General features: G+C 41.7%; 1 protein-coding gene across 1 annotated transcript; it reads right to left on the bottom strand.

The window, feature by feature from the left end:
* Positions 1 to 284: 284 nt before the first annotated feature.
* akt1 (v-akt murine thymoma viral oncogene homolog 1) lies at positions 285 to 53,150 on the bottom strand. The gene is made up of 14 exons (XM_060880171.1): positions 52,966 to 53,150; positions 42,230 to 42,375; positions 21,345 to 21,473; positions 19,436 to 19,547; positions 18,851 to 18,977; positions 17,593 to 17,724; positions 15,587 to 15,652; positions 13,238 to 13,306; positions 13,015 to 13,140; positions 11,596 to 11,724; positions 5,316 to 5,530; positions 4,944 to 5,031; positions 4,447 to 4,549; positions 285 to 2,552 (listed from the first exon to the last, which is right to left on the bottom strand). Exons 2-14 carry the CDS (start codon positions 42,273 to 42,275, stop codon positions 2,473 to 2,475), a joined length of 1,422 nt encoding a protein of 473 aa, XP_060736154.1. The 5' UTR covers positions 42,276 to 42,375; positions 52,966 to 53,150; the 3' UTR covers positions 285 to 2,472.
* Positions 53,151 to 60,948: the final 7,798 nt, after the last annotated feature.

Below are 60,948 nucleotides of genomic sequence, written 5' to 3'. Positions count from 1 at the left end.
CAGCACCAGGATATAAAGAGTTTAAAGACCAGCTGTGGAGAACATTCAGGAGTGTAGACTGAGTGTAACTCCAACATGAGCTCAGTCACTGTCTCATTATTTTTGTGTACTCCTCCTGATGTGTCCTCTGTGCCCTGAAATTAGTGATAGTCAAGTGGTTAAGGTGTTGGTCTACCAATTGGAAGGTTGTGAGTTCAAATCCCAGGTCCACCAAGCTACCACTTTTGGGCCCCTGAGCTCTAGATAAGGGCATCTGCTAAATGCTGCAAATGATCAACCAACACTTTTAGCCAAACTTTTTTTTTTATTTGCTCAATTCCACAGAAAAAATTGAAGCCATATAAACAGATGTGCGTACAAAGTTTATATTATTCGTATACTAAAGTTTGTGTCTTAGAGAGTAGAGGAAAGGCAGCTGAAAAGCAAAATATCTCCCCATTTCAAATAAAAAAAAAAAAAGTATGAGAAAACATATGCATGTGTAACAATTGGGTCTTAAAGAAACAATATGAAGATTTATACGTAATACACAATGTGGAATGTTAGAAGGTTGAAATAAACAAACACGCTTCATTCTTTTCTTTTGTCTGGTCACCTGCTCAGTATTTGGCATGGAGACCAATTATATGCAACAAAGTTTACTTATCGCTTCTTCAAACAGAAAGACAGAGAGGGGAAAAAAAGCATTTACATTCATTTACCCATGTTGGAGTTTAGCCTGATGATTACTACATGAAATCTGAACACTGATCAGAGTAATGCACTTAAATAGAGTGACGATTCGAAAAGAAGTCACTTTCAAAAAAACATGTTCATGGACCTTAGCTTAACAGATTCTCTAACTGTACAAGTCTCATTTCAGTATCTGTACATGCACTGTACTGGATTGTATCTGAAAACAATTTCATGGTATTTACACCTTGCAATAGATTAATAGACAGATGTTTGTGTCACCTTCAAGCATAAAGGAGCTTCAGGTACAGTAAGGTTTTGTTTTTCTTTCATTGTTACAGACTTCATAAATCAAATTAAATTACACTCATATCCATGTATCACTGGAGCTTATTTCATTCTTTCTAAATCAGCATTTTAAGTGCCAAAGCTGGTAAAACCATAAACCATAAAATCGTGGGCGAGTGTGTTACTGGAAATGCCTCGAACTCATCGATCAAATAAACAAGCTCAAATTCTCTCCACGCCTTTAGTTTGTAAACACGGCCAACTTTGCATGTTTGGTTTTACATGTAGCTCCTCTATGATATGAGTAATGCCGAAATGTACAAACGTTACAACATCTGAAGCAGAGAAGAGTCTATCTGCTGGTTTTTAATATATAAATATCGAACACATCCAGGTGTAAAAAAAAAAAAAAAACAGTCCAAAAGGTCGCAAGCTGGTTCTGCCACTCGGGTCCCTTGGTTTCAAAGCCAAAGTTTGTAAGAAAGTCCTTAAAGTTGTTAGAGTAGTTCTACCTGTAGTACCTCACTGAGGCTGTGCAATGTGCACTGCAAAAATGCACTTAATACAGAAAACAACCAAAAACAGGAAGTAGGAAAAAGAAAGACAATGCAGAATGGAAGAAAAGTACCCAGACAAGATTATTGTAAAGCGCACGGCCTGTGGGATAACGTTCAATCCTGAATAGTTTGATGTATCGGTGCATTTTTTTTGTTAAAGTTATTAAAATGAGAACTCCTGACTGCTTTGAGGACTGAAAGAAAAAAAAAAGGAAATCAGTTCCTAAAGACTGAATTGGCTTCGATTCAAACTTGACCACTGTACTAGAATCAATCTATTATTATGCTACAGTATTGCACATTTAGTACAAATGATTATAAACGCAGGCTGGAATTGTAGCCTAAAGCCGGGGCTGCGGTGGGGGTGTTGGGGTGTGTGGTTAAGGGGTGGAAAGCAATTTCAGTCCATACATCTAGAAGTGAACTGATATTAATACAGGCTAGGCAAAGTTCTGCTTAATTGAAATGCTGCGTTACACTTTTTCCAAAACGTTTTCTTGAATTCAGTCTTTCAGTGTATAAAAACGTACAAACATTTCAGTTGGTCCGAACGATTGGTCGTCTTCTTCTTATTATTTTTTTAAATACAAGTAAAACAAGTATATTTGGCATTTCATCAAATCTTCTGTAAATATCTGACTGTTTATGAAGTGCTAGAAAACCTGTGAGCTGATGTATTAAAATAAAAATCTTCAGGTGGTAGAAGTTCATGACGGAAAATAATAATAGTTGGAAGGTTGATGTTTTATCGTTCACAATAATATGAAATGTAAAGCGATCCTAATCTGAAGCGGATATAATCCAGGAGAAGGCTTGCCTGTACACTTAGGCCAGGTTGTGAATATAGGGGGAAATGTGACGTTCATCAGTGGTGCAAAAGAGCATCAGCTACCCGAAGTACCCAGCAGAGGGTGCTGGACTCAGTGGCGTGGAGGCTGATATGGGAATGGGGTGTCTAACAGGTTCCACTGGCTGAGTAGGAGAACTTGGGAAAGTGGGGTCTCCTCTCGCTGTCGAACGGCTCCATGTTTTCATCTGCGTGAGAGAGAGAGAGAGAGAGAGAGAGAGAGAGAGAGAGAGAGAGAGAGAATGGCAGAATAATAATTCCTTTTAAAGTTTAATAAATAAATAAATAAAAATAATAAGAAAGCAGAGTAAGAAGGAAGACAAAACAGATGTGCTGTTAGATGACTTTTTTCCTACAACAGCATGTCCTGAGGTCCTTTATTTCTAATACACCACAGCAATTTCTCAACAATGATTTATTAACGAACATCGTGTTATGCTTTTTATCCATTTAAAGTTAGTTCACATTATTATTTATATTCCACTATAAACAATCCTTCCCAAACCAGCTCATTTACAGAAAGCTTCACTAGACTCTTCACTAGAGAGAGAGAGAGAGCAGAAAGAGAGAGGGGAGAGAGAGAGAGAGGGGGAGAGAGAGAGAGGGACAGAGAGAGGGACAGAGAGAGAGAGAGAGAGAGAGAGAGAGAGAGAGAGAGAGAGAGAGAGAGCAAAAAGAGAGAGGGGAGAGAGAGGGGGGAGCGAGGGACAGAGAGAGAGCAGAAAGAGAGAGAGCGCGAGAGAGAGAGAGGGGAGAGAGAGGGAGAGCGCAGAAAGAGAGAGCAGAAAGAGAGTTGGAGAGAGAGAGAGAGAGAGAGGGGGGGAGAGGGACAGAGAGAGCAGAAAGAGAGAGAGCGAGAGGGAGAGAGAGAGAGCAGAAAGAGAGAGAGAGAGAGAGAGAGAGAGAGAGAGAGAGAGAGAGAGAGAGAGAGAGAGAGAGTTTTTCTCACATGTAGTCAAAACAAGTCATGGAGAATCCCCTTGTCCTGTACGTTTGAATGTTAGGTAGCTGCTTCTGAGCTGTAGTAGGAGTGTTAATGCAGGAACAAGACAGGAAAGTTAAGGGCTACGCCAGGACAAGGCTTGGAGACGGTGCCTTAACATGCTGTGGGCTGGTAAACCAGATGTACTTCTAATTTTCCAGCAGGGGTGAAGCTCACTCCGTGAAATCTCTGCTATCCTTCTGAACAGCTATATGCAGCTATATATAAAAAGGGGAAGTTTTGTACTTGCTCAAAAGTACAACTGAATGAGAAGAAATTCACTTCAGCTAACAGTTTGTTTAAGGAATCTTCAACAATCAAAGTTCTGGCTCCAAAATCTTCAAGACGGTGAAATCTCTGAGATGTGAAAGGGCCATCAGTGTCCCAGTGTACAACCATTCATTCATCTTCATTAATAGTTTTATTCTGGTCAGGGTCACAGTAGGTCTGAAGCCTTAAGGCAGGACTATACAAACTATTCCACCTACTGAGATGTGGAAGGAACCTAGAGGACCTGCAGGAAACCCATGCAGACACGGGGAAATACCAGAAACTCCACACAGACAGTACAAAACAGCTGAAGACCTTCAGTTTCCAGTTAGAGCTGACAACGTCTGGAAGCATGAGTGACAGCGACCACTGGCGACTAGATTTGTGTCCAGCGATGCAACAAATTTGAGAACAAGTTTAAACTTATGCAAATATGGAGCGACTTCCTGCAGCAGCTACTAATGGGAATGAACACAGGAGAGTGCACACTGCTTCTCCTTCATCTTGTATATAACATGATGCATATACACTGATATGTATACGCTGCTGAATTTTGTATACAAGTGCCAGATCTTCCTCCAGTTTGTCATTCTTTTAGCGGCAAAATACGGATTTGGAACGCTTGCCGTGCCACCCACTGATAAATGTTAATACTACAGCAACCAGTGGTAGGAACTCCTACTGGTGACTTCATACAGCAGTAATAAAATCTGTTTGTGAACGTAGCATCATCCAAACCTGGAGCTGTGAGGTGGCTACGTTATCCGTTGCCCCACCACTGTGCTGCCTCCCCTAGTGTACCCTGCAGCTTCACATATTAAGATAAATACCTTCTCCCGGTGGTGTGATAGTGATGGTCTGTGCAGTGAATTCCTCATCAAAATATCTCGTATCTGTTTCTGAGGTAACCTGGGGCTTGAACGGAGGTATCAGCTGAGAGGACAGACAGGGAGAGAGAGAATAAATAAGTTAGACCAGTTCTAGTGTTTTTTGTGTCTACTGTTACTACTGTACTAATCAGAAATGAGGCTTTTGTGTTGCACTGAACAAATGGCCTTGATAAAACACTCAGCGGCTTTCATCTGCACTGTGAAAAACACAGGGCTGGGTGTAGCTTTAAGCAAGGGATGAGGATAAGCCTAACCCTTATTTACAGTGCGAGTTGCAGCTGAGGGTGTGATCACAACGAATCCATATCTCAAGGTGTTGTGTTTCACTTTAACACTAACACTCAATGATGAAAGAAATGATCTAGTCTTATCAGATCTAGTGGTAGTCGTACCACAATAAATAAACACAGACAAGACAAAAACAGTCATCATTTTACCTTTTTCTCATAAACATCTTGCCACACGATTCCAGCGAAAAACTTGTGCCGCATGATTTCTTTTGCGTCGTCAGGCCCACCTCCTAACCTAAAGAACAAGCATTAAAGGAATAGTTTATCGATGTGTGAAATGTTGCCAGTACTTTTTCCACTCACTAACTACTTGAATTACTATTGAATTTCTTCAGCTATAAAACTACACAGCTAACTGCTTAACATCTGACTGGCATCATCTTCACATAACATACTTAGTCTTCTACACGGAATAACATTATGCATTGCAAACACAATTAAGTCATAATTACATACGATAAATGCATCAATGGTTTTCTGACATTTAGATTAATGTGCGAGACTGAAGCTCCTGCTTACCGCTGTTTGGGATCTTTCTTGAGAAGGCCCGAGAGCAGCGATTTAGCCTCAGGGGCGAGTGTACGGGGAAAGCGGATGTCCTCCATTAGGATGAGCTCAAACAGGCGCTCGTGGTCCTGGTTATAGAAGGGCAGGCGGCCACACATCATCTCGTACATAACCACGCCCAGGCCCCACCAGTCTACAGCACGGCCATAATCGTTATCCTCCAGTACCTGCAACACATCCAATATCACACAATACTGAATAGCGCGCTAATAGACTCATCCTAAATTATTAGCAAGTGTCCAGTTTTATATGTAGCACTACAAAGACAGAGCCAAAGTCTACACGGTGCTAATTCCCATTACATCTGATCATACAGTTAATTGAAAAACCTGCAATTAAATCCTGTGTGATACACTGTCTGTTCCACTTGGTGGCGCTGTAATACATTACTATACTGCTCACTCCAAATCCTCCTCCAGCAGTAACACACATTTCAGCCTCCTAGTCTCTACAATCTCCACCACAATCCTTTAAACCATTCACACATCCAGTGGTCAACAGCCTAATAGTAAATAGTGTACTTTACTGTAGTTATTATATTATGAGGATCAAGGACAGACATTTAAGATATTGCCTCTTACTGGAAAAAGTCTAAACTAACAGCAGAACACCACTAAACATTGCCCTCGTTAGCATGAACACGCTCTCCAAAAAGAGATAAACAGACATGAATGAAACAATACTTCATCAGGATGCCTCCTCGTTACAAAAGACTCTCGTATGTTAAGATAAGAGGATATATTCTCGTCATACTCAATGAATTGATTTAATATGGACGGCCCCTTTCCAGGACTTGGGGTGCTTGTGGTCAGGCATCAGCTACCAGCTGGCATCAGGGGCTAGAGATAGCATTTCTCTCGGGAGCCGGGAACATTGTGTCGGCACACTCTCTGCCTGCAGCTACCAAACTACCAGAGATGGAGCTTAACTTGGGCAGGAACCGGTAACACTGAAGAGTTAAACTGTGTCGCTTAGTCTCAGGAAAGCTAGTCATCTTATGCTGGATTCTTCAGCTGATCGTGTATCTGAGAATATTCAGCCGCGTGTACAAAATGCGAGACTCGCCACAGAGAAGTGCTTATATTACACTTTGCTCATGCTTATAGTTGCTTTTCTACGTTTCAAGTAAAGTGCAAAAATGCCAAGTCCATTTCTTGTGTTACTCATTACAAACAGGTATAAAACCAAACAGAACTGATAGAAGTGAAATGGAATCAGGGAACCGAAACAAAACTCAGAAGCAAACACTTATTTTGCATGGTGCAAAAGCCGCAAACAGGAAGCCTCAAATCTGGAACAGAAACGTTAATGTGAAATCTGAGTTAATGGCTAATAAAATGGTTTCTTTCCTATTCCATATATAGTCCACTAGCTTAGTACTTACATCCTACTTTCAGAGTGCTAAATGTTTCTGCATCAGCATCATATTTCTAAGATTTGCGGGGTAGATGTGGCATCCACAGGGGTAGATGTGGCATATCACATGTTCAGTAAATGTTACTCTTCATGAAGAACTTATTCATAATTCCATATAGTATACATATTGTTAAAATACTAATTATATTTTTCTCATCTTTCTAGATTTGAGAAGCAGCAAATTCATCGAGTTAAGCTACAAGCGCAAACAGGGGTCCGTTGGAGCATAAATTGTAGCTGTCCCCTGTTTACTCTTATTAACATTTTCAGCAGAGGAAGAGCAGCCCACAGGACAGGGTGACCAGGTTCACAATTATATGCAAACTTGTTCTAGTTTAAAAATATCCTGTTTTACACCAAATACACCATTGTTTTATAGCGAATAATCAAATCCAATTAGAACAAAGTACAAATGCAGGCAGTGGGTCTATGGTGTACTGAATGATCTTTGCAACCAAACTCAAGTTCTGACAATTTATTTTTCTGACAATTTTTTTTAAAATGGAATTTAAAATGTAGTTTTACACTAAAGGTAGAGCTAAAATTGCTCAAAACAAGCCAATAGACTGTATAGTGGATCATTGGATGCTGTAGACTCTCATCTATCTATTACAGGTTTAAAAAAAAAAAAATCACTCGATAGCCGTTTAGAGCATGAGTCAAGTGTGATGGCCTCTCAGTGCAATTGTGTTTGAGCCGATTTATTAATGTCATCCTGCCACACTTAAACCCATGGTCAAGAGCTGTGACTGATATAATGCCATATGGCTTCAATGAAACTTTCTGTGAATGTTTTTTCAGCATAAAACTTTACTATGTTTGTAGCTTACCCAGACTAGGGACAGCATGTAGCCAGATATCATGTCTACTGACAAGGTATTAACACTGTATATTGGATTTATTAACAACCTGTGGTAAATTTTTATGGGCTACAAGCAGGAGCAAAAAAATTGTAAAAGCCCATAGTGCGTGTGTGTGTGTGTGTGTGTGTGTGTGTGTGTGTGTGTGTGTGAGAGAGAGAGACTGTGTACACGTCCTTATCAATACAAACACAGCTGCTAAGTCCAATAGCTTTCGAAATCTACCATTTTATTATACTAAGCCTACCTACATCTTACCTAAAAGGTTTTTCATTTTGTTCATTCTGCTTTAGGAATGCTACGAGTTGGAATGCGAGACGAGACACATTATAAAATATTAAAAAAACTCCTGGTTAGAAAACAAAGAGAACACTGAGTTAGTATGAGCTAAATATACATGATAAATTATGAAATGAGCTAAGTATTATGTATTACTATGTGTATTATGTATTACTTTTAGTCTCAGACATGTACATAAAGATTAAAAACTGTGCTCAGAAGTAAGTACACTAGTGTGCAAGTTGTTCTTTAATGTATACGGACACACTGCAGTTCATGGAGCTAAGATGGGGATCTTGATCACTGAGGGCTTGTGATCTTTAGGGTTCTGACTGAGTGTGAACTACATATCAGCAGTAAATACTGCAATTCTAATAAATTCTTTAGTGAGAAAAAGAAAAAGAGGGGGGAAAAAACACAAGGCACACTTCCTCTCATTGTAATTGTTAGCCTAAAGATTCAGGTAGAGGGATAATGTAGAGGTTTGAAGGTTCAACTGGTTTTTGCCCAGCATGTTAGTTTACGACAAAACACGCAGGAAGCATTACAAGTACTCAGTAACCAGTTTGGTTTTGGAAATTTAGTGAAAGTCTTACATTAAAACTATGGTTGTTATTATTATTAAGTTTTCCATTTAATTAGCCTTTAACAATGCAGTTAATCCAAACCTCATCAGAAGGTTGATAAAAACAGACAATGTGTTATATCTGTGAAAAGGTCATGAATAGAAAGATCTAGAGTTCCAATAAACTACTAAAATATTATTGCTGTCCACATTTAAATAATATTCATGAAACAAATGTAATCTGTACTGAGTGAGTTTGTGAAATTTATTTTACTCTCGAGTCCCTGGCTGAAGCTGCATCCCGGTTTGAGACCCGCTGCATTAAAGATGCAGTTAGTCATTTTTACAACCCTCTGCTGTATGCTTGTCATATTTCAATGACACTAGCAACCACATACTCCTTGTGTATTGCACAATAAAACGGAAAGAAAGAGCTTTACTCACGATCCGTTTAAAAATATTCAGACCGCACCTTAATAGATAACTGTTTGGAATGATTACAAAGACAACTTTCTAATTCAGAGAATAATTCCCGTGTTGTACCACAACTCCCTGTACGAAGCTTGTGAAGGGTCTGGGATGGTGTATACGTTTCTGCTACCTTACTGTATACTAATTTCCAAGGCAGTCTGTTGGGTCATGTGCCCATATTAAAGATTTTTGCCCTAGTGTTTGTATATCACAGCAGTGTGTGGAGTCCTCATTCTAGTGAGCAGGTCAGGGTGAACGCTGTGCCCTCAGAGGGGGAGACTAAGCCCATGGTGGTAAGGTGAAGCCAGCGTGCTGCTTGGATTACTAATTGCTCTCTATTTCCAGCGCCTCTGTCGTGTGACTCACAGAGAAGCAGAGACAGACAGCTGGGCTTGCAGCTGCCCCTTATATGTAGAAAAGCAGCACAGCTGTGGAGCTGCCAGGAGTCCAGGAGCCAAAGCCTATCCCTCATACATACATACACACACACACACACACACACACACACACAAGCACAGACTGCACCAAGTTTACACAGTTACACGATCACCCCCAAGGAAGCTTGAAGGCTTCCTCAGAAGCACTGTGTACACATATACACACCAGGGGGACACCTATTTTCATCCACCTGTCATCTTGTACAAAGGAGGACACACACATACACAGGCAGATTCTATCAAAACAAAATGAAATTAAATCAAACAAAATAACCAAACAAACCAAAAACATTTCTAATTAAACGTCTAATTAGAGTGACTAACAAAAACGGATTTATTTATATGATTTATTAAGGTCGCCTCCTCTTCTCCACTTTCGCCGCTCAGTTCCTAAACATATCTCCAAACCTAAAACTTACTATACAAACGATACACTTAGAAGTGTCAATCAGCAATGTTTTTGCAGGGCCACAAACACCCTATAGCTACTATGTGGATTAGGGCTGCATCACTGTTAAATGATTAATTTTTTTGTTTTCGTATCAGTGTGTGGTTGACTATCATTGCGTGCTCATGTCTCTTGTCAAGCAGGTTCTTGATTCTGATTCTCTCTAAGCAAACATCCAGTGAAAGAATGTCTGAGTGTATCCTGAGTGACCATTTCTCTCTGTCTCTCTCTGGCCTGGTGGAATATTCCCAGACGGAAAGGCATTCCATAGCCCTGTGCCCAAACAACAAGCTCATTGTTTATGGCAGAACAACCTGTAACACAGCCCACCGGAGAGGTCGCACAGTTTCCACAGCGACCTCCTCCTCCTCCTCCTCCTCCTCCTTACCAATAGAACGAAAAAAAAAAAAGAAAAAAAAACTTAGGCTGTGCTGTCAAGTCAACATGAGGAGAAAGAGGTGAGAGGGCATATAGGCAGGGAAATATTGGCAGCTCTATTTAGGTAAGGATTCTCAGGAGAGCTTCTAGATGTTTCAAAAGATTTAATGGGTAAACAGAGTGTGAGATAGATCGTGAAGAGGTCCTAGTTAACTAGAGGAGCTTAAATATCGAGTACCTAGTCAATCTGTGAGAACGACATTGACGTCCAGCTCCTGGCCAAAAATGACAAACATTTTGCTCAGTTGATCCTTCTATATGATTCATTACATCCAGTTTAGGTATATGAAAGATTTATCAGACGTTACAACTATGGCCGTCATGTCTAACTACGTCAGCACGTGGGTATGCGTCAGCTGAGGCGCGAGGGGGCTTTTGGTAACAGTGAGTCCGTTCGACTGGCATCAAAGCTCACATGCCACGCTGATCTCCCAGTAAATACCAAACTGAGGCAACAGTGTCGATACAGGCACCCTTCACCCGGAAAACATTCTTCGTACACACACACACACACACACACACACACACAGACACAGACAGACACACACACACACACACACAGACAGACAGACAGACAGACACACACACAGACAGACAGACACACACACAGACAGACAGACACACACACACAGACAGACAGACAGACACACACACACACACACACACAGACACACACACAGACACACACACAGACACACACACAGACACACACACAGACACACAGCCACGCTGATCTCCCAGTAAATAACAAACTGAGGCAACAGTGTCGATACAGGCACCCTTCACCCGGAAAACATTCTTCGTACACACAGACACACACACAGACAGACACACACACAGACAGACACACACACAGACAGACACACACACAGACAGACACACACACAGACAGACACACACACAGACAGACACACACACAGACAGACACACACACAGACAGACACACACACAGACAGACACACACACAGACAGACACACACACACAGACAGACACACACACCTATCATGTTACTGTTTAAGTGCCATATGTCATACCTGCACACAACAGTGAGAGCCACACCCCAACACTATCACAATGTGTGTATCTACACAGCTGCTCCTCACCTCAACTTTCCTGAGGTGGAGTAAATCATTCACTCTTAAAGGGACAAGAACGCAGACACACAGAACTGCTATCCTTACACGCAACACACACTGGACTAGTGATTTGGCGATGAAATCAATTATTATTTATTTATTATTCAAAATGCTTGAAAGGACCTGATGGTCACTAGTCTAGTTTCTGTGAACCGTGCATTTGTGTGTGGTGTGTGTTTACCTCAGGAGCCAGATACTCTGGTGTGCCGCAGAAGGTCTTCATAGTGGCTCCGTCCGTTATGCCCTCTTTACAAAGCCCAAAGTCGGTGATCTTTATGTGGCCATCTTTGTCCAGCATCAGATTTTCCAGCTAAAGGACCAGAACAAGAAAGAAGCAAGAGGTTTATGAGCAAAAGCCAGATTCAGTTTTCCAGTTCCATGTTCATTGCATTCAGGTGGGTATATGTCTAAACCATAAAGACATCATTCATGAAGCTTTATAGGCCACTGTCTGGGTGATGTCACAGAAATTTATTTCAAATAAATGCAATAAATATTTCCAGCACAGCACCAAAAAGTGCTCCATTGTGCTTTTCTGTGATGCAAAAAAATTCAAACATCCATTCATTCAATATCATATTTAACAGAATTAAACTCAACACAACTTGATTCAAACCAATAGCTGTACAGAAAGGAGCAGTGAGCACCACTGACCACAGTGGGTGTGTGTGTAAGCACTCTGTGTGTGCACGAGTGTGTGTGTGCGCTGCAGAGGTTTAATATCAGCATGTCCTCTCTCTGTCTCTTGGGCTACTTAAAGTCACCTGGCAGCTGTAGCTCACACGTGGCCAGAGGCCCAGGCACACCAGTCAGCACAAACTGCCCCATCCTGCTACTCTGGCAATTTCAGAGGAACCATAGCACATCCCCAGCATAGCGAGTGGGAACAGGACAGAGTGAGAGAAAACGGCAAAATACAGGTTAAGTGAGTGAGCAAGCAAGAGCGAGAGCCAGAGAGAGAGAGAGAGAGAACACAAGGTGTGAAGAACAGAGATGGCTCAGTGCTCTGTTGGTCTATCTAGTGTCATTAGTTCATGGAAATCACTTCTTGTGAACTCCACCAGTTTCTTCTAGTAGAGCTGATATCTGAGGTGGGGAAATGTTATTTTAGTGCTCTGCTACGGTGCAAATGGATGAAGCACATGAAGGATGACATAACCGTTCTATTGCTATTTAAGGAAATATGATTCAAGATAGTTTATGGGAGGTTGATATCTGTATATGTGTGTGTTTCTATTTTAGTGGGGAAATATTTGACAGTTCTAACCTTGTTCGGACATCTCACAGGACCCAAAGCGCAAAATGCTCTTTTCCAAAAACTGCTGGTTTTTAAAATAAAAAAATAATTAAAAAACACCAAAATGTTTCCTTTTGGCTAGTTTGGTTAAGGTTCAGGTTAAATTTACCTACAGGTGCACCATTAATCACCTGCAGTAATATTTATGTCTGTGAATCTTTAGCAAAAGAATGTGTGTGTGTGTGTGTGTGTGTGTGTGTGTCCACCAATAGATGAACTCTGTTCAACTAATCAAATTAAGCTTTCGTCTTGCATCATATTCCATCACTAATTAAACCATTCGCACTCTGAAAATCTGTTCACCTTCAGGTCGCGGTAAACAACGTTCCTCTCCAAGTGCAGATAGTCCAGTGCAGAGACGATTTCTGCTCCATAGAAGCGTGCCCGGTCTTCAGAGAATACCCGGTCCCGTGACAAGTGGAAGAAAAGCTATTGGAAAGAAAAGGGTTGAATATTTATTGCCTTCAGCCACAAAGACCGCTTCAGCTAACTAAGTGAATTAGTTCAAGCGCCATTCCACTCTCACCTCTCCTCCGTTTGCGTACTCCATGACGAAGCACAAGCGATCGTGTGTTTGGAACGAGTATTTCAGCCCCTTCAAAGTGAATCAGTTCAACACAAACACTTGGATTAAAAACAACAACAACAACAACAAGCTTGCAGAGACCCAGTTCAAACATTCTAACCAGCTTGACTCTTAAAGTTCAACACAAATGTCTAACAAATTTCAGGAGATCTACAGTAGCAACAGTTTTAAATGCAAAATAATAAAAACAAGTAAATACCTTTGCATTGTAAACAGCATGTAAAGCAGCTCAGCTTGTAAAGCAGAACAAACACTTCCTCCTTTTGTATGGTGTTATTTTTGCTTGTAATACTAACCGAATGCCTGCTGTTACTGACCTTATTTTCTGGCCTTGTTCTGGCTCGCTTTCACAAAATGTACAGTAACTTCATGTGTGCAATTAAATAAAAAGTATTTGATGAAAACTTTAAACAAATTAGTGTTTGTTTTTTATTTTTAACCAATTGCCTTCATCCAAACACCAAATACATCAGCAACTGAATTTAACAATGAATGTAAACATTTTTTCCTTCTTTTCAGTGAATTGTTTTTACTGGTTCATTTCCCTCCCAGCTCTAAAACATACAGTACAAATAAACACAATGTAAAGACTTCACAAAACAACTAAACTTCTATGTTGACTGACTATATAATTATATAGAACTCAATAAAATAAACACTTTAGTTTGTAGATTGTTGATTATTTATGTGAACTGATTTGCAAATAATGGGTTATTTCGTTTAAACATGGCTTGAAACAAAACTTGGAATAAATATCATTTTTTTATATTAATTATAATGAAAACCAAAACTGTAAGGAGTGTGTATTATATTCACCCAGTAGAGGAGTGTGTATTATATTCACCAGGTAGAGAAGTGTGTATTATATTCACCAGGTAGAGAAGTGTGTATTATATTCACCCGGTAGAGGAGTGTGTATTATATTCACCAGGTAGAGAAGTGTGTATTATATTCACCAGGTAGAGAAGTGTGTATTATATTCACCCGGTAGAGGAGTGTGTATTATATTCACCAGGTAGAGAAGTGTGTATTATATTCACCCGGTAGAGGAGTGTGTATTATATTCACCCGGTAGAGGAGTGTGTATTATATTCACCCGGTAGAGGAGTGTGTATTATATTCACCCGGTAGAGGAGTGTGTATTATATTCACCCGGTAGAGGAGTGTGTATTATATTCACCAGGTAGAGAAGTGTGTATTATATTCACCCGGTAGAGGAGTGTGTATTATATTCACCCGGTAGAGGAGTGTGTATTATATTCACCAGGTAGAGAAGTGTGTATTATATTCACCCGGTAGAGGAGTGTGTATTATATTCACCCGGTAGAGGAGTGTGTATTATATTCACCCGGTAGAGGAGTGTGTATTATATTCACCAGGTAGAGGAGTGTGTATTATATTCACCCGGTAGAGGAGTGTGTATTATATTCACCCGGTAGAGGAGTGTGTATTATATTCACCAGGTAGAGGAGTGTGTATTATATTCACCAGGTAGAGAAGTGTGTATTATATTCACCCGGTAGAGGAGTGTGTATTATATTCACCCGGTAGAGGAGTGTGTATTATATTCACCCGGTAGAGGAGTGTGTATTATATTCCTCAGCTAGAGGAGTGTGTATTATATTCACCCGGTAGAGGAGTGTGTATTATATTCACCAGGTAGAGGAGTGTGTATTATATTCACCAGGTAGAGGAGTGTGTATTATATTCACCAGGTAGAGGAGTGTGTATTATATTCACCAGGTAGGAGTGTGTATTATATTCACCAGGTAGAGGAGTGTGTATTATATTCACCAGGTAGGGCAGTGTGTTTAGTGGCAGACTGCTGTCTCGGCCATGTTCCACTACAAGAACATGTAACTGCTTTAGTGGTGCAGCGGCTCGCCCTTGTGTTTTCTATCACCTTTAAGTTCACCACCTTCACTAAATGAACTTATTTAGTGCTTTAAATGAATAAGTTAAGCACTCGTCAGCATTTAAATCTAAAATTTCTCTATGTCCATAAACAGCGAAACAAACAGCAACATTAAGTGTTGCTCATCTATGTAAGGCTAAACACATCCTGTACATGATCTGCTTCTAAAATCCCTGTAGTGATTACAGCCCCAAGCAGTTTCTCTTCACTGTCAATGGACTGAAATCCCAGACAAAAACGTGTCCTAAAATAGCTAGTGCTGAGTTTTATAGCAACGTTAAACTGTAAGGAGGGAACCAATGGAAATCTACAGAGTGGGGAGAAATGCAAGAGAAGTGTGTGTGTGTGTTCTGTGCTTGCACAGTTTCTCTCACCGTCAAGAAAGGGTGCTTAGAATTCTGGAGGACGCGGTTTTCAGTAAGTGTGTGAGCCACTTCATCCTAAGAGACACATCACAAAGAGCTGTAGTGTACTTGAATTATGTGGACTTTCTCTATCACACACAAACACATCTGTAACAAAGTACACTGACAAACTCTCATCGACTTAAAAACTCACTCGCACTCTCACTCGCAGTCTCAGTCACTCGCAGTCTCAGTCACTCGCAGTCTCAGTCACTCGCAGTCTCAGTCACTCGCAGTCTCAGTCACTCGCAGTCTCAGTCACTCGCAGTCTCAGTCACTCGCAGTCTCAGTCACTCGCAGTCTCAGTCACTCGCAGTCTCAGTCACTCGCAGTCTCAGTCACTCGCAGTCTCAGTCTCAGCCACTCGCAGTCTCAGTCTCAGCCACTCGCAGTCTCAGTCTCAGCCACTCGCAGTCTCAGTCTCAGCCACTCGCAGTCTCAGTCACTCGCAGTCTCAGCCACTCGCAGTCTCAGTCTCAGCCACTCGCAGTCTCAGTCACAGCCACTCGCAGTCTCAGTCACAGCCACTCGCAGTCTCAGTCACAGCCACTCGCAGTCTCAGTCTCAGCCACTCGCAGTCTCAGTCTCAGCCACTCGCAGTCTCAGTCACTCGCAGTCTCAGTCTCAGCCACTCGCAGTCTCAGTCTCAGCCACTCGCAGTCTCAGTCTCAGCCACTCGCAGTCTCAGTCACTCGCAGTCTCAGTCTCAGCCACTCGCAGTCTCAGTCACAGCCACTCGCAGTCTCAGTCACAGCCACTCGCAGTCTCAGTCACAGCCACTCGCAGTCTCAGTCTCAGCCACTCGCAGTCTCAGTCTCAGCCACTCGCAGTCTCAGTCACTCGCAGTCTCAGTCTCAGCCACTCGCAGTCTCAGTCACAGCCACTCGCAGTCTCAGTCACAGCCACTCGCAGTCTCAGTCACAGCCACTCGCAGTCTCAGTCACAGCCACTCGCAGTCTCAGTCACAGCCACTCGCAGTCTCAGTCACAGCCACTCGCAGTCTCAGTCACAGCCACTCGCAGTCTCAGTCACAGCCACTCGCAGTCTCAGTCACAGCCACTCGCAGTCTCAGTCACAGCCACTCGCAGTCTCAGTCACAGCCACTCGCAGTCTCACTCGGCGTCTCACTCGGCGTCTCACTCGCGCAGTCTCACTCGGCGTCTCACTCGCGCAGTCTCACTCGGCGTCTCACTCGCGCAGTCACTCGGCGTCTCACTCGCGCAGTCTCACTCGCGCAGTCACTCGGCGTCTCACTCGCGCAGTCTCACTCGGCGTCTCACTCGCGCAGTCTCACTCGGCGTCTCACTCGCGCAGTCTCACTCGGCGTCTCACTCGCGCAGTCTCACTCGGCGTCTCACTCGCGCAGTCTCACTCGGCGGCTCACTCGCGCAGTCTCACTCGGCGGCTCACTCGCGCAGGCTCACTCGCGCAGGCTCACTCGCGCAGGCTCACTCGCGCAGGCTCACTCGCGCAGGCTCACTCGCGCAGTCTCACTCGCACTCGCAGTCAGTCGCGCGCGCTCGCAGTCAGTCGCGCGCGCTCGCAGTCAGTCGCGCGCGCTCGCAGTCAGTCGCGCTCGCTCGCAGTCACGCACGCTCGTTCGCAGTCACGCACGCTCGTTCGCAGTCACGCACGCACGTTCGCAGTCACGCACGCACGTTCGCAGTCACGCACGCACGTTCGCAGTCACGCACGCACGTTCGCAGTCACGCACGCACGTTCGCAGTCACGCACGCACGTTCGCAGTCACGCACGCACGTTCGCAGTCACGCACGCACGCAGTCACGCACGCTCGCAGTCACGCACGTTCGCAGTCACGCACGTTCGCAGTCACGCACGTTCGCAGTCACGCACGTTCGCAGTCACGCACGTTCGCAGTCACGCACGTTCGCAGTCACGCACGTTCGCAGTCACGCACTCTCAAATCTTGCAGCTGAGCTCAGTTCCTTCCTGTCACATCCCTTCCTCTTACTTACCTTTGCTACTATTACTTCCTTCTTAAGGATTTTCATGGCATAATATTTTCCTGTGGCCTTCTCCTTCACCAGGATGACTTTGCCAAAAGTGCCTTTCCCAAGGAGTTTGAGGTATTCAAAGTCATGCATAGTCTGAAACAGCACACAAGCAGAAGCATATCAACAGACCGTTGGAACAACAACCTAGGAGTGAGAGTTTATATACAAAAATGAAGCAGCCCTATTTACAGCACTGTGTTTATTTACACAACAAAACATTTACAAAACATGCACATGTTGGTGGATCTACTGCTGTGTGTATGAATGGGTGTGTGTGTGTGAGAGAGAGAGAGACAGAGGAGAGAGAGAGAGCAAGTGTCAGAAAGAGCAAGACAGAGAGAGAGACAGCGTGAGAGAGAGACATCGTGAGAGAGAGACAGCGTGAGAGAGAGACAGCGTGAGAGAGAGACAGCGTGAGAGAGACAGACAGAGAAAGAGACAGTGAGAGAGTGAGCGAGAGAGAGAGAGAGCGCGACAGAAAGAGAGAGCGAGAGAGACAGAGAGAGATAGAGAGAGCAGGACAGAGTGAGAGAGAGCGAGAGAGAGAGAGGGAGGGTGCGTGAGAGACAAAGAGAGAGAGCAAGGAAGAAAGAGAGAGAGGGAGAGAGAGAGAGAGCAAGCGAGAGAGACAGTGAGAAAGTGAGCGAGCGAGAGAGCTTTGTTTTGTTTTAAACCCGTTTCATTTAACTAACCACTTCTAGCAGATGATCCCTTACCTATAGGACCCCAATAAGAGGAATTCACTGTAACATTTAAAGACAGCACTGACCCACTGTCTGTTCCTCATGTCTTTGAGAACCTCTGGGTTAGCAGCAGGCGCTAAAGGGAAAACCCTCACTACTTCAACCTCCCCTAAATATTGTTCTACATATAGCAACAAACATTCAGCAACAAACCCAGTTTTCTTCAACCTTTCCTCATGTGAGCTATATTTAGCAACGGCGCTTCTGAAATCTACCCACGATGCAATCTGAGTCTTTATTGTGGAGTCTGTAGAGGAACAGAAGCTGCAAGTAAGTTGCCAAGAAGAAAGTGAGCGACTTTACTGCTAGGCTGATTACAATTCCCATTAAACACTGAATTAATAGTTACTACGGCGTCTCGCTACAGCTGCTAGTGTGTTCGGACAACACGGCTCGAAGGTGAAACAGGGGTAAGAGAGAAAATCCTTAGCCGTGCTGGAAAGACCAGGGTTAATCCGTACGGAAGCGGGACGTACCACTTTGTGCCGAGGTTTGGTTAGATACATCTCCATGTCCATGGGCTCAGGAGAAGAGTCCATCATCTCCTCTTCCTGTTTCTGCAGACTGTCAGCCACAGCCTGGATAGCTTTAGTCCATTCCTCCCTGCAGAAAAGAGCACAATTTTAGCATCAACAAGTCAAAGCAAACATTGAGTGGATAAGTTAATGAAATTACTCAAAAATAAATAAATAAAATAAAAAATAATAAAAATATAATAAAGGGAAAAGGAGAAGGAAAAAAAAGCACAATACTGAAAGTCACAGACTCTGAATTGAATATTATTTCAAACATCTGACACGGAGACAAACATCTAATCTTCTCTTTCTGATTTTAAGAACTAATATTAGTATATTAGCAGAGAATAAAAATATTGTGTGATAAATAGCAATTCCTCAGATGTCATCAGTCATCAGTTCCTCAGATGTTCAGAGTATTTTCTCATCATACAAAATCATCAACATCTATGTTGACAATCTAAAAAAAAAAAAAAACTAAATAAAAAGATACCGATACTTAGCAAGATACAACTAGCTGAGCAAGTGTGTGTCGGGATATCTGACCGTTCCTCTGGGGTCTCCACGTGGAACGTGCGCTCAATAACAGTGGTCCACTGGAGGCAGCGGATGATGAATGTGTTGGGCTTCGGCCTCTCCGTCTTCATCAGCTGACATTCTGGACGTGGCCAAGGAGACGTGCGCCAGAGAGCGAGAGAGACAGAGAGAGAGAGAGAGAGAGAGAGAGAGAGACAGAGAGAGAGAGAGACAGAGAGAGAGAGAGAGAGCGCCAGAGAGAGAGAGAGAGAGACAGAGATAGAGACAGAGAGAGAGAGAGAGAGAGAAAGAGAGAGAGAAAGGCATGGTGACGATCATTTATCTTTATCTCCATTCATCCCCAGCACTGCATTATACACTCATGCTGAGGAACCTCCGCAGTTGCGCTGCAGCAGAACAGGTGCATCATGGGACTGCAGCGGTGTTCAGGTCCTGCTGTTCTCTTTCGTATTAAAACAGTAATGTAGTTTTGTCACACTGAGAATGCTGTGGTAAGTCATCATGACCATGGTTTCTATGGACTCTTTGAGTCATTATACAGTACAAAAACCCTCTTAGTATAAAATGCTATTCATCATTCCAGGAATTTTGGAAGATTTCTCAGTTTTAACACTGGACGAGTTTAGCAGCTGTTTTTGAGGGTTTGGGGTTTTTTTTTCCAGCATGCAATCATTCCTCTCAGCCAGTCTTGCTTTCAGCTTATAACAACAATGTGATGAATACAGGCAGTGTAGGAAGTTTAAAGTTTAAAGACAAATATCAAAAAGAAATAAACAAAAACAAGGGGAATTTCATCTTCCTATTTTTCTGGAGACTTTTGCAACCACTTCATCGTAAACTTTCCCTTTAATTTTCTCCATCGCTTTTCGGTTTTTAAAAAGGTCAATTAATACACAGAAAGAGTGGTATTTTTTAGGTTATAGACTATTTAGACTATTGTATTTAAAAATCAAAACAACAACAAAAAAAGCGAAATAAATTCAAAACCCCACTATCAGAGAGGATCCTCTCTCCGTGCACGTTACTCTGGGTTTCATGGAGATGCCCAGAAATCGACACCTTTTTGTTCTCTGTGCTTACACACTGAAGAGTCCAGCAGAGTCAGAAAACTTCATCAGCAGTTAAATAACTAACGCTCGTGTCTTTTTTAGCAGTGAAACAAAAATGAGCCCTGGCAACTAAACCAAAAAATCACGACTTGTGCTTTTTGAAGTAACAAAGCACAATGGCGGTGAAACACAGTCGCATCAGGAGGAGCCATATGTGGGAGAGGAAGCTGTAGCACTGAGCCATTTGTGGCAGGAGAGGAAGGAGCGGATGGGGTGGGGGGAAGCGACATAAGAGGCCTGTCGAGGAGATGGAGGACTTGAGTGGAGGCCACCACTGCGCTCCAGCAGGGCTCATCAACAGCCCAGAATGCTTTGCACCGTGTCATCGGTGTACACCAACATCATCGCTGTTAAACGACTGACTGCATCTGACGCTAGGGCCGACTGCTGCTGATGCTGCTGCTGCTTTAGAGCAGAGCCGAGATAAATAATGAGAATAAGGCACTTAATAACCGTTATAACTCACGAGTGTCAGAAGGGAAGCATTTCCTTTAACAAACAATATGGCTGTCTAATTAGCCTGTTCAATCATTCAAGCGGCTTTTGGCAGCGATGGAGGGCTGATGCTCGGCTGAGTTCAGAAGGGGAAAGTGAGACGGAGAAAGAAGTGCTGGAAATGTTCGAATTCACTCAAGTCCTGCAGCTCTTGGGCTCGGGCGGATTTGAGCGTTTATCTGCTCTATTTACTGCTCTCGTACAAATAAAAGGAACGTGAAAGACTCTTGATCCTGAGACTTTCAAAAGTTTAAAACTTATCCTACAAAAAAAACAAAAAAAAAAAAAAACGAAAGTCAGCGTGAGATACTTACGTGCCACAGAGAAGTTATTGAGCGGTGTCTCTAGCTGGTCCACGTCCTGAGGCCGCTCTTTATAACCAATAAACGTACCGTCCTTCTTCAGCAAGAAATACCGCGGCCTCCACGTCTTTATGTACTCTCCTGTGGAACGGTGAGGAAAACACAAATAAAGCCTTTTGGTTATATTTCTGTGAGATACTCTGTAAATTCCTCTTTAGGATAATCTAATATACTACTGCAAGCCGTTATTGGTGTCATGGTGAGTCACTGTGGACGATCACACAGTTACCTCACTAATAACTTTTTTACTGTGCATACTGCATTGATTTGTTTTAAGCTCATTGTGTTTCTTGCACAAGGGGATTTCATTCCTTTTGATTTCCGGCTGTGACTGGGCAGAAGTTTGCAACCCCTTAGCTTTGATGCAAATCCTACAGAGTGAAATTTTCTTAGATGATGGCTAAGGACAGAACAGCATTGCATTGCTGACCACACTACTACACTAGAGGAACTCTTCCTCTCCCTCCCTCTCTCTCTCTCACACACACACAGGGTTGTAGTTGCAGGTTGTGCTGCTATGTAGTATACGCGTATGCTTAGTGAGTCAGTCTCCCGAGTGGCCTCACGCCTTGTGGATGTGTGCAGTATATCCACAGTAATTGTGTCATGCAGGCGAATTTGGCAATTTTTGTTCTTCAATCCCCGTGCCAGATGTTTTTTTTCCCTTGATAAAACTGATGCCAAAGTAGTGACTATGCTAGAGCAAGCTTTTAAAGACCACTATGTGCGTCCTGGTGCTTCTCCAAGACCCCAAGAAAACATGTCAGGTCACGATGATCACATTGTTTTGTCATATAAAGACTTTGCGTATTTAGACCTTCTGTCTTTGTGAAGCTCGTCCATGGAAATGATTATTCATGCAGCTAATACAGCTACTTAAACCTGGTCCTAAATCTTATGCTAACTCCAACCTCACTTATCAAATGCAACATTCTGCCTCTTAATGTTTTCAAAAATCAGTGTTTTTTGTGAAAATGTTTTCAGCACTAAATAAACATTGCAACAAGGTCAAGAAAGTCAGATATTCCAAACTTTTGAGAAGACGTTTGTTCCTGATGTCTATATCCAACATCCCCATACACACACCTGCCTGTGCTGTTAGCATGAACACACCTCACTTTCACATTTCACAACTAACACCCCTCTACCCTTTACCCATAAACCTTTATTTCTGCTCAAAACCAGAAGGAGACAGTGTGCCAGATGTTGCACAATTTATTATAAAAAAAAAAAAAAAAAAAAAAAAGCTTATGCATTAGGGAAGGGGAAAAAAAAAGCCCAACTGAAGCATCTGCAATGTCTCGGTGAGAAACTGAGAGTGAACAAAAAGTTGGAATGGAATAGTTTTCCAGGATAGAGAGTCTGAATTCATTTTTAATTACGGCAGAGTGGTATTAACCCCATGCAGAGGCTGAGCAAGCTGTCCTTAATTGGCCCATTTACTCCTGGCGCTTCAGTTCTGAGCCATGCAGAATCAGTCAGAGCTGCCAGAGCAAACTGCTGCCTCTCTGCCATCCACTGAGCTCTGATATGTTCCCACTGTGACGGACCAGTCAGAAAACTGAACGCACACCCGAGCCCAGAACTGAGGTGCCGCCACATTCATCAAAGGTGGCTGTCGATAGAACTATCGGTTGCGATCGGAATTACGCTGTTTGCCACAGATGACACGGGCCAAAAAGCAGAGCCCAAGTCTTTTATTTGATCATACAACTTCCTGCTAAACAATTCGCCTTACACACAACTGGGAGTGTACTGGTGCACGTGAGAAAACATCCGCCTCCCAGATCCGTGCACTTAACAAATCTCGATTCTGCAGCAGATGTCCAATATGTTATTGCGGCTGTTGTCATTTTTCATCAGCCGTCGAGAGGAGGAGGACTCCCGCTTAGCCGCCCGTTTTGCAAAGTAAGGAGGTTTCGGCAATCAAAAGACACTTTGTTATCGGAGCGCTGAGGCTGTCACAACTCACAACACTTAAAGCTACAGTCGAGGGCCTGAAAAGAGCAGCCTGCCTCTGAATTCTCTTGTGGTACTGAAACCGACTGACTGTAAGAGGTGCTGTGAGTTTTCCCTTTACCATAGACACAACTCATACTCGGGTCGGCACTTGTTCAGGAACTTCAGTAACCTGCGAAATAACAGAACCAAAATAATAAAAAACAAGAGTAATGGTGAGTTCTCCATGCACATTTGCAGGACCTTTTGCGAGAGACAGAAATTTTGTTTGCTTTAGAGTTTGGAGTGTGGCTATGGGGATTAAATGTTCATTCAGCTAGAAGATCATTAGTGAATTCAGGCATTGATGTTGTATAAGGAGGTCTGGTGTTCAATCGGTGTTCCAGTTCATCCCGAAGGTGTTTTTCACTCATCGAAGGCCACTCGAGATCTTCCACTCCAACCTTCATGGAGCTGACTGTGTGCACTGAGGCACGGTCATGCAGGGAAACAGTTTTAAACAGCTGTGTGCTTCCAGCTTTGTGGCAAGAAGCTGCATTTGGGTGTGATGGTCAGGTGTAAACAAATCTCTCTCAAACTATATCCCTTCCTTCCTCTCTCCTCTCTACTGTCTTTCCCAAAACTGTTTAGCTGTTAAGTCAACCCAGGAACAGCATGTCAACAATGCAGACACAACACGGCCACGGTGCTGGTGACAAAGTGGACCTGGGAGAGATACACACAGGGGGAGAGAAATAGGATCCATGGGGCTGCTTAGAGAAAGCCACATGCTCTCACCTTTCCTGAGCGTGTAAGTCAAATCTCAAAGACGACAACAGCCACAATCTTCCGTTCGTTGGACAAGTGTTTAAAGACATGGAACTGTGTGCACATAAGAACTCTGGGGCTGTAACTGTGTGTGTGTGTGTGTGTGTGTGTGTGTGTAAGAAATAGCTACTGACTATATTATGACTGCCTCAGTGGGTGGCTTTGCTCGTCATCACAGGCGATGAACACGCTGTGCAGCCAACACATGCCGGCCGGGGCGGGTACCGTGCGTCAGTCCGGCTGGCACCCAACACATACGCACTCTGAGGTCCTCAGGAGAGGTCACACTTTCAGCTCTTGTATAGAAACTTGGAGAGGTCAGGCTGTTAGTCTCAGATAATTTGGAGTTAAAAAAATAATAATAAAAACTCTAGCGACCGTTAACAAAACATTTGGTATGGTTTAAGTCCTCAGTGGTGTAACTGCTTACATACACACACACACACACACGCACACTCTAACATTAGTAAGTTAGTGTGAACTGGAGAATAAGAGGGCTCTTCTATGAAAGCCTGGTAATTTGGTAATTTGAGAAAAAAACTCATTTCCATCCACTTTAGTTCCAGGAAGGAAGTTTAGAGTCACTTTTCAGAGAAAACTCTTCTTCCACTCAGGTTTGCTCTGTCGTTTGACTGGACGCCAAAAGCATTTGTTCGAAGTCTGTTGTTTTTATTCCCCTATCTCTCTTGCTATTGCATTTGCTCAAAGCAACAGGGATAAACATTAGTTTGTTGATCAGCTGTGTTGTTGGTATGCTGATGCTTCCTTTGAACTAATAAATCTCCATTGTGGATATGTGGGATGTGGATAACTTAGTGGATATGTTGGTATCCCAAGTCCACCAAGCTGCCACTGCTGGGCCCCTGAGACAGGCCCTTAACCCTCAATTGCTCAGTTGTATAAAATGAGATAAAATGTAAGTCTCTCTGGATAAGAGCTGGACATGTAAATGTAAATGGGTACCAGTTGCATCACCCCTTGGACATGAATAAGAGGCGTAAAAGCTTCTAGAAATCAAATCCTCCAAAACGTAGGCAATGTTTTTTAACAACATCTAACATTTCCATGGTTAAATATTGGTTGTAAAAACAGAGGTGTACAGTGATCAGATTTACTATATGACCAATCAGATCATTCGTTCTACTTTTTGTAGAAAAGCCAGTGCATGAGGGATGTGTGGAGGATTTAAATGTGTTCAGACCACCAGCTCCCACATCGTTCTGTGATAGAAAGATTCTCGAGGTGATCTCCAGAGGTAACTGTGACTCGTTCCGAATAACCCAGAAACCTAAAAACACTGATGATAAACCTGCTGCATTCCCTGTGCTGCTCTGCACGTCCTCATCGGTGGCTCAGCTGTAGGATTGATGATGCAGTAAGGTAATGTACGACATAAAAAGTAGGAATTCCTTCTGGAAGCTTGCTTTGCACTTAGGCGTGTCCTTTTATACCGTCCGCAGATTCGTATTTACAATTACTGTACGTTACAACCGTTAAACCCTTCGTGTTGCTGTAATAATTGATAGAAGCTTGTTAAATAATGCCTTCCTGAATTATGCGTCGATTTACGAATCGTACTGCAGTCTTGATGCACTTGAAGCATCAGCACATACAGGGGAAAAAAGGCTTTATTAAAACTAATAGGGTTAATTATATCTTCTAGAGTTAATTCTAGAGAATTCTTTTTTTGGTCTTTAACGGTCAAGGCTGCTTAAAAAGCATGCATACACTTGAGCCTCGATTACTACACATTTATTTAAATTAGAAGGAACACGATGCTAATAATAATAATAAATAATAATAATTAATAATAAATTAATAATAACAATAATAATAACAACAATAATAATAACAACAATAATAATAATAATAATAATAATAATAATAATAATAATAATACTAATAATAATTCCAGTCTCTAGCTTGTCACACTTGAAATAGTTGCCCCTGGATCACTATAAACTCCCAGTACAGTACAGTACCGAGTCCTGTGTTATCGTATTACTCTACTCATACTAAACCCGGAGTGAACAATGAATCCTGGTCCACACTGTACTTTCCGATTTGTTTCTGATTCGTCTTGTACTCTTTGTACGAGTGTAAAAACCATCACTACGTAAATACAGGCAAAAAAAAAAGGACAAAAGTAGTAATCTGAAGATCTTTATGGACAGATAGACTTGTTTACTACTTGGTCCTCATGTTTAGGTCACATTACCAAAGTCGACAATAATCCTCTGAGCTGCTACTGATGCGGAACAGAGGGTGAAGTATGATTCGAACCCCGTCGTTTCACCAAGCGGCGCTAAGTGTTTCATAACCCCGGGGTTAAAAGAGCACTTTTCACAGTGCTATAAATCATTCCCTACATAATGGATCCTGTATTAAAGAGATTTCTAGCACAGTTATAACCTGTTGAACAGTTACATGGCCTGTATCGTAATTCGTAATAAGGGAAATAAATAAATAATAAAAAAAAAACTTGACAAAATATAAAGCCGCCACGATCACGTAGGCTGATTTATGACTGAATTTAGTGCCACTAAAGAAAGAGCAACACCTCCGGCAGTTTATGTGAACTGCTCCGCTCAGTTCCGTTGCTGTTTTTCTGCCCACCACATCCGCCTGACCGTCTGCTGGTCTCTCTCACCTTCCCTTTCACAAGAAGCTTCTAATAAAATCACTTCTGTGAATTCTCCCCCTGTCTCTCTCTCTCTTACACACACACAGCCACCACATCCACCCACATTTCCTTTTTTTGACATCTCTTCCTCTTTTTCACCCACACTGCTTCCACTTTTGTCACGGTGGCCTCCTGTTTCTCGTACAGGACGCGGTAAACAAGGAACGAAGTGTATCGATTGTGAGGGTGTTTTTTTTTTCCACCTTTGTGTCTCAGGATGAGGTCACAACAACAACAAAAACAACAACAACAACAACAACAAGCACAATGAAGTGGTACTGAGCATGTGGACATAAAGCTACAAATCAGGAAACGCAGGGATTTATTTTTTAGTATCCAAGCGTTAAATTAAACTCTGATATGAGGAATTGTTAACAACGTACCGTATGTTACATCTACAGAGAAGGATGTATCCTACATGGAAATTTAAAGGAGCAATAGGTGATACAGGTTATCATGTTCAAGTGTGTGTGTGTGTGTGTGTGTGTGTGAGAGACCTCAGCACAAGTGTGCTAAGTGGCTAAAAACAGACCCCACCCACTTGGCTAGTGAAGGTTTCAAAGAGACGCCCAGGCTCAGCTAAAAAGCCCCAACTCCGCTGATTTGACTGGACGTGGCGTTAATTACGTAACATGCCTGCACCGTTCTACACCGTTTTTTCTAATATAAATAGTACGTGTCGTGTGTTCACGCTGAAAATTCCAACACACCGGATGACGCACTTGTTCTCGGGTTGCATTTAAACATGTTATCGGTCTTTGTTTTTGTTTAAATGTGAGGTAACTGTGTGCGGCGCTAGAAATGACACTGCTAGTGTCTGTGCTTCGCTGGACTGTATTTTGTATTCAGTTCTGTGTCCACATCCTGATTCTGCAAAGATGCTCTAGTAGCTGGTAAAAATAGTTCACACCACGTTGTCTATTCTTCTGTGCAGTGCAGCAGGTGGTGACGGGAAAAAAAAAAAAAGTATGTCACAGCATCAAGGTGCTTAACTCCACTGAGGAACCTCTCGAGCGACTGCAGTGCGTCAATGATAAAATAAACATGTTGTAAACATGTCGGTAGGAAGTAGTCTTTCTCTTGATGTTCTCTTGAGTGTGGTGTTGAAACTAAACAGACAAGCAAATTCTGTGCAGAAAGAAACGCTTAACGAAAAAAAACACAAACTGATGAGTGACAGGGAAGGAACGATCTCACACACACACACACACACACACACACACACTCACTCACACACAAGAAAGAAAAGTTTGAAAGAAAAGAAAAGAAAGAACAGACTGAAAGAAATAAAAAATAGACAGAACAAAAGAAAAAGAATAGCTTTCAGAAATATCCATTTTAATAACAATTTTTATCAACTAAAGATAATTGAAAAATAAACAGATATTTACAAAACTTCTAAAGAGCTACTCTAAAGAAAAAGACAAAAGACCTGCAACGCTTTCTCAGCACACACACACACACACACACACACACACATACAGCATGTGTTGATCTGCAGACACACAGAACACTTCACCCTCCTGACCTCAGCTCAGTGGCTTCTGTCATTTTAACCAGGTCTGTTTTCAAACTAAACCAACACAACACATTGTGGCATCTGCCGAGTGGCGCTTCACACAAACAGGAAGTGAAGTGAGAGCGCTGTGTGTGGGTACCGTGAGCATGGGAACATGCTGTGTTTGTGACGGAGCCCAAATATCGCTCCCTAAAGATCCACGCACAGAGACACGTGAAACACTGGGGCGGGTGTGTGTGTGTGTGTGTGTGTGTGTGTGTGTGTGTGTGTAAAGAGATAGATCTGCTGATTTTACAGATGTTGTCAGATAGAGATAAATTGGAGATAAATGACCGTGTGTGTATATGTGCATGTGTGTGTGCCCGCATATGTGCATAAGTGTGCGTATGTGTGTGTGAGAGAAAGAGAATATATGAGAGTGCATGTGTCTGAGAGTGTGTACGTGTGTGTGGACCTGTCAGGCCCTGATAGAGTGCTTATACATGCAGAACAGCTGCAGAGCTCAGGGATGCTAAAGTGAAATATAATGAAGAGCAAGATTCGAGCACTCAAAAGAGAATTCATCTCTATCCGACAACTTACTTCTGACACACACACCAACAATTCATCTCTATCTGACAACTGCTGCACTGCCTAAGCAGCACTAAAACAGTGTCTGTGGCATCGTAAAGCTCGCACACACACCTCTCTCTCTCTCTCGAACACAAAACATCACCTATCATATAAAAAAGCATCATGCATCAGCCCCCCTCCACCCCCCACCTACCCTTCCCCGTTTGACAAGACAACACTCTCAGCAGCACGCAGGATCCGCATTTCGTGCAGACCTAGCTTGAACGGCCAAGTGTGACACTACAGCGCCGAAGCCACATGAGCTGAGTCAGCGAGATATTAAAACTTCTTTTGGACAGAAACGCTTATACAGCACTCGAAAACCTCTCCTTTCAAACCAGACTGATGGACTGGACAGAACTCGGAGGTGTTCGACCATCAGGTGGAGGAATTTGCTGAGTGCAGATGTGTCGCTTCATAGATACAACACACGGCCCGGTTGTGCAGCAGGGTGGGTTCACGTGGAGGCGTGCCGGGGTTTCAGCAATACGGACGTTTCTCCATCATTCCTAGAACGTCCCAAACGTGGGCTGAGAAAAAAAAACAACTCTCTGAAAATCCCTTGCGTCATTTCATTTAACTGTTTTTCTCCATAACACCGGGAACATAAAAAGACGAGTTTTGTGTGCTAATAATCTAAAAGGAAATTGGAGCCACATTCGGACGAGCCACATTTAAATGAATCGATTCTTTTATTACAGGAAGAATTAAAAGAATTTTAAAACCTTCTCGCACGACCTTCAAAACTTGAATTTTCCAAATTAGTAAACGCTTTAGAAGGTCAGAGCTTTGGGTTTGATGAAGCCATGATGACGATCATGACGACAGACACACTTTGTGTTAAACACTGCTGTACATAAAATAGGCAACTTTTTTACTGACATGGCTCGAGAAAACTGGGCTATTAAATATGTGGAGCGTCATACTGTATGCGCAGGCAAAACCGTGCATCAAGTATAAAGCAGGCTGCAGCACACTGAGCCGTATCACACCACCACAGCCTGGACTTTCCTACACCACCACATAAGCTCCTTTAAAGGTCACCTCTGATACGCAGAGAGAAAAGCTCCTGTGGCTGTTCTTTCTGCTTAAGACCGGGGTCCAGGGTGGATGAGGATGGGCGTGGCCTTTACAGGAGAAGGTCAGAACAATAGCCGAATCATGAACGGCGTTTTACGTGAAGACACGAAGCAGTGAAAGTAAATGGAGAGGAAATAAAAAGGTAAAGAGAAGGTGAGAGGTAACGGGGCCATAAGAAACAGTAAGAGACATGTGAAACTGAAAGTGTGGCTAAGTCAAACTAGTGCAGAATGAGAGAGAGCGAGAGACAGAGCGAGAGTCTAAGAGCATCTTAAGTGAAGGCCAGACTGCAGTATGTGTCAGAATGTGACAGCCTGAGGAACAGTGAGAGTCTCACACACACACACACACACAGTTATACATTGCTATAAAAGCACATGTGTATATTACTGTGATTTTACATTCATGCCGATAAAGAACTGAACTGAGAGAGAGAGAGAGAGAAAGAGAGAGAGAGAGAGAGAGAGAGAGCTTTAGTGTACTACTCATGGTTAAATGGGAGAACTTCCTGAGAGAGCGGCCACTGCATTCTGTCCTCCTCCATTCATCTCCCAGGATAAGGAAACAGCACAGGAGGTGATGGTGATTCTGTGTGTGTGTGTGTGTGTGTGTGTGTGTGTGTGTGTGTGTGTGTGTGTTCAGGCGGAGGGAGGGACATAAAAAAATAAATAAAAAAGAGAGTGAGAGTGTGATGAGGGAAGGGGAAAGAGGCAGACAGGCAGGCAGTAAGGTGGAGGATTAAGGGAATTAAACTCTTTAAAAGTGGGAATGGGGTGCTTTTGTTGTCTTTTTCCTGGGTCACCCCCTCCCTCTCGTCCTCCCTCTCATCCTCCTCTTTCTCGCTCTCTGTGCTGGCATCCTGCAGCTGTGCCAGCCACCACTGCGCCCAGCATCTCAATGAGTCTCTCATCGGCGAAACCCCTTCCACGCCGCCCCCCATCGCGTCTACGGTCTGCATGACCCACACACGCATGCCACGCTCAGCCTCCGCCTCTCTCTCTTGCTCTCTCTCCCTGTCCCTCGCTCTGTCCCTCCTTTCTTCCTCTCTTTTGTTGGCCTCCTTTTTCTTTCTCCCCTGCAGCTGGATGGGACAGAGCTTTTGGCAGTCACCCCTTTTTTCCCCCTCTCTCTGTCTCTCCCTCTCTCTCTCTTTTTCTGCCACTGCCACTGGGGTGGGCGCTGCCACCGCTACAGGAAAGGGAAAAAAAATGGGGGGAAGGAGGATGAAGAGAGGACTCAGCCCCTGTTTCTCACGCTCGTAAGAAAGCCCTCGCTTCTTCTCGTCAGCCAGAGGCACCTGCTGATTACCATAGAGACGCTGTGTGAAGGCCCGGCCCTCCTCCATCATCTCCCCCTCCGGTTTTAATTCTGTTTCAGATCCCCCCTCTTTTTCCGTTCGGTAAACAAGCACTCGGTGGATTAGTTAAATGGGCTGCTGCACAGGAAACAAATAAACAAACAGGGGAGAGAAAGCGGAATTCCGCCGTCTTAAAGCCCTTCAGTATGAATCTGTGGGACGCCACCAGAGGACGGAGCACCTCGTTTTAAACTCCAATTTGTTTTAAATAATTAATTGTAATTAATTCTGGGGATTTAACTTCTATACTCCAGGGTATTTTTACACGTACTGTATATTTTATACGTTTTATATTTTCCATACAAGCTTTTGTTTATAATGACATCTCGTATCATATGATGCAGAATTTTATACATAAACATCAAAACTCTCGCTAGAAGGTTTTATTTTAGTAGCAAGATAACCTGGAACGTTGGCTGCACCACACAGTGATAAATGTTATTACTACGGCAACTAATAGCAAGAACAGCTACTGGAGACAAAAGACAGAGACAAAATCACAGTGTGAATATAGCATAAAACTCCTGAATTGCAGTAATCTGTGAGGCCACAGCAATGCTGAAGGATAAAAAAAAAAAAAAGAAAATGGTGTAATTTAGCACTTTTACAAATTCTAATCAGGACATTATGCGGACTTTGCTTTTGCCTTTGAGCGCGCAACCTTCGATACAGACGTCACAATGACTAATCAGTGGGAATCTCTTAAATGACTTGAACTATAAACCGCTAACAAGACTTTAAATACTATGCTTGTTTTTCAAATGCTAAAAAACAATCTTCTGCTTCTCCAAAACACCAAGCACAAGGATTGTAGAAAAACTCCAAGCAGTCAGCTTGCACTAATGCAGCATTGGGAACTGCAGGAGCTGATCTCCAACATGGCTGAGACACCTGACTCCATATTCGCTGCTAATAGCAGAGAACCTAAGATACGCAGAAGAAAGCTGCAGAGCTCTGGCCAGCTGTGGAAGAATGCAGAGCTGATGATGGATGTGTGGGATGGATGAGTGCAACGCCAATCGTTAGCAGCCTACGCAAAACACTCTGGGAAGACAGCAGGGACTCTGGACTGGCAGAGGGAGGACAGAGAGAATGCAGAAAGGAGAGAGAGAGAGAGCGAGCGAGAGAGAGCGAGAGAGAGAGCCAGAGAGAGAGAGAGCGAGAGAGAGAGCGAGAGCGAGCTAGAGAGCAAGCTAGAGAGAGAGAGCCAGAGAGAGCCAGAGAGAGAGCGAGCGAGAGAGAGCGAGAGAGAGAGCGAGCTAGAGAGCGAGAGAGAGAGAGAGAGCGAGAGAGAGCGAGAGAGCGAGAGAGAGCGAGAGAGAGCGAGAGAGAGAGAGCGAGCGAATAAGGCAGAACGAATGTTTATATGAAGTATGGGACAGCAGAGACTTCAAACTGGCACACAGCTTAGGGGGAAGAGGAAGAAAGGTTTCTAGTGCTATTCCACTAAACTGCACTGAGCGGCACAGAAATTCAAACCCATGATTATCCACATTCTGGTCGAGCACATTTGTATTTTCCCCATGAAAGTAGGAGGACGTGGAGGTTATCGCTGCAGACATCATTACTCTGAAAGAGAAACAATTCAAACCAATCGGGAATGTTCCTGGAAATACAGCGAGTGCACATGAACTACAGCCTCAAATGTGGTCACTACGCATTGAAGTGCACTAGCTAGGGCACATAGCGCCATTATGTTACACTGTATGTAAGAAGCAAACAAAGTGGAAGCCAGGAAGTTTGACATGAAGTTAGGAAGTGATGACAGGACCTAGAGTAAATAAATGAAAGAAAAAAAAAGTTAATAAGGACAATTCCCTAATCACGACCGGCCGATCAAGAGTGTGCAGTCTTTTTTTTTTTAAAGCTCTATCCATATGTTCAGCTCAGCAGAAATGGTGGACAAAAAAGTAGGATGGTGACGGATTTGACGAGCCATATCACGTCGTCCAAGAGTAAGCAGAACGATAATACTGAAGAGAGAAGAAAGGCTAGAACGTGAAAGACAGAGAAAGTGTGCAGAAAGCACAGGGACTCAGAGCTTTAAGAGAGAAAGCTACGGGAAAGCTCGCCTATATAAAAAGCAGAAGTCAGTTTATTAGTACAATAATAAAAAGAAATAAATAAAAGCTGGTGAAAGTGGAGTAAGAGTGGAGAGGATGAGTAATAGGGGCTGGTACAGGCGCAGAACAGAAGTATGAGGAATCAAAAGAGAACAGAAATCTTGTCGGGGGCAAAATAATGAAGGGGGAACATTAGCGACGAAAAGGAAACACTGAGAAAAATGACTTATCCTTGCAGCGCAGTTGCAGAGCAGGAGGCTTTGGCACAGAAAAGTAAGCACACAGCAGGCTGACTGTGACAGAGGTGGGCCTTGCTGGTGCACACACACACGCGCACACACACACACACACACACACACACACACACACTCTCCCCCCCAACAACTACACCCTGGCAATTTACGTCTCTCCAGCACATTTAGCAAGCGCCCGTCTGCTCTCACTCAAGGCCCTGCTGGCCTCCAGACAGCAGACAGAGTGCTCACATCACAGGGAGTCTGACACCATCCTCAGAGGAAATGTTCCCATTTTTGCTCCATTCGCCAGAGAGGAAGAAAAAGAAAATAAATAAATAAATAAATAAATAAATTAAAATCCTGGGCACTGGGTAGAAAAACACAGTCAGCACTTTTTGACTGTGGCTGCTACTTTCCTCTGATCACACACGACCACGCTCGCGTAAGGTGCGCCATCGTCACCACCACTAAAGACAAAGACATTAGAGACAGGACAGAACGTGCAATTCCAGAAAGCATCCTTTAATAGACAGGATGTGGGCGTGCTGATGAATGGGCAGAGAGGAAGAACCAGAGAGAGAGAGAGAGAGAGAGAGAGAGAGAGAGAGAGAGAGAGAGAGAGAGAGAGAGAGAGAGAGAGAGAGAGAGAGAGAGAGAGAGAGAGAGAGAGAGAGAGAGAGAGAGAGAGAGAGAGAGAGAGAGAGAGAGAGAGAGAGAGAGAGAGAGAGAGAGAGAGAGAGAGAGAGAGAGAGAGAGAGAGAGAGAGAGAAGCAGGGCTTGGCCTTGAGAACATGAATGAAGGAGAGAAAAAGAAAGTAACAGAGAGAATGGAGGAAGGAAACAGAATAGAGGAGAAATTAATAAAAAAAAAAAAAAAAAAAAAAAATAAAAAAAAAAAAAAAAGAAATCAGAAACAAGGAATAGAGAAAGAAAAAAAAAAAAAAAAAAACAATTGCGATACCGCTGAGGCTTCCACAGTATGACGCACAGGTGTGCTGTAATCATATGACCACCATGGAGCTAGTAAGCCCATGTGCACAAGTCTGGACTTGCATCTGACCAACATAATATACATCAAACAAAACTAGAAGCTTTTACAAAGACTGCCACCTTCCTCTCGTGTTTTTTTTTTTTTTTGCCAGCTAGTTTCTCCGCTGATGCCGTTTCATAAGAAACTCCACATTAATCATGAACCTGAAGAAGAGAGACAGGGGGACGTTTCTGGTTACAGTGGCAGGTTTTTCTCTAGCACAAACAATCTACTACAGGCCCCTTGGCCTAGATTATTGGAACTTTCACAAAAAAGGTCAAAAAAAAAATAAGTGAACACACTTCACACCACACCGCTGCTTGTGGAATGTGGCCTTGTTGACATGTGGTGTTGTGTGTTTAGTGATGTAAAAAATAAAAAATAAAAAAAATTCCCCCTCCACTCGTTATCTCCTGGCACCGCTCAGACGTGCGAGTGACGTCAATGATCCACCAAAACAGAGGAGCTGGGAGAACTTCTGTTCTCACTGAAAACAATAAGGAGGACTGAAGTCCGTGCTGCCAGCTCCAAGCAAGAACTTCCAGAAACTTTCCCAGGCTGAAGTGCCGTCATTCATCACCTGGCGAATGAATACAGTAAATGTCAGCGTTGGCCTCGGCGTTCAAGGAGAGCTTGAAAGTAGCACGACATGGAACTAAATGGCTCTTAGTTTAAGAGCTTCCTCTGGGACTTGGTACAATTTCCTCCAGGCGCACGGCCTTGTTATTCATTAAGTTTATTTTAACCACGGCTTGGCCACTAATCACGAGCAGGTCTTCTCTTCAACATGTAAGCGCTGCTAATTCTTTTGGTTTCGGCATGCTACTTAAAATGGTACATTTATATTTATTTATGTGGAACACGTTTTAATCCCAAGCAACTCAGAGGTGAAGCAAAAAAGCACAAGCATGTAATAAAGCATGTGAGGGTTAAAGGGGCTCGTCAGGAATGCAGTGGTGGCTCTTTGGTTGTCCTGGGATTTGCACCTTGTGGGAATAAGCAGTGGCTAAAACACCTGCTAATACTAGTACTGGTAAAGTGGAGAGAGTCTGCAAGATGTCCAGGATGAGAAACACAGCATTAAAAGAGAATTCAAGCAGAATGTTGACTGCTGGTTTGGGTTTGATGTACAAATGACAGAGGCACAGAATGAACGGTTGTTTTCTCACAGATCCTGGGCCATGAATTCAGTAGCTCGACTTACTGTCTGTGTGGAATTTCACGTGTTCTTCCCATGTCTCCTCTGGGTTCTCAAAAACGTGCCAATAGGTGAACTGGACGTGATTTAAACGATATGTTGAGTGAGAGTGTGTGTGTGGTACCCTGCGTTAAACTAGTGTCCCATCCAGGGTGTATTCCCATCTCATGCCTTGTGTTTTTGGCAAAAAATCTGATCCGTACAACCTTGCAATGATATATATACATGTTACTGAAGAACGAATGAACAAACTCATGGCGTTTGAGGCCACGGACTGTGGAACGATCTCCAGTTGCGTCCAGTCCACATCACACGGCAATCCACCTACTACAAAGCAGGAATGGTCTTTATGACACACACATTCTTCACTCCATGTTAAGACAGTTGTTCTCTTTCTTTTACGCACAGCTGCCTCGAGGTTATGCCACATGGAAGGTCACAAGTTAAAGACAGATACCACTGACCTTTCTGCAGCGCATTCCTAACATGGTTTTCAAGTTTCCAAAAGAACTGAAAAGCAGATTTTGACGATGACTTTGTCGAGGCCACAAACACAAGACCGCTCCATTCCTTCCATGCAGTTAAACTAGTTAACTTGCCCAACCTACATTGCGGTGATCAAGGGCATGTATGCGAGATGAAGCAAAGTGACTGAAATTATCGAGATGTTTATTATTATGTTCATAAACAGGTCAATGAAATTCTGGAAATAAAGAGCTGCAAGTGTTTTACTGTTTACGAGTAGGGACCAAAGTGACCATGGAGAAACAATGTCATGCTGAAATGGCCTCCTGCACAGTGGGAGGTTGAAGCAAAGAGGACTTGACAGTGATGTGACAAAAAGTCAGACTTGCTGCAAGGCCTTTTGCTCTGGCTGATAGAAACGTTTGCCCTCCGATCAAATCACAGAGACGCTCGGTGTCATCTCGCTGTGCACAGCTGCTGGCTTCATGAAAGTACAAAGCTCAGTAAGGACTGGATGGAAAGGGAGGAGCAGAGAGAGAGAGAAAGAGAGAGAGAAGTGAGCTGAGAGTTCTGACAGCATCAGTGTAGCATCTGTGGACATTTCAAAAACTGTTGATTTATGAAGACTAGAATTTTTTTTTTCTAATCTGCAAGCTTCAAATTCCAGGTCTTGGCTGACAGAAGTGCAACCATATAGTCTTCTAATGTTTTCTTTTGTCTGTCATCTGACTCACGGTTTAAGGCGTTGTGCATAATGTACCAAGATGCTCTTCTGCTCAAACTCACAACCTTCTGATCAGTAGTCCAACTCCTTCACCTCAACCACAACCTTCCAATCAGCTCAGAGATCATCAGATCTTTCTTCAGCATGCTCGTTCATTAAAGCTGCTCCACTCACAGAAGTGCTGCTTACTAGGAGTGTGTCTCAGTGTCAGACACTGGTGAGGATAGAGTCACACACATCAGGCCACTGTTGTCTCTTTAGATTCAAACAAACTGTATAATGCTAAGGAAAAAAATCGTTTGAGAGCTACAACAACAGTAAGATATTAGAGCTGAAACGACGCGTTAGCTTAATCGACATAATCGGCGATTTTTACGCAATGATGTTTTCAGCTGTGTTTTACACAATGATGATCTCATAACCCCTTTTATAGTGACGTGTGGTGAAGTGGAGTGTTGTTTGGTGTCGGTGCTTGGGAGTAGCACTGATTCATAACTTATACTACAAGTCTTCCTAGAGCCTGTGCTAACGGCTAGTCTGGCAACACTGGTTTTAGAGCATTTACAAGACATAAATCAGTTGGTTTATGTGCGTATAGCCTTATAAACCCGAAACGACGTAGGTTTCATTACCATAGCAGGGTTTCCCGCAGCACTTTGCAGTTCGGGCGGGCCGCCTAAGCTGGGAAACCCTACCGCCTTAACGAGGTCGTCCAAAAAAAAAATTCCGCTGCACAAAAGGCCGTCAAGTGCATCTCAGAGAATAGCGCGGACGCACTTCACACCGCAACGTGGTCCATCACTGTCGTCACTGAGGATAACTAGCCAGTTGATAAAAGGCGTGTCCGTGAGAACTGTAAGTGGACTTATGTTTTGGGTTTATTTAAGCCTGTTATTGTATTAGTCTATAGTTCTTGCAAATTTAAAGTAAGTTAGCTGGTGATTTTGTTGTTTGAGTTCTTCACCTGCTAGCTAGGTTGCACGTGCCTGTTTTTAATAATTGTTAAACGAAGTACAGAGTCTGTGGTCTCTCTCACAAAGAAGCCCCGCCCCCGGAACTTCTTGTTATGCAAAAGAATGTTTGAAATGGTCCCTTCATTAACATATTTCATGGTAAAACAAGTATTATTAATCTATAATTAATCTATATAAATCATAGATTTCCTGATAAAATACTATCACTGACTGCATGAGCATGTAGACATGTTCAACCTTTTAGTGCTGACAAAAGTTTGATTACGATTTATTTTTATTTTAATTATGACTTAATTTGATCAAAGGTTTGTACTATTATTACTATTACTATTATTTTGGGCAAAATTTATGGTGGACTCGATACAAATGGATATTGTGGATTTTAATTTTTTTTTTTTTTTTTTACGCTGGAACATTTTTATTTGTAAAGTAAAGAAGTAAATAAATATCTGATTAAAAAGTACACTGAAATAAAAGGTTAAAACCTTTATGGTGTAAGTGATGGTTATTCTTTATTGGAAGGATTCTGCGCTTTAGAGAAAAAGCTCTTAAAATGTCCGACTCCCTGATCAGCGCCCTGACTAGAGATATGTGTGAAAAACCTCAGGATATCAGCACATTTTTTCACTACTGAAGGAAATATGAGCCAAAAAACTCCAGTGTTATATGAAAATCATTTGAGTTAATATTAATACTGGACTAGAATAGTATAGAAGTATACGGTTTGAGACACAACATTGTGTTCTTTGGTTACAGATGCATTAAGAAAAAATAACCAAGCGAGGCAAAGATAACAGCAAGTCTAAATGAGCTTCCATAAGCTCTTGGGTTGAATCTTGGGTTGACCAGGATTTTGTGTTGCGTTGCTAAGACACGATAAAAAAGGCTGACTGGATAACTGTATGAATGAGCATGTGTACATGTACAGGTCCTAATCAAGTGTACAGTCGAGGATTGTATATAAAACTTAATTGTGGTTTCCCTCGATGCTCGCACATCTGCCCCGAGTGGCTGCCAAGTGTTCCGTCAATAAACTAAACAAATGTACAAGCTTGCATCCTGTAAGCAATCCAGAGTAAGAGTGCGAACAGCTTCACTGTCTAGCGGCAAGTCGACAGCCGTTTTCTCTCTAATGACTTTCTACTTCCTGCTCTGCTTAATCTGAGGTCAGCCCAGATCGTCCTCTCGTACTTTAACAGCGATATCCGTCTCCATTGGTAGTGTATTTCCTCAAAGCATTGTTTATGGCCTCGGGTCGATGCAGAAGATTGCGTCGCTGCCAGATGCGAGCTCTGGAGGAGCTGAGAGTGATGAGAACGTGGTCTAGGTGCAGCTTTAAAATAAGTTGCTAGTGATGACAAAGTTTGGCATCATCACAAGCGACGTATATATAGACTCGAAACAAGTTAAAATAAACTTACGGCTGTGTTGAGTGGACAGTAAGAATATAGCAGCACCGTGTTTATTAAATATTAACTTATATACATTATTAACACAACACGGAGGGTTTGCTAAAGAGCTCATGACGGCATAATAACCGTCCGTCACTTCTCTGGAAAGAAACAGTATCCTGATTGCATTTATTGAACGAATTCAATTCGGTTTTATTTAGATAGCACCTTTAACAAAGGACGATGTCACGGTGCAACTTTACAGAAATATAGAAATTAAGGGTGTAAATCCTTAATGAGCAAAGCAGGGGCAAAATGCTGGGGCAATATGAGGAAGAAACCTTGAGGAAGCAGACTGAAAAAGGGAACAAGCTTCACCTGGTTAACACTGGATAGTTGTAAACCATTTCCCTTCTATAACTGTGTTCTATAACCAGGAAATTCATTGTAGTTTTAAAATAAAGTCTATTTTGTGTTGTGGTTAAGTCAAGTCTGTTTACTAAAAGGGTGCGATATTTTAAGTGGGTTTTATGTATAGCGGTGTGTGTGTGTGTGTTTGAGAGAGAGAATGAGAGAGATAGCAGGCCTACAGAGCTGCTCTATTCTCTGACTGCACTCTCACACATCAGCTGTGCTCATTTCCTCTCTCCTTTTCAGCAGAATTAACCACTACACCTCTGACTCATGTTATCAAAGGCAAATCGATTAGCGGATGAAGTAAACAGAAACTGCTTGTTGCATTAAAACCAAAGGAAATGCGCAGCGGTTGTGCACTAAGCAAGACTGATTTACTGAAGCAAACCAACAACATGAGCAGCCGCTGGGCTATTATCATATTGCTGAAATTTATTGATTTTAAAATATATGTGTATAAACAAAATGCATGTAACAGATCTGTACTCTTCATGCTACACATGGATTAATAAAAATTCAAGCTGAACATCTTTAAACTCTAGACTCTAAACTTACCTTGACCTGGAAACCAAGCTCGCGGTTGAGACGGATGGACTAATATTTGAATGCATCTCGAATGCTTCTGTTCATCAGTAGCATGAAAATTGCCACCTATGGAAATCTTAATGCTCTTAAAGGTGGTTCATAACTGGTAACTTTAGAAGAGACGGAAATTATTTCTCACCCGAATTTTAATGTGAACTAACTCGCTCGCTCTATATTCATGCTGGCATTGTGATACACAGGGGTAGTGATCATTTTTCTCCATTCTATGCATATTAGTTATGACGCAATAAAACACCACATTCAAAAGACAGGCTCCAGTGACCCTCAACCCTAAGGTGCAGGTTGTCTGGACTCTATTTACTCTCGTGGTGTCATATTTCCTTCGAGATAAACTCTGTTCAACAACGTTAACACAGCCACTTTGTGTCTTTAAACCTGCCAGGACTACAACACCAGGACGACACACGGGAACCAAGGCAGACTTTACAGTTAAGGAAAAACGTGACAGAGAGAGAGAGGACTCAAAATGATAGAGCGCTGCATGGTTCACTGTTGTTTTAATGTACGGAAGATAAAACGAGGGGTAATTTTGTTCTGAGAGGAACAAAACAAAATCTGCTTGACTGGAGCGTTTGACTGGTCTATATAAAGCAGTATCAAGCAGTTCATGTAGAAGAGCAATTCAATTACAGTAAGGTTTAAACCTTTAGCAATGACAGCATAAAGGATCCTTTAGAATCTTTAAAAAAAAAAACTGCTAAGGATTAAATCACATACACGGGGAGGCTTTTAGAAGAAAGAAATGAAAATAAAGTACACGAGCCTGCAGGCTAAATCCTTCAGCCATTACGATGTACAGAGCCTCAAACTACATACAATATCATAACAGTACTTTTCTCTAAATAAACCGATAATAAACCCATAAGAATAACCGGAGTACAACTGCTTTGACAGCTTTAAGACCACAATCACACACAAACAGTTTAGCACTCTGCGAACAACAAACACACTGTATGTTAAAACTAGAATGAATTTCTGGGTTACATAATGGCACTTTCTGTTCATGAATATAATAGAAGCCTTTATCATCACCACACACGTTACAGCACAGGAGAAATCTTTTCTGCACATATCCCAGCTGTGGAGGTTGGGGTTGGAGCACAGGGGCTGCTGTGAAACAGCACCACTGGAACAGCGAAGGTTAAGAGCCTTGCTCAATTGCCCAACATTGGCAGCTTTGCAATGCTCAGGCTTGAACCCTGACCTTCTGATCAACAACACAAGAGCCTAAACCACTTGAGCCACCAATGTACCATATAAGTAACATTATAAAAAAAATTACTTATTTTATAACCACACTGACCACTGAGGATGAGGATGGCTTCCCTTTCGAGTCGGCTTCCTCTTAGGGTTCCTTCTTCGTACCGTCTCAAACACGGTCACCTCTGTTTTGCTCGTTAAGATCAAACGGAAACTTTTTTCTTTAAATGGATATATTTCTTAAAAGCTTTTTATTTGTGGCGAGGTCCATTGTAGAAAGTGATACGCAAATAAAACTAAACAGAAGTAAATGTAATGCCGTCATAGGGACATGTGTGTGTGAGACAAACAGAAAATGCAGAAAAAAGGAACCTGACCCAAACTACTACACATTTCCCATAACCCCCCTCTGTTCATTCAAGGAACCAGCAGCCTCTTGGCAAGAATTTAGAGTGTGTGTGTGTGTGTGTGTGTGTGTCTTTGGGGGTGAGAACAGAAAAAACAAAACAAGGGACACACCTCGTTTGTGGAGCCATCCCTCCTTCACGATCACCACGTCCGTCATGCTGGACAGAGGAAGACAGTCGGCGTCTCAGAGGGAGAGCAAAAGCTCCAAAGCCCACAATCTCCTTCACTTGGGCAAGGAGCCTCTTATGAAAGGTTACCTGCAGGAACACAGATCAGAACACACATTATCCTCAATATTGCATCAACGGCTAATTAAACAAAATGCTGAACACGTTAACAATGTGATTTGTTTTCCTCTTAACACACCCTGGATTCCTCTTCCACCGCAGCAATTACGTGAAAGAAAGAACTGCGCATCAGACTTTTATCCGTTTATATCAATTAATGAAGCATCTGTGGGACAAGTTAGTTCTTGTTATCACACAGTAGATCAGCTATAAACAGCAGTTCCCTTCTCAGCCTCTCCGTTTCTCTTAAAACAAGAAAGATTAAAACAAAAATAAGCACTGTGTCATGTCAGAGATACAGGAAAGTCCTTCCTGTGGCAGAAATCGTAGAGATACAATCTACCACAATGTTATGTGCACATCACCTTATAGAGAGCGTTGCCATAACGATTGGGATGTGCGCTATATAATGCTTGGTGTTTATTATTAGTATTTGATGATGCAGCTAACCTACAGAGAAATTCCTGTGTTAATATAAAGCTGTGATCTGAATTACAGCCGAATCCAGCGTCTGAATCTGTGCACACGGTCGAACGCCTCAGATTCTTGCTCTTGGCTGAATGGAGTTAAACCTGATGTTGTCTGCTGTTGTAGCTCGTCCACTTCAACACTTTGATGTGTTGATGCGCTTTCTGCTCTTCACAGATGTAAAGAGTGATTAGATGAGTTACTATAGACAACATGTTTCTCTAGCTGTATGATTTTATGCGTTGTGCTGCTGCCACGTGATTGGTTGATTGTATTCCTGCATGAAGGTGCAAAAGTTCCTATTAAAGTGGACAGTGAAAATAAACAAATAATAGGTAACACACACCACCATTATCTGTCCTGGTCATGTAAACGGTCCACAGCTGCTTACACTGTGCTTCTGTGGATAGAACTGGTCTAAACAGAGCTTAACTAGCAAGTTCATGTTGAAATAAAGGAGCTCGATGCACCGACTGTCCTCCGGACACAGCCTCGTCCCGAATTAGCAGGAAATCTAAATAGCAAGTTGATGTCCTGAGTTATTAGAAAAGCTAGAATTGCTTCCCTAGCTAAATATTATACAAGTTGCCTTATGTTTGTAAAAAACAAGATGCCAAAGATTGATGATCTGAGACACAACAATCCATCATCATCATCCTTCTCCTCCTCATCACTGATAGAATATCAATGCTCACAGGCTCATTGTAGAGGTGCATAAAATATTCCTGATGCCAGATTTTTTTTTTTGTTGCTATTTAAATCTGATTAGCTTCTTAATTGTTTATTAGTAGTAAACAAGGCGCCTGATAGAAGTAGAAAAGTCGATGCGCTTGGTTGTAGCTTGGCCTCAGTGGAGAATTTACACCACCATCGTTCCTGCACCTGTTTCCCAACAGGGAAATGTTTCAATTTGTTCCATAATGTGAACATTTGTTAATTTCTAGGTATAACCTACTACCAGGAACTGCTTGATTACCATCTCATTTATCTTTATCCAATCTGCCCCTCCAGGATTTCTTGTTTTTTGTGTTTTTTTTGTGGTTGTTGCAGCCAAAGAAAAATGTTGATTTTACTGCAGCAATTTTTTTTGTTTTTTAAATGCAGTACAACAAGAGTTTTTTCAATAAATAAATAAATAAAATAAAATAAATAAGGTGAAATTTCAAACACTGGATTCTCCTTTTAAACTTTTATGTTAGTTGTACTCGTGATCAATAAGAACATGAATAAAAGAGGACTTCGGCTGAACTTGTGTTGTGATGTCACAAGGCTCATCTTGGCCCAAATCTGCTGCAATTTTAAAAAATTAAGCTTATCAAAATAAGTTACTCATTCCTGTACACTGACCAGAGAAGAAAATGTTTTACACATATTTATATACATACAAACACACTACTAATGTGCACGGAGCTTTTTAAAAAAGACAAACAAACCATTTAGTGGTAAATTGGGCAAACACACTGGAGTTTCACTTGTCTGATGGACTAGATAAACAACTTATGACAATTGTCTCACTTTTTCTGCAAGAAAAGCTACGCTGTTAGTGTAGGACAGCATCGCAGAACGCAAACCGCACTGGATGCTGAAGCAAATGGACTACAACTGCAGAGGTACTGAGATTCATTTGTGTCAGTCAGGAAGAGGAATCTCAGGCTACAGAGAGTACAGGTACACAGTCTTTTCCCCCAACTTCATGAAATTTACACACTGGGCACGTTTGCTATGGTGCGATTGCTGGACTGGATTCAGACTCACTTGATTCTATTGAACCCCCAGTCCATTTGCGTTCATCTTAATTCGTCACAAAGATAATATGGAAAAGATACCACGACTCACCATGTATACATAGTATAGAGTGTATACACTCTACTCCTCCGTGTCCCACGTTATTCCCCTGCCATTCATGCTACACGTGTGTTGTGGAAACTAATGGGCTAATACGCATGCACAGTTAAAGTGCAGATCTGAGTACGAGTCGTGTTCATGTTAACAGGAATCACAGCACAGTTCCTGCGAACTCACACCACCTCCTACAGTCAGTCTTGGGTTCAGTACAGAGGTGCACTTCCTGGTCCACATGACAGCTTTCATATTACCAATATTTCATCTGAACTGCGTTTGTTTTCAGACTAAACTGCCATAGACTGTACTGTTTCGGTGAGCCTGTGCCAGCTAGAGCTTCTGATTCCAGTATGATATGTTTAGTGTTCTGTCCTCTGTTCTTGTGAGCTTTTCTGCTCACCACGGCTGTAAAGAGTGATTATTTGCATCGGTCTGGTCCTTCTCATTTGACCTCTCCCATCAAAAAGGCATTTCTGCCCGCGGAACCAAGACAAACCGGCTGTTTTTATGCATTTCGCACAACTCGGAGTAAACATAAGGGCATGGAAAAGGTGTGAGATGTATTGTGCCACATGATTAACTGATTTAAAGTAAAGTTATTATAAATCACAACACTACAAACACAGAGTACATAAAGTAACAGTCTAGTGTAACATTATAGGAAATTGAGTGCAATAATCTTTATTGTGATTACGATCTATTATTAACAGCACTGACAAGGAAAATGGTAAGTGCCAAGCCGTGCATCGCTCGGTTCATTGCTGACAGACATATGCTCTCGGCAGCTGGTAATTTGGTAATGTGGTTAAATAGAGCCATACTCCAAAACACAGTTTCCTTAGCTGATGAAGGAAGAGCACTTCATCAGCTGACACAAACAAAAACACAAATGTGTTGAGTTGCTGCTTACTCGCAGGAAGCCATTAGTCTGGAATGGACATCGGCCGCGTTGTGCTGACCTTCGACATGTGGTCCAAATTTCTGTCATGTAAGAACGTGGTGGAAGCGTTAGCAGTTGAGGGAACTTCGGTCGCTGTGGAAAACGTTCAACGGTGATGGAAGAGGAAATTTAAAAGTGAATAGACATGCTAAACACTCACACCAGCAGCCCACAACTTCAACTTTTGTGCACTGGACACAACATTTAGCCACTTCCACGTAGGTCTCTCATATCGAGTTGGACAACATAGCATGTAGATATCTGATCAGTCACACTGTCTCACAAGGAAACCAAACATCGTGACAAAGCAGTTGTCAGACTTCGCATGAATGACACGTTTATTAAAAAATAAAGAAAGAAAGAAAAACACACAACATTGGCTAAACCTGTCCATTCAAATAAAATAGCACAATAAATACAAAAATAAGTTAGTAGTTTTACATCTAAGAAATAAAGAATATAGAATTTTAGATTGCATTGGCATTAAGTCATGAACTGCTGTTATAAAAAAAAAAAAAAGTCATATCTTACATATATATATAAGCACATATATAATCACTGCTGTGCTCATGTTCTTCACTGAAGTGATGAGGGCTTTGGCTCGACACGCATGACGACACACAACGTGCACAAATCTACTGAAAATCTGATGGAAAGAAAGTATCTGCACGTTTCTCTGAATATCACAGGGTTTGCTTGGTTTTGTGTCCAGTTTCGTGATCTTTAATGCAGCAGAGTGGAGGCTGAGAGTTATTACCTGAGGTGCGAGTTAAAATGCCACATTTAAGATCATCCGAAAGTGGCATTAATTCACTGCTATGTAAAATACTACAATAACTTTTTTCAAGACGTTTGATACTTTGAGAAGGAGATTATATAATCTTATGGTGCAATACTCTGGCTAATGTTAGAAGTCTGCTGATGTAACGTTTACCTGTTAGATTGCTAACTTCTGTGCTAATGACTCGGCCAAAGAACGGATGAGTTTAACCAACGTTATGAAATTGTCAATTTCATATTAAATGGTCCGTAAGTAGACACACTGGTATTGGCGGAACAAGTCGTTCTTGCCTTTTCCCCCCCAAGGGCATAGAAGTGTTTTTATGCTTGTTTTATTTCCGCACAATTTAATTTAATATTAAAGCTAGGAATCATCCAAACGCTTATTTTAATGATTTGTTTATTCGGACATTGGAGACGATAAAAGAAAACAGACCAGCAGAAATTAGATCCGACCTCGTGCTTTTTTTTCCCCACATTATTTTTCTGTATGGAAGGATGGCGATATTGACGGCACCATGTTTGTTTTGGCAGAATTCCACAGGAAAGGAAGCGGCGGTGGTGATGTATGTGGGCTGTGCGATCTCTATTCAGCTGTTTGTAATATTTACAGCCATTTATTCACTTAGAATGTGGACTTCTAGGAGAGGAATAATGCGCTAGGTTACGTCTAGAGGTAGAGTAGATATGCTGAAAATAGGCTTTTCTGTTTATTGAACATCACTTACATCGTATTAATAAATTAAAACATGAAGGCTTAAGCCAAAATATCCTGCACGTCCTTAGTCAAATGCCCCGCCCCCTCACTGAGCTCCTCCTCCCTTCACTTATCCACACGGAAACATCGACTTGCAGACGGATGATAATTCATAATACCGGTGTAGCTGAGGACTGAGGAGAGGAAACGACTCATCACTGTGTTAATGAGAACTATGAGAATTTCTGTGTAGTCATGATGAGGACATCCTATTTACCTGAACTCATTTACTTGCCTTTAAATGCTAGTTAAAGCTTTTGAAGCGATTTGTTCTTTTGGGATATCACACACACACACACACACACTATATACAGTAGAAAACATTCTCCCTGGAGGACTGAGCCAACTCTAGACACACCACGAGTCCATCAAGGCCTGTGTGTTAAATGCAGTTGTGAAGCTTTGGCTTGTAATGATCATTTTATCAACGTGTGCGTTCACAATAGTGCGACTCCACTTCATTTTCAGGAGCTGTGTGGACACTTCATTTGCACTTGCTGTACAGATGCTTCACACTGATAACAGCTGCAACCTTAACAAACATCGACTGTTTCTTTTTTTATTTTGACCACTTTTTAATCTCAGCGCTTGAGATGAACACTATTTTATCGCACCTTTTTCATTTAGGATCTTGCCGACTCTGTTGCCTGTTTGTTGTGCTAACGTGTTTTACACACCGCAATTGTGTTCTACTCTCACTTTTCACTTAGACACCTGCACTGCACTTTCTATTACTTTAGTTTGAATTGCCCATTTTGACGACCCCATCCACCACCTCCCACACGGGGTAGATATTATCACAGAAAAGCCTTCAGTAAAGTGATAAACTGGAGCTGACTGCCAAAGCTTCATAATTTCTCTTCAAAATATTCTCTTTCTATTAGCAATAATAAATCTGAAAAATTCCTTTGAAATATTAAAATGAATGCCATTTTTCTGATTTATCGTTTTCCATCGATAGCAAGGTTTTCTTCCCAAGAGAACGTCATTCAAAGAGTTTCACTTTCTTCCACTCCCCATGAGTTTTATTTATTTGTTTAATCCACCATCCTTAACATATTTTAGTCCAAAGCCAAGTTCCTACTCTTGACTGATGTTCTTGACTCTGTGTTAAATATATTTGGTGCATGGACGCGAGGTTCAGCCACAGACTATGGGGTGACTCCTGTTTTTGTGGCAATTCAGCATCGTCTGCAAGTTTCCACTCTACGTCCTCTCTAGCTTCACTTCAGTGAAAGCACCGCCACACTTGGCTTTGTTTGGGTGTGCCTACCACCGACTATTTTCTCAAAAGCACCACATGCACGCTAACGTAATGTAATGCAATATGAAACTGCTTTGAAGGAGCTCTTTAATTTGACGTCAACAACAAAGTGTTTGCAGAAGTAATGAATTTAGAAAACTGAAAAGTCTCTCCACTGATCACCTATTTAAGGGATGTGGTATCTCAGTGGTTAGGTGTTGGACTACTGATTGGAAGGTCATGGGTTCGTACCCCAGGACCAAGCTGCCACTGCTGGGCCCCTGAGCAAGGCCTTTAACCCTCAATTGCTCAGTTGTACGTCACTCTGGATAAAGGGTGTCTGCTAAATGCCGTAAATGTAAATGTAATTTAATGTAATTTAACTTCTCAAAGGGCAATAAACACATTTAGGATACAGTCAAAGATCTAGACAGTCCTGGATTGAGATTAATAGCTTGAAGAGTAAGAAAATCAGACAAGCTTGGAGAATCTCTGGTCTTCAATATTCAACTTCAACTGTGAACATCCGAGTCAGTTAGAACAGACGTTTAGTGAATTAAGGTGCAGTAAGACAGTGTGTATCTATAGAAGTCATCCATCCCCAAATACACTCATGCATTCCTTTATGCAATTACAAAAACATACTTCAAGTGAAGACCCACATGAAAAGCAACCTGCTTCTAGTCTCTGGAATTAATTTAATAAATGCATATATATATATATATATATATATATATATATATATATATATATATATATATATATATATATATATATATATATATGCTAAACAGTTTTAAAAAGTGATTGATTTCCTTTTCTTTCTTTCAAATACCTGTGTCTGGAAAACACCCTCAGCTTGTCTACAGCCTAACAAAATATATAGAGAGAGAGATAGAGAGAGATATATACCCTGGTCAGTCATGCCATTAAAACCACCTGATTAATATTGTGTTGTGCCTCTTTGTGCTGCCAAAACAGCTCTGACTCTTTAAGGCCTGGACTTCACAAGCCCTCTGAAGGTGTGCTGTGATATCTGGCACCAAGATGCTAGCAGCAGATCTTAAGTCCTGCAAGTTGTGTGTTGGAGCCTCCACCGGATCGGATTTGTGCTGGATCGGATTGAGGTCTAGCCTCACTTCAACACTCCTTCCACACTGTTGCTAGGTACTAACCACTGCATACTGTAAACATTTCACAAGACGTGCTGTTTCTGAGACCCCATGACCCAGTCGTCTACCCATCACAATTTGGACCTTGTTAGAGTCACTCCGATCCTTATGTTTTCTCATTTTTACTGCTTTCAACAGAAGAACTTTGATAACTGACTCTTCACTTGGGTGCCTAATAAATCCCACCTCTTGACAGGTGCCACTGTAATGAGCTATTCAATGTCATTCACGTTACCGGTCAGTGGTTTTAATGTTATGTCTGAACTTTGTCCATAACCACAGAAGGATCTGAGTAAGGTAGATTAGAGCAAGAACACTGCAACTGAAGGAAATGGACAGAAATGGAAAGAGAAAGCAAGTTACAGAGGTGTATGACGGGCCTGAAACCCAAACACTGTTGCTACCGTTAAACACAGCAGTCTGCATTACAAACAGCTAAACGCCTGCATAGCTGGCAGCCGGCCAGCAGCAACTGAATGAACTCAATACCCTGACTTGGGGTCACATGGTCTACAGCAGCTTCTAGGCCTCCACCCACCGACACTCACTCTCAGGCTTGCTCACACACTCCTTCTCTCTTTCTCTCTCTCTCTCTCTCTCTCTTTCTTCAATCATTCATCATTTCAGCTCGGTCTGCACGAGTCCCCATTCAATGTAAATCAGTGCCTTATGGCTCAGACTAAACCACGTCCTGGTGGAACAGTTTTCTCTTTACACTACCACTACAACGTGGAAGAACTTTTAAGGCAAAAATGAGTCACCGCATCTGCAAAGTGCTGAAGTAGCGACGGACGCATCGTATCGGGGGAAACACTGGAGTAATAATAGCACTACAGAGTATTAACGGAAAAATCCACTATGAACAAACTTAGTATATGAATCTTTAGAAGTATCTGATCTTCACAGGATTTCTCCTTCAATGACGATACTTTCCCCCCCATCAACATCATCTTTGTTCATGATGGTTTCCATACAATGCCATTTAACTACTGATACTGTTCCCAGCAGGATTTAGCTCTTGCTTCATCTCTACAGAGTGATGCAGCAGCACTTTATTCCATCCATCTGTCCAGCACTCTCACCTCTTTATCTGCACTTTTAAACCTTCTACTTTCATTTGACATCAGTGCTCGTCATCTCGTCTTTATGGTAACCCTGTCGTTTAGCTGCATTGCAGTCTGGTACTTTGAGTCCAACTTTCATGGCCTTTACTACTTCTACAACAGGTTTCGGACCGAGATGATATTGAACTTTGATGGAAAATAGAGAGTGGGGGAAAAAAAAGCTTGTGAAGATGAAAGTGTAAGTGTTATAAGCCTGTGCATGCTCTAGCTTGCTGGGAATGTCTGCTTTTGGCAATAAAACAATTTATTCAATTTTCCATAAACTCTCAAAGCAGCTTGCACATGGATGGAGGAGGTCAAACCATTATGTACCCCATCATCGGACATGTTTACAACAAAAAAGGATAGCGAAGGACGTAATTAGCTGCGATTAACGTAGTTCCTTCAGTTATAGGGAATAGGGTCCGGACAGCCCACATTAGTCAGCTCTAAAAAGCATTCACTCATGAGATAATCGAGTCTAACAAAAAGAGATGGGATTTCAGTCATCTTCTCAGATTATTACTAGTCACACTGTATGAAAAGAGCAACATAAAACAATGGTCGTATTCTGAAACAAACAGTTCAACAGCATGTTCTCTATATCATGATGAAGATCCTCTAAGGACAGACCTGTGATTAAAGTAAGTGTTTACATTCTGATTGAAGCATCGGTGTGATTCAGGCTCATGCAAAAAATATATATATATATAATAACAGGGCCTCGTTAATATCACAGTAATTTGGAGGTGATAAGGACATTATCACTTTTAGCCATTTTATGAGGAGTTTGATGTAATATTATCTTCCTATTGGAGGACATAAGACAAGCATCGAAGCAGCAGCTAAACTTGGAGAATTTGTTTGTTGTCCATCTTATGCGTTTTAAGCCTACCGATCTTCGCTCGCTACTGAAGATGTGCAAGGGCAAATGCGTTGTAAAGGCAGCCGATTTTAACATTTTTCCTCCAAGACACTAAAAAAAAAGACACAAAGTGATAGAAGGCCAGTCATATGACAAGACCAGCAGTGGCTCTTTTTCCCTTGTTGATGTTTAGGCCTGACTCCTGAGGCATGCCTCTCCTACCCAACACCAACACACACAATAACCTCGCCTGTGTGTGAGCTGATTTCAGGCAGCATTCCTGGGATTCTGCATGTCACTGACAGCACATTTACGTCAAAAGGACCCTGAAGAACTTGGGAGACCTTTCACATATTAATGGACATGAAAGAACAGAGAGTGCAGGAGGGGAAAAAATGTCTCAGCATCTTTAAGGCATAAATGAACCTTTTGTATGTTGTTTTTTTTTCCCCTTAAAGAAAAAGGTTAAGGAAAACCTCCTCCATTAAGGTCTGATGGGTTTGTATTGTAAGAGACTCTGAGGTGAGATCATGAGCTGTATTTATAAGAACAGAGAAGAATGAAGAATTCAAATGAAATAAATGCCTATGTTTAAACTTCTTCCTGCTGCTGTTTGCCTCCTACAATCAAAACAGACAAGGTTCAATAAAGTAACATGCCTCCATTTCTCAATCCATCCATCCATCCATCCATCCATCCATCTCAGAGCACTAGATGTGAGACACTGAATCTCTGGGTCACTACACGTAGACGAGCAGCAGCTTTAGGACACCAAGCCTCAGAGGTTCAAGACACAAGGACGATAAATCACCTTAAATAACCACCACTTCTCACGGGTGTGCCGGAGAGGGGAAAAAACAAAGCGGCAGAAGGGGAGAGAAAAAATCAGCTGGGTGACTTTTCCAGAAAGCGATTTTACGAGTCAGTTTTTAAACAGAATGCTAAATGCTAAAGGAGCTGCGGCTCAAACAAAAACCAGTAGGCCTTAACCGTCCACGCGGCGGCCAGCGCGAGCGCACACAATGTAGAGATGACAGATCAATAATACACTCGGGTTGGGTTTAGCTTCTCTCTCTCTCTCACACACACACACACACACACACACACACACACACACACACACACACTTCGTTCCTCTTTATACACGTACGGGTTGTTGATTATTTTATTTTATTTTTTTTAACATGTACCAAAATATAAACAAGGAGTCTCTTTATTTATTTATTTTGTTTGTTTAATACAAACGAGTGTAAGCAGCAGAAAAAAGGCCCAGACAGGAGCCGCCTGAGAGAGAATAACTGCATCCTATAGACACTATGAGACCTTCCCTTTAAGATTAACTGTCGGCCGCGTCGCTACAAAAAACAGAGAATCAAAACGCGACCCTTACCTCGACGACAGATCAAAAATGCCTCCGGAACATTGCCCTGGGTGGCGACAGGCGATTTTCGCTGGCTGCTAAATCCCACGAAAAAGGGCCAGGTAAAATGTTTTCATTTACCCCGCTCCCCTTTTGCCTTTGCTCCACTACGCCTCCCAAACGGCTCTGGCTCTGCAGGGCTGCTGCCACGAGCGAGACGTCGCAGTCCTAGCGCCGACCGATTTCCTCGACGTGCACATAATGACCACGTGCCCTAAGTGCACGCAGGTATCCACTGTCCAATTACTTTTCATAGGAATTTACTTCTTCTTTCTTTTATTTATTTATTTATTTACATATCTGAGTGTATATACGTTACTTAATATATTAATACGATGTTACTTAATATAATATACGATATTAATCATGCATCTTAAATCGGATTAAACTGGTTTATCCTGACTATCCAGTGTGGGATATCTATCTTAGTAACACTATGTGTAAGGATTCCCAAATACTAAATCAGTGTATTTAACAAATGAATGCAGAGGTGATAAAAGTATGATATTATAGTTTTCTCATCACAAATCAACTCTCATTTTCCTATTATTATCATCCCAGTGTATTCCCAGGATTCAAGGATAGAGAGATGCAAGGCTTTTAGGGTATACAGACAGTGTCGGCGCCAGAGAATAGAGAATGAGGGGGCCTCATGTTTAACTGGGGGGGCATATCTCGTTCACATACTATTACTATTATTAAACTTCAATAAACATAATAAAATATTAAACGTGTCACTCACTGTAAACTATAATTTATCATGACTCTAAAGTGCAAGATTCGCGAAAACACACGCAAATTAGCCACCAGCATATAACCAAACGTACTAAAGCAAAAAGGCATCTTACCTTTAGAAGAGCTGCAGGCGACGAGAGGAGGAATGAAATTTTTGAAGAACAAGGTCCTTCAACGAATGGCAAAATTTTTTCATAAGGTCCCGCTCAAATGCAAGATGCACGAGTTGAGACTTACGAGTGTGGCTCATTGCTCATCTGTGGTCCGTAAAAACGTTCTTTAGTTCTCACACATGGCAGTGGAGGCCCCGAACGTGACCGCAACTTTTAGCGCAGACAAAACACTGGGCATAGCTTCCAGAACTTTGTGTTGCTCAGAAAGAAGTCTCATAACCGTCATTTTCTGTTGACTTTCCTCTGTCTTAATTCTGGAGATATATTGCTTTGCAACGATGCATTCTGTTTCCACAATGGTGCAATTTGTTAAATCCATAATAGGCTTCATAGACTCAACATTTTAAAATTCAACTTTGAATTACGTTCACTAAAACGCGTTTCCATTTCACCCAGAATGTAATTGGCTGACTATGTTAGCACTGCATTATGGGTTAGTACAATTATTATTTTTTAATTAACTTCTACTCTTTATTCTTTAACCAGTATTCATGGTATAATAAAAGTAATTTGTAAAACATTTTTTAAAATTATTAAGTTATTATTTTGAGAAGTAAAGGGGCACAGTGACTCAAGTGGCCGGGCCACGGCCCCCAGGGCCCGCTCGTGGCGCCGACACTGTATACAGAGGATGCACAAGAAATACAATTTCAACAACAAATAAAAAAAAATCTTAATCTTAATGAAATACAAAATATGTACAAATCAAATTAAATAAAATGAAATGAATATGCCTATGCATAAGAATTGAATATGTTCATTCTTGATTACTCTTGTCCTTTTGTGGTTTCCTTTATTTACATCCTTCCCCTCACTTCCCCTTCTGCTTGAGGGAAGAGCTAAGATGAGAGGTACAAAAGCAAGGAAACAAGATGTTAATACAGAAGTGAAGCAGCACGGGAATGAGGCTTGAGAGTTGACATCATGCCACACTGCATTGTGGGATTGATCTGATACGTTCATTCAGGGAGGACATAAGACAAACTCCTTTTTGTTTGTTTGGGACAAATAACATGCTTAGATGAAAGTCAAAAGTAAAATGTAGAAACTGATAAAGACAGCAAAAAGTAACCACAGAGTTCCTCCTTTAACCACACTGTTTTATGTTTTTTTTTTGTTTGTTTTTTTACAGTATTTTAATTTTTATTTGATGGACACTTGAAATTATAGACATAATTACACGCTTATCATGGCATCACAGTCAATTAAATGAAGCAAATTTATTCATGTACAGTATGTTAAGCTTTCACATTATACACATGTTATACTCACATTTATGAGTTATTGCGGAAGCTTGGGCAATTTGGTGTCTGTCACATTGCACCCCCAACAGCCCTAACAGCATTTAAGCCTTTTTCTTACTTTAATAGCTGTCAACACAACACGAAATGAAGAGGATGTGAGAATCTCTATCATTCTATCTATCTATTTATATGTTTCTCTCTCAGTCACAAACTGTCACTATCGCACACACAAACATTCACTCCTAGAGGAAACTGGAGAACCCAGAGGAAACCCATATTGAGAAACGCACAACTTCTCACAAACAATAAGTCTGAACCCCAAATCTGTGATGTGTGAGATATGTAAGATTTTCCTTAACCTGTTCTTCAATTTTTTTAACCTGTCCTAAAGCAAAATAAGCAAGAATTTTCCTGAAGTTAAAAAGTTCCTTCCATAAACTTTTATATGAATTATGAATTTGTAAATAAGAAAATTAAATGGAAATAGCAGAGATTTTTTTTAAAAGCTTAAAACTTTTCCTATCCTTAGCTGGTGCACTGAAGAGAAAATGCAAGACAGGAAACCGAAATAGATTTTGTTTTAACATGACATCCATGAGTGCATGTTGAACAACTCATTTCAGATTTAGTCCTGCTTTGCTGAGATTATAATCGCCACTCTTCTGGGAAGGCTTCAACTAGAATTTGGAGCGATGCTGTTCAGTGGGGTTGAGGTCAGGGATCTGAGCGTGTGGCTGACTTTCTTCCACATCAACCTTGGCAAACTGTGTTTTCATAGACCTCACTTTGTTTCATTCATTTATCCATCCATCCATCTATCAATTTATTCATCCATTTTCTTTACCACTTATCCTAAACAAGGTCACAGGGAGCCTGGAGCCTATCCAAGAGGATAGGCCCAAGATGGGGGACACCCTGGACAATGTGCCAACCAATCGCAGGGCATAATTACACCCAATCACACACTATGGGCAACGTAAAATGCCAATCTGCCTACAGCACCTGTTCTTGGACCTGGGGAGGTAACTAGAGTACCCGAAAAATACCCCTAAGCACGGGGAGATCATGCAAACTCCACACTCACAGGGTCTCGGTGGGAATCAACCGACCCGAGGTGTGAGTCAAACATGCTAACCACTGCTACCATCCGATTCTATTGTGTGCTTCCATCTTTGTGCCAAATAGTCCTAACCTTCTTTAGTGCCTGAGAACTGAAAGACAACTGAAATTCTCTCTGTGACCACATGGTTCTCCAGGTCCTCTTTCCTCTCACTTCACATCCAGGATATATTCCTGCCTCGTGCTCAGATTTCCAGGAAGAGGCCCCAGATCCACCACGAACCAGACGAGGATAAAGAAGTTATTGATGAAGAATGAAACAACGAATAAATGAATGAATTTATGCTCATTTAGGAAAAATAAGCAAGAGTTTATTCACAATACCTGAAGTAACTCCTTTCTGAGGAAAATAAATAATGACCAGCCAGTTTGGCTGCCAATTGACCAGCCAAAATAATCATTTATATAATAATTCATTTGGATTTAAATGTTGTGTCTTACAAAGAAATGTACTGTCATCATAAACAATGAAAAGCAGAAATAGCCAAATCTGGTCAGATGTATTTAATAGTATGAACTTTAAGACATGACTATCTGGGGAAAAAAAGTGTGTCAGAGCTGGAAAATCCCCAACCTATGCTGGGGTGTTTATTAATGCTAGGACTGCAAATAATGGAGGTGTGTTCCTGGGAAGAATGTCATTGCTATGTTGTCTTAAAAAAACTCTGAGATATGAGAAGAGAGAACAATTTTTGAAGAGTTTAATAGGTTTTGCAAATCTGTGGCTTCTAGTGAGCACAATAATTCAAACATTAGAATAAAGAAAAAGTGTTATCTCTGTGAATTTAACTGTGGCACGGTTGCACGTATCAGACTGGCTGGTTTGAGTATTTCAGATACAGCTGATCTCCTAGGATTTTCTTTCTAGACAGTCTAGAGAGTTTTTGGCGAATGGTGAGAAAAACAAAATAACATTGAGTGAGACATTGGTCGCTAGACTTGTCATACTCGCATTGGTGACATTAATGAGTGAGTGAGAGTTCTGTCAGCGGAAACAAATTGTCGATAAGAGAATTCAAAGAAAATTGGACAGATTGGTTTGAACTACCAGGAAGGATACAGGATATCATTTAGCTTGTATTCATACAGTGCAGATATAGTGCAAATGCTTTAAGTGCATATTATTAACATCTGATTTTCTTTTTTTAAAGGATAAAGATTTAGAGTCACAGCTATGGGAAGTGTGTTTGAATTGTTTCTGTGCAATTGAGGCTTCATTAGTGTGTTACTGCACTGCTGTTTGTTAAGTTTGAAGTTTGCATTTTAACGTTTTGTATTTATTTCGAATTCTAATGTTATGTTGCTAAACAGAGATTAGATTAAGATTTTATTAAACAGTTAAAATGATAAATGTCAAAGACCAACAACTTTTGAAAAATAGATTTAAAAAAAAAGGGAAGGAGAGAGAGACGGAAGAGCCGAATTAATATTGGTGAGCTGATCTGACTCATTTAAAAGAGCTAGAATTCAATTCACTATCATGAATGCACATGGATATGCAAATTGAAAATGCTCTCAAGACATTCCACCATCTGAATTCAGTCTCCTCCTCCAGAACCATGATTACACTATGCCATTATCTGTGACTTTCCATGACGCTCACCATCCAAGGATTTTCGATGGTATTGAATACAAGCCGGTTTGTTGTAATTTAAGATAGACAGGGATCTCAAGAGGAGACCAAAAACATGGATTTACAGGAACAGTAAATTTAATCAGAGACTGCCATGCAGTTACTGTACAACTGCTGTACGAGTTTGTAGATAAAGTATAGCCATGTCACCATGTATGGTGTTCTCTAATACAGGGGTAGGGACCACCATGAATCACTACCGGGCTGTGGATCATTTGTTACTGGGCCACACAGAAACAATAAAAACCTGTTTCTCATTTTAATTTTATTTCTATTTTATTGAATATTGTAGTACACAGGGTATTTTATTTTAGAAAGTGACTACTTCCGTCTGTTTGTTTTTTTTGCAGCAATTTTGCAGCACTTTTTTTATGCACCGATAAATTAAGCTCACAAGCAAACCCTAGCAATAATGAGTAAAAAACAACCTTGCTATAAAGCTTATTTTAAAGGGAAGAAAGACCCAATGATGAGGCAGCAGAAGACTCTAGCACTTGCAATGAAAAGAAAGCTGCATATTAAAGTAAATACCATGAGTCCTACTTAAATCATGGGTTTGTCACAACAGGTAATTCACATGCTCCAAGTCCGCTCGGTATAATGTGGAGACTGGCTATTCAATAAGACCATAGTGCATAATATTAAATGTAATAATTACATTTACATTATATATGCAATAATTAAATAATAAATTATATACTTTATTAGATTTTGGTGTAAGCCTGATCTTAAATCACCCACTGGTCTGTGGAAAAATTGCGTGAGTCTGTGGCACAAAAAAGTGGTCCAGGTTCAAAACCCAGGCAGAGAGCTAATCCAGCCACCAAAGGGCTAACTCTCAGTACCGGTCCTAAGCCTGGATAAAATGGGAGGGTTGCATCAGAAAGAGCATCCGGCCATAAAAAAGGTGACAAACCACATATGCGGAACATGTGACCTATTGTGACCCTGTACAGGGATCAGCTGAAAGAACAACTGTACGGAAAATTCTATTTCTATTAAATTATTACTCTAAATGTATTCTACATTTATGACGTCGACCATCAAAAAGCTTTTCTCTACATTTCATATTGTGTTTTGTTGTGTATGTGACAAATATAATCCATCCACCCATTCTCTACACCGCTTATTTTACTAGGTCGCAGGGAATCTGGAGCCTATCCCAGGAGCCTCGGGGCACAAGACAAGGTACACCCTTTACAGGATGCCAGTCTATCACAGAGCACAATCAGAGACACACAGCCTGGACAATTAGAGATGATAATCATCCTACAAGGCTTGTACTGGGACTGGGCGAGGAAACCAGAGTACGCAGAGGAAACCCCCAAGGCATGGGAAGAATATGCAAACCCCACACACAACACACTGGAGGTTGGAATTAAACCACTAAGCCTGGAAGTGTTAGCCAAACATGCTAAACACAAAGCCACCACAGAAATATAATTTGACCCTGAATTTATTGTCACTGTGAAATTTGGTTTGCAGCTAAAGTGCAAAAGTAGCAATAAAAGATGTGGGTTTACACTGACTTTAATCAGAACTTCTGCCCATCTATTATTCATGCTTTTATCCAATTAGCCACACAAGCATACTAATCATACACTCACAGGTAAATAGCTTTAGTTAATCACATGACACCTCTGAATTGAAGGGAAATCTCATGTCATGTGACACATGATGGTACCATTTTCGTGCTGGTTTGAGTATTTCTGCTGACCTCCTGAGATGTTCAGTCACAACATTTGCTAGCGTTTTTGTAGAATGGTACAAAAATATACAGTGAGTCCGAGTTCCTGACCCTGTAACCTTCTGTGTTCACTGAGATCACAAGGTGTTCCTATTAAACTGGCTGGTGAGTGTTAACTGGCTTGTTAGCGTTATGGATGGACAATATTCATGCAATGTTGCAGTACAATAAACAAGATGTAATAGCAGCATAGTGATATTTGATGATGTAAGTTCCAGCATGCAAACTGCTCTACAGCACCTTGTTGCAAGTATTCTGCTGCAGGACATCCAGTTTTACTCTAACAAGGTGCTGTCAAATATTACCAGGTTAAAGCGCATTGCCTATTAGCATTCTTTTTATTTTATTTAATATAAACTATGTATCTTAAAAAACGGACGTCTCACACGACTATATAATCATAATAAATCTTCTTCTTTCGGCTTTTCCCTTCAGGGGTCGCCACAGCGAATAATACAATAAAATTAAGTGCAAGTCCTTTTTTGCTCTTTCTCACACTTCTAGTGTCTCCCTCGGATAAACCATGTTGTCTCTGTGACATCCTTTGAGTTTGTTCTTTGAAGAATGAATAAAGTGAAAAATGTTGTTTCTTTAGACTCAGTAGGGGAAGGAAGGGGCAGTCCAAAAATGTGTTATTCTGTTTAGTTGTGTTACCAAGGAAGGAGTAATGAGTAAGCTTCTTAAGCAGGAAAAGCTTTGAAACAGTTATCCACGCTTTTATCTCAACTCGACTTAACTACTGTAATTCTTTGTATTCTGGTTACCTCTATCTGCCATCTCTCGTCTTCAAATAGTCCAAAATGCGGCAGCCCGTCTACTCACAGGTAGCCGCAAACGAGACCATATTACACCAATCTTACGTTCTTTGCACTGGCTGCCAGTCCGATACCGTATCGACTACAAGATTCTGTTATTGGTCTACAAAGCTCTCAATAATCTAGCTCCCAAATATTTATCTGATTTGATTGTTATGTACAATCCTTCGAGATCACTTGGATCCCAAAATGGTCATCTTTTGCTGGGACCACGATCTCGTCTGCAACGCAGGGGAGACCGAGCTTTCGCAGTAGCAGGCTCTAAGCTGTGGTATAGCTTGCCACCGCCAGTCAGAACTGCTTCTACGTTTGCTGGATTCCATGTTAAAAACACACCTATTTTCATGTGCTTTTAATTGTTGGTAAATTGTACGTGTTCTATTATATCTATGTTCTTTCTTTTTTTTCCTTATCTTTTAACTCTATGTACAGCACTTTGGCCAGCTCAGGCAGATTTTAAATGTGCTTTATAAATAAAATTGAATTG

This window comes from Tachysurus vachellii, chromosome 10, assembly GCF_030014155.1.
Source record: "Tachysurus vachellii isolate PV-2020 chromosome 10, HZAU_Pvac_v1, whole genome shotgun sequence".
NCBI lineage: Eukaryota > Metazoa > Chordata > Actinopteri > Siluriformes > Bagridae > Tachysurus > Tachysurus vachellii.
Note: the sequence above shows the minus strand (reverse complement) of the source record. Positions and strands in the feature narration are given on the sequence as shown.

Coding starts and splice junctions, on each gene's coding strand:
- akt1 (XM_060880171.1), bottom strand. CDS start 42,275: ATGACGGACGTGGTGATCGTGAAGGAGGGATGGCTCCACAAACGAG. Junction 5,032..5,315: donor AAGAAAGATCCCAAACAGCG/GTAAGCAGGAGC, acceptor CTTGTTCTTTAG/GTTAGGAGGTGGGCCTGACG. Junction 4,550..4,943: donor AAGATGTTTATGAGAAAAAG/GTAAAATGATGA, acceptor CTGTCCTCTCAG/CTGATACCTCCGTTCAAGCC.